Below are 72,089 nucleotides of genomic sequence, written 5' to 3'. Positions count from 1 at the left end.
GTCCGTGGGCGCCAAGGAGAAAGAGTGTGCTGTGCGCAGCGCGCGCAGCGGGCGCGTGAGGAGAATCGAAGAGGAAAGCGCCGCGGGGTGGAGAGTGTCGCTAATTTCAAATTATCAAGGTGTTTTAGAGCGCGCGACAAAGCAACGCCACCTAGAGGAAAGTGTAGGCGGCGTTGAGCGAAGCGGGGAAATAGAAAGGAAATGAAGCGTCGCGCAGGAGGAGGGTAGGTGGAGGCGCGCAGGGTTGACCTCAACTGGTATTTGCTATGGGTTCTGTGGGCGCTACGGGAGTACCGGGTTCGTCTCGTGATCGGGAGGCCGAATGCCGAGCAAGAATGACGGAGCAGCAACGTAAGCAGCGGCAGGCAGAGCGCGAGTCTACCGACCCCGAAGTCGTCGCCAAGCGCCGGTCACGAGCTGAACAAGTCCCGCAAAAGGCGCGAGCTTGGCGTGTCCAGGAGGCTCCAGAAGAGGAAGAAGGAGAAGGGGAAAATGAATAGTGGGAATAGTACATTACCAAATTGCTTGAAATAATAAAGACTGGGCATTTCATTACAGTGCCTTACCATCTTTCCAAACGGCACGTTACACTTTATAAAAATCGGAAAACGAACATAAAAAATACAAAATAAAACATAAGCCTTGAAAAACTCCGCCACACTTACATACAATCAAAGCATTTTTAAAACATTCTACGAGCAATGCACAAAAACGCAATAGCACCCATACGCTTGCGTGTAATACGCGTTCACGAAGTGAAACGTCACTGTAACGTTCCTTTTTTTTTTTACTGGCCCGTACATATCGTTATCACATATAAGTGTACAGGAATGGACAAAAGCAAATGAAACACGGGATCTGTGGCCAAACATAATTATAGTACCATCTAGCAGCCTTTGAGGTTAGGCGGAAATCGGAGCGCGCATGTGTGAAGGCAGGCGCTGTAGGTCAGTTCACACCTCTCTATCTGTTCTTTTTTTTTTTTTTATCCGTGGATCTGAGCATTGTTCGTAGCTTCAGCAATAGCACTGCTACACTCGCTTGTGTCATGGGGGCTCAGTACGTCCAAAGTGCAGAAACAACATTGCTATCGGCGCCATCAAGCCATCGAGTGTCAGCCGCCGAAGCTGTCAACGACGCTCCGATCCACGAGTAAAGAAATAGATCGGGAGGTGCGAATTCGCCATGAGCGCCGACCAATGCGCATGCGTGATCCAAATTCTACCTTTCCCCGAGGCTGATATACAGAGCAGCAAGATGAAGTTTGCTCACAACTCCCGTGTGCTGCTTACTTTTGTGCGCACCTGTACATCCTGACAACGTGGATTACTTAAACGGCTTAAACTGCAAGCAACGTGGGTTCCAAAAGCCCTCGGCGGGCCGGCGAGTAGCGTCAACGCGTTCAGCTTGTACGCGTGATAGCACGATAATGCTGTTAGGCCGAAGCGTGTACCTCCCGAATGAGCACTGGCGATGGCAAAGAAAGTCAGCCAGGAAGAAAGACAGCCAGGACAGGGAGATGACTTTGAAAGTCTACGACGATATTCCAAATATAGGCGCGATTCTCATCATTACGGAAGAATAGCGCGAATAAGAGGACACGAAAGTGTGGACTGCCCTGTCCACTCTTTGGTGTCTCGTTTTTCGCGCTGTCTCTCTCTCATTGATGGGTACCAGCGAGAGCACGTTTGTGTGCCTTCACATTTCTCATTCAACGAGCTTTTCAATAGATGTTTTTTATGGTATATGTAATAATTATTTGAGACCGACTGAATGCGATCTTACCAAACGCTCAAAACCGTCGCGACAATTTGTCTCTTTTTTTCTCATAGGACTATGTGTCAAGGAGCTCACCCTATTTAGGCTGGTCGGACTCTTTGTCACAGTCAGCACGGACTGCACATTGCAGGACGCGAAACTACGTCAGAATGCCTATTAAATGTTCCCCCATTTAGGACTTCCAGAATTTTCGAGAGTGGATCGCTCGCAGGTGCGTACAAGCGGCATGAAGACGCCCACAATATCCCCAACACCAAGCTGACCTCACGTGACTGCGGCAACCCAGTGATGAACCCTTTGCTCTTTCGCGGGATATAAATGGCTCGGATATGCACGGCCATCAATAAGATCGTGTACCCTGTCTTCTGATGGGCTTGAATATTTTCGTGTGCTAACGCGTGTGTGGTCTCGCATGTTAAGCGACAGAAGCACACCGCGTCATCAAGAAGACCGAATAAAAGGTCAGTGACAAATATCCCACGGTGTCCACCCATTCAGCTCAAAGGACCATGAAATGTCAGTTGTTACTCTGTACTTAATTTTTTTATTCTGTCATTCTTTTCTTGAGTCGCATGCTCATCTTACGCAGCTCCAGTTGTAGTGAACAAAGATGCGTCTTCCTCCCATTTACTCGTTTTGCTACGAATCGCGTCATTGTTCGCGCCCTCCTTTCTTTGTTTCTTCTTCCATATTTCGCTTCTCGCTTTTTGAAGTAAAGGAGCCCACAGTGCTACCTGATTTTTATCCTTGACACCCATTTTACCTTTATTTTTATTTTTTTAGTTTCGCCCAAAAGGGTGACAGCGCTTGGACACCTCGGGCGGCGTTATAACAACAAGCGGAAGCGACATACAGTGGTATAGCATAGTGGTTCATTGGCAATTCATAGGGTTTATCGCAATTTGTGTCAGGAGGAAGTGCTTCCGGCGGAACAAGAAATGAAGTGATGTCATATTCGTAAAAAAAAAAAAAAGAAGTGCCAACATTTTTGTTGTGAAAGGCGCAAAATTTAATTTGGCGGCCTGTCCTTGGAGGAGTATGTTTAAATGCCCTGAAATTCGACTCGATGGGCCTTTCGACCTTTTGGCGCGTTAACGCAAGTCATGCTGACCATGCACAGAATATCGTTTTCTTGTTCTTTCTTTCATTTTATTTTTTTCAGGCTGAACAAATCTTTATGTCTTGATGCTGGTCGCGTTGTCGGGCGCCTGCCGGCCAGCGCCCCCGCACGATGGCAGCTAAGTGAAAAATTATCTGACGACCGTAACTCAATACTTTTGACCACGATGAAACACACCTCGCAAACACAACGTCATCACAATTCAGACTAAGGTTGAAAGAAAACAACGCTACATGTGAGGGGCGCGTATAGTAGCAGCCTAGCTTTTCGAGCACGCCTTTCTGCACATTACGAGCGCTGCATTGCGTTGCAATTGACAGCGGTGTGAACGCCTGTCTTTTTTTTCTTTCTTTTTTTAGTGGGCGCTGAAGGAGTCCTAGTTATTGGTAATGATAAGTGAGTCTTCTTATTTTTTTCCTTCACGGCATGTAAATAAAATAGGTTAGAAATTTTATTTTCATTGAATCAAATCAATGTGAGTCGTGTTTCTAACGAAAAAAAAAAATGCTGTTCCTTGAAGAATGTGTGTTTACTCCTCACTTATACGCGCTTCAGTCCGCTACTCCCATAACCACCTTTGATGATGTCGGTGACCCTTGGTTCTGGAATGCATTTCGTCCAAAGCATCGCAACCCATTTGAATCGACGGGTCAAAGCACGTCGGTTTTTATACATGACTCGTTGAAGGTTCCAGCGTAATCGCTGGCGCCCACGTGCCTACCATAAAGTGCAACGCTATTCACATCGCGCACACAATCGAATTACGCAGATGACAGATAGAACCAACCATAACATTTGAACAAGTTCCTAATTATGCAGGCTCGCCTAGCCATAGGAGCGCTGAGCGATCCATTTGTCTTGTTAGCGGGTGGAACCGCGGTCCCTGGAAAAAAGTACCGTCGTTGAACGCGGTTAAACCAAGTTTGTCGAGCGATTGCTTTGTTTCGCTTGCCAGACAGCCGCTTTTGTAGCAGCAACTGCCGCATCTACAATTGCACCACAAGACAACAACACACAGACGCTGCTCGGCGCCGTCCGGGTTCGCGCCGAGAGCGCTCAGTGAACTTAATTGGATGCAGCCAGTGCCTCTGACGCTGGCGGCACGACACACTGACCATAGATGGACTGACCTTGGCAGTTCGTTTCAGTTTGCTCTCCAGGCTGCGTCGCCGACAGCCGCAGTTCGTTTTCAGACCGCAACGCACCAGGCATGCGAAGTCCCAGACTGACCTTGGCTGAACTTGAAGATCAGTCTGGCGGAACGAGGCGTTTTCTGGGTTTGTACCTGCAGTAGTAGAGCTATCGCTCTAAAAGGATATACGCGTACACGCGTCAATATGCTCACCGTGCTACAGATGGTCAGAACGGGCCCTTCTTGCTCACGCATGTGAACGCTTTAGGACGAAAGCATCAAGAGCCCCAATATGAAATCAGGGCGAGTACGCGCGCACGACGTAGGGATGTCTGCTTGACCAGGCAGCTGTTTCATGATGTGCGTTCGCAGAGGTGAACACATTTGGCATTTTGACCCTTTCGTTTCACTCTCTTTCTCTCGCTCTCTCTCGTTATATATATATATATATATATATATATATATATATATATATATATATATATATATATATATATATATACACAGAGAGAGAGAGAGAGAGAGATAGAGAGAGAAAGAGAATGTGTGAAACGAAAGCGTCAGAACGTAAAAATATGTATATAAGTATATATATATATATATATATATATATATATATATATATATATATATATATATATATATATATATATTATACATAGAGAGAGAGAGAGAGAGAGAGAGAGAGAGAGAGAGAGGGGGCACTTGCTACTCTTGTTTCTGTCAGCCTGTCTGCCATGTGCGACATTGTTTGTTTGATCTTGTCTGTTTGTATGAACTGTTACAAATTTGATATGTGGTAGGAAGGCAGGGTTAACGGGGATTCACCTTGAAAGGTTGGGAGCAATACGCCTACGTCTACACCATGTCACTTATGTTGAAAAAAAAAAGAACTAAGTTAAGTTTGTAATGCAAATAAAAAACAATATTAATGATCAAAAATACTAAGCACGCTTTGGGGCGCACAGACACTCACATTTACAAGAATGACTTTTTGACAAAGCGATAAAGAGCAGCTGGCATTAAACATGAGGCCAAAGCTGTCCTGCGCGCCTATAATAATATTTTAAAAAAACATTCATGGCACAATATCGTATAGCGTGCTTTTCGCGTTCACTGAATGAGCTAATTTTCTACTTAATTGGCTCACTTATTCAGCTGGATTGCAGTTACGTCTATTGATCCAATTTTGGCTTCAAAATGTAAGGCTTGCTTGTTGGCCAATGCCTTGTCTTTTCTTTATATATCTGCTGTGTCGCCCTGGTCAAGTGCCGGCTTACTTTCCAGTATGTTTAATTTCTTTGTTTCTTCACAATTGTAATAGCTGCATTCTCTTATGCTGCACTGTCAAACGGCTGTCGCCAAATGGAGACCTCGAGTCAGAAGATAAATTCTCAGCACGCTTACCATTTCACTTCACACACACAAAAAAAAAGAACTAGAAAACAGATAACCGTTGAACCCGTTTAGTTCCTGCGTTGCGCAAGCAGCCTGTAAAGATGAACGCTTTTCATTTTGATTCCCTAGGTCTGAAGCCTCGTCGTGTTCAACAACGCTGTCGGCTTTACATTTTCACTTGTAAATGGGAGTGGCCTGAAGTGCACGTTATCGTATTACCACTACACCGGGGACAACCAGGGGGGCACAAGCGTTGATGGTGGCATCTTGTAATGATGGTTTGAACTTGAAACAACGGTTTTCTTTTTGTCGCATTATTGCTATTATAAAAACGTAACAAACGTTACCATCGTGTAGTTCTCGTTGCTGCCCAAACCTGTACGCATGGCATATACTTAAATGTGCTAGCCTATTACAAAAAAAAAAAAAAAACACCTTAGGACGTCGCGGTTATACGACGACGAAAGGCGGCGCTACCAAAACTGCTATTTCTATCCACTACTGTCATCGTGGCATCACAATTGAGTAACAGCAACACGCGCAAGTTAAGCTGAAACTCTAATTTGATACGCTACTACTCCTCTGTAGGCCTAATTGAATAGCGTGGTGTGGGGCAAAAGAAGCTCAACCTCATGGGAAGACCTTGAAGGCTAAACGCAAACTATTTGAAGTCTGTGCGCTTCATAATCCTGCTATATATAGGTAGTGATCAATATGGTGCAATATGGCAAATAACGGCCGAGGGAGCGCGCAAGCTGGAAGGTAGCCATGAAAGGCGCAATTGTCATCCGCCATATTCGGTATACCGCTGTGCTTCGGTTCGTCGCTTTATTCTCCCTCGCTTTGCGATCTGCTGGCCTTTTGGTTAGCTCTAATGGGAGAGCGACTGCCTCTTTTCGTCGGTATCAGACATTAATTCAAGGTTCGGACCCGCCCCCCCCCTCCCCCAAGACGAATTTTTCTACAACTGCAAAGCCTTCCGTCCGAGAAACCGATATGTTGTAAGAGACTTCTTTTTATATACTGTCAGGGGAATGACTAAATTTCTTTCATCACGCACTGTATCTGCTAGATAAGAGAAAAGCTGCAGCCAACGTTTAACAAAGCGCTGCGGTGCAGAGAACGAACATACCCTGAAATATGACTACACTGTAAAAATGTTTACACTCTTAAAGGCGTTTTCTTGTCGCACTCGTAACACTCTCACCGTTAGGGCTCTGCAAAAATTTATAGAGGCTGACAACGGAGCTCCAACTAGGCGTGCGATGACAAAAGACGTAGTTGAAAACTGTGTAATCATTCTAACAGCCTTGGACGCACAAATATATCCGACAAGAGAATTTCGCCGGGAAAGATATGAAACTCTCCTATCGGATATTTCTGTGCCAAATACTAGCGCCTTTTGGTCCCCGTTTATTGCATACGTTCATTACTTCCGTTACATTAGCGCGGAAAGTGTAAAGTAAGCACATACTATTACCTTTTATGCATCACTGCATTTTTAATCCTAAATGCTGTGTACGATCCCGCGTGCCAAGAGTGTTTATTCGAGGCGAGTCGTATAGCACGGAAAATTTTTACGCACGTGGCGCTTTGCTTCATAGCCGTCCCCACAGCTGTTCTGCTCTTGTATCAGCGTCAACGTTTCCTTTGCAGAATGAGAATGTCTTGCTGCCATTAGGGCTGGCGCGGTGCTAGGACTGGTCCTCCGGTGATCCCATACTCCTGTCATCCTGTTCTACCGGTGGAAACCGTCTTTCATGCATGTTATGTAAGGCGACCTACCACTTTTATAGTGCGCATTATTGCGTCTCCAAATATTATTGGCATGCTTGGATGTTCAATCTATGTTGTTGTTGCGCTCGCGAAGAAATTGAAACGCCTTGATATTAGCCACGTTGATTCAATTTTATTATTATAAAGCATTGCAGTAATAATCGAGATTAGCTAGTGAAATGTTATGGTCAAGCTTTATAAGAAGTAAAGCGCAAAGAAAACAAAATGGCACTTTTTTTATAATCTTTTCCAACGCCGATTATTTAATGGGCAAGCATAGCGACTGTTTTTAATGAGAACTAAGCTATTCTATCGCGAATGCTGCTTTATTGTTTCTTTGTCAAATGTTTTAAAAGCTTTATGTATATTTGGGTATAATGCGCTGACGCTTAATGTATTTTTTTCGTCCTTGGTTTCTGCGCAACGACCCCAGCAGCTAAAGCTTCGATGTTGCCGCAAGTTCATTTTGTACGCCTGACATTCTTTGTTGTACATGACAAATGCGTAATGGGAAAGTTGGCGCTAAATACTCCCCGTCACATTTTTGTTTGCCTTATCGCTGTGGAATTTCACAAGCGTGCCGGTCTGGCCAGCGAGATCTGGCTAGTTGTGAGTTCTTTATAATTGTTCTTCGTTAAAATCTGGTTGTTCTACGCAAAGAGCCACGCTGACTTCACAGCACAAAGTTTCTGATTGCATTAATCGGCTCTCTTGCCATGCACTGCATTACATCACCGGTGAGGCATGGTCATACGACGAAGCCAATATTACCAGTGTTCACAAAAGCTATATTCTCAAAATTGGTATTTGTTTCAACGTCACTGATAACTACTCAGTAACTTTTGTAACTCCGTACCTCCGCAAGTGGGCAAATTCGACCGCTAAATGATGGCTCGGGTTGACGGTGACATGGGGATATTTGTAGTCCTGTAACGGTGTCAGATGCGTGAATCTGGAACGTACCCTCCAGAGAGGCACGGCATAGGCAGCTCGCAACACGCAGCCGGGATAGGCAGTGTCTAATACACGGCGATCGTGTCCTCTTTTCGTCTTCTGCCTGCAATGGTAGACAGCTTTAGTTTAGCGTGATTAGAGTCATATCGGATTCAGTAGAACAGTGGGCTTAGCAGAATAGCAGGATCAAATTCGTATGCGTAGAACGCTTACTGACCCATAGCGTGTAGCGTACGTACGCACGCAATTTGTCAGATTTAACGCTCTCTTCTTTGCGTGGTTTGCGTAATTTACGGGAAACATGGCGGTGGTGCCGGCCACCCACTTCGAAGAGAGTTTCGCCTTGCTTTTGTACAATGACTTCGTTTGTAGCAAATGACTGTGCACACGGTTTCACTTAGTTTCAGGCCGCTTCGACGACTGAGTATTATGGATAGCCTTGGGGGGTTTACAAGATCGCTTCTCGTTCTGAACACATCGAGGCCTAACAAGAGAGATGGTTGGTTGGATGTTATGAGCATCCCATTTGGAACGGGGCCGTGGGTTGCTCTACCAAGCTATTGTTATTTTATTGCCTAATGTCCTACCTATGTTAAAAAAGAAAAACAAACCCATGATTAATTCCTATATCCTAAGTTTATGAACTCCTACGGTGAACTTTGTTCTTGTGCGCCTCCGTTGCTGCCGTTAAAGCACTACGAACACCCACAACCAAATTTTCTGACCCCTTATTGCGAACTTCGCTTTTGTAAGTCTCCGTTCTTTGTCGTTTCGCTACTTTTCTTCCACCAATCTTCCTATCGCCTTTTACTAATCTCTATTGTGGACACGTTTACTTTTCCACTGCTCTCGCTGAACCCAAGGGCTTCAAGGAGGCCAGTGATTCCTAAATCGACCGCTAGGCAGATATCTTCACATTCTAATTTAACATGCTTCATCGTTTCCCTATCTTTACCGCAGCAAGCACATACTTCTTCTTCTTTCTTATATCTCGCTTTATAAAGGCGTGTTCGAAGGCATCCTGATCTCACTTCGAAAAATAATGAACTTTCCTTTGAGTTATCATAAATCGCTTCTTTCCTGATTTTGTTTTTTGCTCTTAAGTAGTTACTCATGGCAAGTTTATTTTCCATTGCCGCCACCCATCAGATTATCTCAGCCTCTCGGACTTTCCGCTTGACGTTCTTTATTGCTGTGTTGTTCACCATACAGACCGCATACTTGCTGGTAAGCTCCCTAGTTCTTTAAATAAAAAGCGCTGGCGTGGCTCAGCGCTTTTTATTTAAACATGGCATTCATTACAATGAATGAAATGATGTATGCAGAGGAATTATTTACAATATTATGAGCACCATATGTTCATTACCAATGACAGGTCACCGAACAGTACATACAAAGAAAATATCACACAAAGCAACAACATCCGTCACAACAAAAATTTCAAAGGAGAAGGTAAACAAAACACCTAATCAAAAGTTCATACCAATCCGGCTGACATTCTTCTTGATCGTAAATGTACTTTAAGAGGGTTTCAATCATTTGAGCGAAATGCGATCTTGAGGAAATTGTTCATTCTGCATTTCGGTCTTGCGTAGGAGTTTTCCATTGGCTATACAGGCCTATCAGTAAGAACATATTGTATGACACATCATCACACGGGACGACACGGCTCGGCCTACCAGTCCCCACGTGGGAGCGGCCCGCAGCTCTGCCCTAGGGCAAAGCTTCTCAGGACCTTGTCATTAAAGTTCTTTGTCTGTCTGGCGTGGCTCAGTGGTAGAGTAACTTCCTCTCACGCAGTGCGCCGGTTGTTCGGTCGTCAGAGGTCTGAAAATCCAAACGTTCTTAAAATCGTTTCTCATAACACGTTCTTTAAGCTTTCTTTTTCTTTGAACACATTGGCTAACGTTAGTTGGGACACCATATAAACTAGCCAGGTTTATTTTATTAACATATTCATCCTGTCAAAGTTCCGAAAGGGTGCGGCCAAACGCCACACAAGACGAAAGGCGACGTGGCTGCGGCGAACGGAAAGTTGGACGACGTGTTTGTGGAGAACGAGACTGGTGTCCGCGCGGCGATGTTTAGCGACTGCACCATGTGTTCCTAGCATAGTTGTCGGTGCTGCTATAGACTCGGTGGTGGGCGAAACATTGCGGGCATTTGCATCAGAATGGCTCAGGTTGGTCGGCGTGCGAGGTGTTGAGGGCCACGAGTTGCGACAGTATCGGGCGACATGACCAATGTTGCGACAAATGAAACAGATCGGCTGGTCGTCCACAGTTCTCCACTCAGTCGGGTTGCGATAACGCGGAGAGAAGCGCCGGGGTGGAGCGAAAATAGTAGGAAGGCGTTCGTTAGCGCTGGGATTTGCGATCACACATACAGAATGTACACGAATGTTTTGAAGCTCCTGGCAAACGATGGCTTGTACGAGAGGACTGGGAAAAGTGGTAGCATCAGGGCTATGCGAACAGAATGCTGCGGGCGCCATCGCATCCAGTTCACGTCGAACGATTCGCACCACGTCCTCTGATGGCGACGCATGCTGCTGTTCGGACTGATCTTCACACGTCGAAGTTGCGGCACTATTGCGAAGTCTAATGAATGGGTGCAGGACACGTCGGCTTTTGGCCTGCTCGAATCGTCGGCACTCTTTAATGATAGAATCAACTGTAGAGCAGCTTTTGCACATGAGCAGAGAAAAGGCGTCGTCAGCAATGCCCTTAAGCACGTGCCTGACCTTCTCAGCTTCTGTCATGTCGTGATAGGCTTTACGACAAAGTGCCAGTACGTCCTGGATGTATGAAACGTAGGACTCCGTGGGGGATTGGGCACGGGAGTCCAGTTCCTGCCTTGCGGCAATTTTACGACCAGCTGGCTTGCCAAACAACTCTGTCAACGTGTTTGCATTGGTCCCAGCTGGTTATCTCCTCTTCAAGACTTTCGTACCACACCTTCGTCGTGCCTCTTAGATACAACAACAAGTTAGCTAGCATTAGCGTTGGGTCCCATCTGTTGATTCCATTCACGCGTTCGTACATAAACACCCACTCTTCGACGTCGGCGCCATCGGTCGCGCAGAAAGTTCCAGGATCCTTGGGTTGCACAACCACAACCGAAGGTGACAGCGATGTAGCTGGTGACGGTGACGCTGGAGGCGGCAACGACGTTGATCCCGCGTGCCCACCGTCTTTCATGGTGCCGACGGTGATGCGACGTCCACTGCGGAGCTCCTTTTCCAGCCGTGGTACCCCGCACCTCCTCCAATATGTTACGGGGATGTTGCGAATATAGAAAGTCTATATATTTACAATATATATATACAGGCTGAGTCAGAGTAGTTAAGATGGCGGACCACCAACAACATGCAGCAGCCAGCGTCTCCGATCTTCTTTTTCCTCTCTCTTCTTTCATCCTTCCGACGTAATATATATATATATATATATATATATATATATATATATATATATATATATATATATATATATATATATATATATAGTAAATGACGGATTGACGGACTACACTACTGACAGCACAAGAATAGTCGAAGCTGAATGTTTCGCGGCGGTCCACAAGAGTAAGCGAGTTACTAGCGATAACTCATCTTTGCTACGAGGTATTACAATGTATAGAACAGCTACGTTTCAAACCTTGTGCGCAGTAAGAAAAGATCTATTAGAACTGTGCACACCCGCGAGCGATTAGGCAGAAAATAATAAGATAATGACCGCACCGAGAAACTTTACTGAGTCATAAATGTGAAAAGCCGCTGCTTCAAAGTATTTTACGAATAAAGAACGAAAAGCACAACACACTGATCCTGATTCAATTCATAAGCAGAAAGCTTGGATAGCTTGGAAAGCTGGCACCATATACGCTGCTGGCGCCGTTTGGACATGGCTTAATCACTCCTAAAGCGCTTTTACATTTTCTCCGCAGTTATGGCCAAAGCTTCGTGTCATCTACCCAGTCACCGTCTACGATATCTCCTAAAACAGTGGTTTGCTGAGCCGCATTGGTGTCATACACATCCGTTGTAAACAGGGAGGCAACAGCGGCAACGGAGGAAGCTCAGGCAAACAATTGACGCGTCACCACGTGATCAAATATGACAGCGCACACGGGATCGCCGCGAGAAAGGTCAATACCGAGCCTTTTGTTAAGCGGAGTAGCTAACTACTAGCGCACACCACTGACGCCTTGAACGCATCATGCTTTCAGAGGCAGCATGCGCATACATACATGGCAATTCGAATCCATTGTATCCGCAAGAACCCTTTACTTCCGCATTAACGTGCACCCGTGGATACGTGAAGGCGAGCTTTCTGGCTCTTTTCTTTAGAGCGCAGTTCTTAGACGCCCGTTCCTGGGTTGAGCGTCGGCGTCCCTCGGCGTAACCGCGCGAACGCGCTCGTGCCACTGCTCGAGCGTTCGTCATCGTCTTCTTCCACAGCTGGCTCCGATGCCGCTCGCTCACAATGCCAGCGTTCCCATATTGCCCCTCCCTCTGGGAAGGTGCTGAAGGCACTGGCCCGTTGCCAATCGGTACGGCGATTTCGGTCTCAAATTCCTTGCCTCAATATATGGCGAAAAGAAAACACGTATCAAGCTGCGCTCAAGTTTCCCATTAGGGAGTATCGTATAATCGTTGGACACTTTTTTCTTTCCCCCACACGGCCGGCCGCCGCTGCCTCGAATGCTCGGACGCGAGCGCCATCTCGTGGTGGTGCAAGGAACCCAGTGGCGCATGCTTCGCTGTCATTGGTTGGCCTATTTGGCAAGAGAACAGCCAGGCCGCAACCACGGTCATGAAACGCGGCGGCGCTTTTTAAGAAACGTGCGAATTCATCGAATTTTGCCAAGGAACAACACGTAAACCACGAAACTATATTTGATATAGCACAGCACACCAAGTGACTAGGTACAGAAACAATATTGTCTGCAAAGATCATTCATATAAGCCTGTAACAGTATATTTAACACACTTGGGGTAAGTCTCAGCCACTCCTTACTTTCAAAATGGCGCGAATAGCTAAAGTTCAAGAAGCTTAAAGGAAAAGAAACCGCGCGTTTGTTCACTGCCGTAGTGGTGCATGAACCTACAGCTTTTTCCTGGAGTAAGCCTGAATGTAGAACACCACGAACCATACGAAGAATAGGATCGCTTGCGCCACCTCAAGCCACACGAAGAGGCCAACGTAGTTCCCCTTGGCAAACACCATGCCGACGGCGTGCGCGAACAGAAGGACAAACTGCGAGATCTGCATCATGGTCATATACTTCTTCCACCACAGCAAACGCTTGTAGGCTGGACCAAGCGCCGCGATGAAGTAGTACGTGTACATGAACACGTGCACAAACGTGTTCAGGCACGTGACGAACATCTCGTGGGACTGGGCGCCGTAGGTCACGTCCAGCCACATGTTCCACGCGACAATCACGTGGTGCACCACGTGCAGCGCGCTGACCTGATGATTCTTCTTGCGCAGCACAAAGAACACGGTGTCGGCGAGCTCGGAGACCTTGAACATGTAAAACCACCAGGACAAGTGCACGATCTCGAGGTTGGCTGGAGAGTCGATCATGTCTAGGTCCTGCAGGAAGGTGTAGCCCAGGTCCCAGTAAGCGAGCTTCACGAAACGGCACACGAAGAACGCGCTGAGGAGGGTGGCCGACAGGTTGTAGACGAGGATGCAGGCCTTCAGCTCGAACGGCTTGCGCCGCGACATCCAGCGGGGACCGGCCACCTTGACGAAGTACACGTACACAGCCGTGATCACGAGGAGCGGCAGGGGATTGCCGGTCAACGGCCAACCTTCGGTCCGGTGGTCGCGCCTCGGCAGCCACACGCGGCTGGCGTCGTCAGAGAAGAAAGGCGCATGCGAAGTCATTGCGGTCGACATCGTGCGTAGGCCTCGTCGAACAAGAAGGAAGCTGATTCCTGCAAGCACCGTTCCTCGATGAGAATCCTGCAAGATCACAAAAGCATACTGCTCACAGCCGGTCTGTCGTCTCCTGCAGCTTCACCGCGATATGACCGAACGGCGCGTTCAGTAGTGCCACGTAAAACTAGCGGCTTTTCCTGGGGCTACTGTGGCGGCAAAAGTAGACGATAAAGAAGTGAGAGCATATATAGCCACTGCAACACGTGGTCCCCAGTTTTATGAGCCGCTCGAGCGCCGGAAGAAGAAGAAGCGCAAGAACACGAGGCCTCTAGCTTTCTCTCCAGACAGCCCGTCCCGCCTTCTTTCTTTATCCGAAACTAGGGTGAAAGGCACGCGCGCGAGAGAGGCTGTCAGAGGCTACACTGTCGGCACTCTGCTAGTTCTGCGCAAGGCTTGATTGAGCGTAGCGGGCGGAAGTGCGAGGGCTCGTGACATGTGAGGAATTAAGAAAGGAGATCTGATGGCCCTGTATTCAGAAAAATAAAGGAAGAAAGCTGTCAAGGTGTGCGTCAGCCCATGGAGAAGGTGGTGGTCCCGCCGGTGAACCGAGTCGAGTGACCGATTTATTGTATTTCTACTTATCTTCATGCACGCATCGCTGGGGAAAATGTTTGAGCCTGTTGCTGCGGGACGAAAACGCCGGTTCAGCCTTGACAGGCAGGGGTAACTTTGGCTATGACCTGGATTGCACGCTTGACTGAAAGCCGTGAATAATAGGTTGCGCGAGCGAAAATAGAAATGAATTCAGAAGAGCTTACACAGGTCGTCAAGGAGCAAGATTCCAAAGATGGAAAAACAAATGACGAAAATGTAAGCGCCACGCATCCCCAAAAACCTGTGCATGAGATATATTAAAGCGTTCACCTTTCCTTGGGATCTAACCACATTGTTTCGCGTCTTACCGTTATTGTGTGTTGACCCCGAAGATATCCCAGTCTACTGCAATGGTAAACGCCTCACGCGGGTACCATCGCACAGCGGTGATATCGGGCATTACCCCAAGGGTGTCACAGTGGTAAGGAAAGCGTTCTCGTATTCTTCCTTCGTGACAGCTAGCGTTCGTAGGAGCTGTCGTTGAGACGCTGCATCTCTGGTCAAAGACGTAGACGCTGTCGTTTGAGATGCTGCGCCTCTGGTCTCAGACTCTCTGCGGGGTTCCTTCCGAACTAGTTCTTGAAGAAGTGGCGCTCGAAGTACCGGTTGGCTCGCGCTCCCACGTTAAGCTAAGACCAGTGGTTTTAGCAGGTCTTGGTAACGCACAGTAGTAAGGGGAGCGCCACTTATGAACGTAGTGCAAACATAGTGCGCAAATAACTGCCGCCAAAGCATGCTAAACGCAAGTTTGGAAAGCAACAGGGTTCGGTTTTTTTTAATATTTGCAGTGAAGCTGCTACCCTCTAGTTGGTCGGGATTTTTCATGTCCGGGTGCACGGTTTTCCTCACACGAAACCGAACGGCAGCTGGAAGGCTTTGTGTTTGAGTTTCGGTGTAAAATAATTGTGTTTTTCGTATACTTGAATTACAATCCGACGCTATCATGTCTCTAGGTTGCGCGTAAGTCGTATTTTGCGAATTTTCTGAGGCATTGTACTTTGAGAAATTCAATTAGTTCAAAAATGCACTTGTGCTTGGCGGACTACCTAAAAGAAAGGATGTATGCGGTTCTAACGGCTCCGCCACCTATTCGAATAACAATCCGAAGCTATCATGTCTGCAGCTTGTGTTAAGTCGTGCTTTACGCATTTTTCTGACGCATTTTACTTTTAAACATTCATTTAGTTCAATAATACACTTGCGCTTGGCAGAGGGCCTAGAAGAATGCGGATGCATGCTGCACTTCCGCACACGTGCATGCGGGCGTGACGTACGTTGCTTGCGGTAGTGGTGTGTGACGTCGGCAGCAGCTTCGTTGTACATCCACTTTCACACGGTGGAATGGAGGCGTATTTTTTTTTTCATGTTTTCCACAGTACTGCGAATGAGATTGAAGGTGACTACTTAGGCCTTCAGCATCGTGACACAGTAGTGAGGCACGCTCATCTGTAGCTCTATGACTGCTTCCAGACGACCGGCTTGTTGCTGGCGTTAGACTCGATCGCTTTCTCGTTGAATGGATGGTTGGCTGGATAGATGGTCTTCCTTCCGCCTCACTACCATAAGGTAAAGAAGCGGAAACATGTCGGTAACGTCAGCAAGATATGTTCTAACAAGAACATTTCCGACGAAGTGAATTTTGAGGGGGGGCTCAGTGGCAAACGCGTCCTGCTACGAGCAGCACATTGACGCAAGGGCAGGAGTTCTATACCTAGTGGCACTGATGAACATTTGTTTATTTCGATAGCAATTATACGGGCACACGAGGCGTGTTCCCGCCATCGAAGCTACTGCCAGCAAAGTGCTCTCACGATATCAACGGCGCATCGCAGCTAGTGCACGGAGGGTTCAAAGCGTAGTTTCCTACAATTACTAGAGGGCGCTCATCATGGGAATGATGGGTAGTACATAGATATGTCAAATCTTCGTGCTCGGGGCTTCAAACGTTTTTGTGGCCTCGTTTAATACGCTTTATACAGACCTCAATTGTCCTAAGTTTCGTCGCAATTTATAGTTTTTTTTTTATGCAGAGGGTAATAAGACTGTGTAAGTGGCCATAATCGCTGCTAATTGCAGTGGTGCTGCTTGTCCATGCATCCGTTGCATAGTGGCTTCAATATCTGGCTTCTGTGCTACAGATCCTGTGTTAGAATCCTGCCATCGGAGAATTTGAATATTTATTCAAATGTGCATAACGCAAGACTTTCTTACAATTGATCCCTTTCCAAAGTCACGAAGCCATATACCGCCATAATAGCGAAGTTTAGGCAAATCCATTTACTATCCATCATTCCCATGCTGGCTGAACTGCCCAGCTTGCAACTCCCGTAGACATTAGCGCCACAGATCCCTTTACTGCTTCTGTGAAACACTATGATTAAAAGGCCTCCAGGGTCGCGCAATGCGTTTGGCGGCATTAGCGACAAACTCGGCAGCGGAGACAGTGCAGTGCAAGCACACACCGAAGTGCCTTCTGAACAGCCGTTTTGAAAGACTGGTGTAAGCGGAACGAATAGCAAATGTCAATATAACGCTATAGATTGTTTTCGTGTGACGTCACAGACGCAGTTTCTCATAGTCCTAGTAGCCGATCATGGCGACCACGTTGGCGTTAGTGACGCCCCTTATCACCACGCGTGCATCGTATTGCATTTTTCTTTTATAGTTATTGTTTTCATCGGATTAAAACTGTTGTCGCTCGGTACAAAGTGTGCCAGGCGTGCTATCATGCTGTCCCGTTTCATGTTTACGCAGCTTCTCAACGCGCTAGTACCCTCGTATGGCGACCAGGGTAACATCAGTGAGAACTATCTATACTATGCTTTCACTGAGCGTTGTCAAAAGCCGGCAGCTTTCCGTTGGTTTCATCTCGTGTACCGTCGGAGTGATACAGACTGCAAAGATGCTAGGGACTCCTGATTAAGACCGAGTTGCTAGCTGGCAGGGCGCTGTTCCTGCTGCACAGGAGCTGTTACCTCGCGTGCTGCCTCGCACCAACATGTTGCCCCCAAGTATTGTTAGAACAGCGTCCGAGGAGCTAGAGTACAACATTAATGATATCGCTGTCAGTGTATAACCCTTCGGATGAAACTGCCACTTTTTAGAGCGAATAGATTTACTGCCTACCCGGATGGGCTTTCAGTATCTAATCAGGTTGCGGGACGCGTTCATCGCCAAACGCAACGTAGCTCTTCGAAACCCAGGTGTTCTCGCGCGAGAGGTGTGTGGTGTCCAGGGAGGTTTAAACATCCTTGGTGGCACCCGAAAGTATAGTTGCTGTGGTCGGTGGTGGCGCTGTGTCGCATTTCTCCGCTGCCTAGCATGACGGTGGCGGGGCGTCATCCCAAGCAGAGATATTCGCCGACGAATAACGCGACGCCTCTCGTTTCCGCATGCTGCGTTTCGTATTGCCGACTCGCCAAAGCTTCGCTTTGACAGACTTCCACAGTGCGTAGGAGGAGTGTCAGGACACCGTGGAGTCAATGGGCGGATAAGGAAGCGCTGGTGCAGAGCCGCTACCATCATCATAACGCCGCCGTCGTAGTCACTCTGCCATGTCGCCTAAGAAAGCATGAGGATAATTTGTGTCATCATCTTCAAACAACGTTGTTTTCTGGGGCCGAACCTATCCGCTTAGTTTATTTATCACCGTCGATGCCCTCTGTGCAATGCATTCGTTTCGCACGTATAGGGTACCAAACTGGGCGCGCGTCCGGTTGATCTACTGCATTTCTTTCTCTCCTCCTCCTCCTCCTCCTCCTCCTCCTCCTCCTCCTCCTCCTCCTTTTTCTTTGTTTCAATATATGGTGGCGCTGAATTTGCTGACAGGTAGGTAGCATGGCGACGAAGGCATCATAACGACAGCAGTACGACAACAGTGGCGTAATAAGAACCATCGACGAACCAAACAACGTAGTTTCCAGCTTTTCAGTGCCGTTGCAGTAAAATTGTCTGCTTGGCATACGCTCATCTTAAAAAGCAGCGGTACGCGTATAAGACCGACTATAGTATCGTAGAGGATCAGCACTGAATGTCAACTAAAATTAGTTAACAGAAAACGCTCGCTATCAAAGCTTAGTTAAGAGATAACTTTATTTCAGGAACGCCTTTCCCAGTACACCAGGGAACGGAGAAACCGTTTTGCTAGGCTATCCACTGCACTGAATTTGATAGCGTTTATTGCATTTGAAATGTTCAGATTTACTAGCTGTAAGTAGCAGATTTCTTGTTAGTGTGGCCATCAATTTCTTTACAGAAATTCTTGAAAATCACAAAGTTTAAGAGTGCCGAATCATCCAGTTTACAACTATAACTCGGGAATACACACGATAGCAGGCTTCAGCGATTTCTTTGGCTCTGAATTCATTTGCTGCGACAGCGCCATGCTCTCACTATGAAGGACAACGTGTTATTGCTTGATACTTTTTTCCTCAAATAATTGCACTCACCTACGTCGGGGAAGGAGTACGTTTATCTAGGTCGATTACTCACAGGGACTCTGATCACGAGAAGGAAATTTGCAGAAGAATAAAGTTGGGTTGGGGTGCATAGGGCAGCTATTACTAAATCCTGACTGCAAGCTTGCGATTGTCGTTGCAAAGAAAAGTCTACAATTATTGCCTTCTACCTGTGTCACATATAGGGCAGAAGCTTGGAGGTCGAGAAACTCGAGGACCAGTTTAGGACTGCGCCAAGAACAATGGAACGAGTAGGTGTAACGTTAAAAAACAGGAATAAAGCAGTGTGGATCAGTGAGAAAACGGGGATAGCCTATACTCTAGCTGACATTAAGAGGGACAAATGGAGCTGGGTAGGCCATGCAATGCGTAGGATGGATAATCAGACCATTATGGTTACAGAATGGCTGCCAGGAGAAGGAAAGCGCAGTCGAGGACGACAGAAAATTAGGAGGGGTGATGAAATCAGGACGTTTGCTGGCGCAAGTTGGAATCAGCTAGCGTAATACAGCGGTAATTGGAGATCATTACGAAAGGTATTCGTCCTACATTGGACATAAATATATGATGCTGCTGCTGATGATGACGACGACGACGACGAGGAAATGACCAAGAAGCTAGTGCCCATAGGGTTAATATTTCGCCTATGAATGTGGTTGAAGAAAAACGTAAATAATGAAATTACATTTCAGTTACGTTTAAGTTAAAAAAATAACTGGAATCGTTAAAGTAGCATTCAACTATAGTTATGAATTCTCTGGCATTAGGGAAAGAAGAGCGTTGCTTGGATAAATAAGTTGTGGCTTTACTGATGCCCGCAACTTTGTTTCTGTATGGTGTAAAAATGTATGCTGGGAAACTGGAAATACACGCACAGTTATTAGCGCTCTGAGGTTCCCCCTAACCATAACTTCTTATATGAGGAACAAAGCGCGCCGTGAATACCGTCTAGTTCATGCACTCTTCACCAGATCGCGTTGCCTGCCCATGCCTAGTATTTAATAAAAACAGTGAAGGGACACTTTTAATAGAAGGCCAGGAAATACCTCGGGTAAAATAATACAAATACCTTGGTGTATGATAAACAAGGCGATAGATATCTGGAGACACAGGAAAAAATAATAACGGTAAAGGGGAAGAGAAATGCGGCTATAATGAAACACAGAGCGTATGCATGGAGATACAATAGGTACGAGGTGCTCCGAGGTATGTGGAAAGGTGTAATGGTTCTAGGAATTACATCTGGAAAGCGGTTGTTTGCTTGAACTCAGGGGTACAACCAGGACTCCATGGCAGCCAAAGGTCAGTGGGACGCCTCGCATTGGGCGCTCACGCGAACACTACAAATGAAGCTGTGCAGGGTGATATGGGCTGGGCAAGTTTTGAAGTGAGAGAAGGTAAAATTGATTTGGAGCAACGACTTAGGAATATGGAAGGTAATAAATGGGTTGCTAGAGTGTTCAGGTATTTGTACAAGAAAAAGAACGATTCATAGTGGAGGAAAAGAACTGTGAAGTTTACCAGAAAATAAGCGACCGGTATAGTAAGTAACATGGCAACAAAGAACGTCAAACGCAAAGTCAGAGAGACTGAGACAATCTCATGGATGGCGGCAAAGGAAAAGAAGCCTGCTGTGAGTAACTACCTGAGAGGAAAAAACGAAATCAGGAAAGAAACATTTTATGATAACTCAAATAGAAGCTCTTTGCTTTTCAAAGCGAGATCAGCATGCCTTAGAACGCGTACTTGTAAAGCAAGGTACAACAAGGAAGAAGAAGCATGCGCATGCTGCAGTAAAGCTACGGAAACGATGGAACATGTTTTATTAGGATGTGAAGCTGTCTGCCCAGCGGTTGGTTTAGACTCCTCTGGCCTCCTGGAAGCATTCGGGTTCAGCGAGAGTAGGGGGAAAGCAAACGTGTACGCTATAGAGATTAGTAAGAGGCGATTAGAACTTTGGGGGCAGAAAAGTAGGGGTATCCCAAACAACGGAGGCGTACAAAAACAGAGTTCCCTATAGTGGTTAACAAAGCTTGATGCTGGGAATGGTTCTTTTTACCTTGTTTGTTTGCCTGCTTTGTTTTCTTTTAAATAAAGGTAGGACATAAGGCAAAATAACAACAATAGCCTGGTGTGGTATAAAGTTTGTAAACAGGGATGAAGTGCCTCAGACAGGCTGGCCACCGTTTCGATAGGAGGACCTATCTTCGTGTGCTATTCCATCTGTCAGCCCCTTTCTTGTTTTTGAACAATAGCCTGGTGGCGCTAACCACCGCCCCGTTTCAATGGGGACGCTCACAGCATCCATCCATCCAACCAGTACCAGAGCAGAAGACGCGACGATGCTGCTTGTGCACGCGCGCACGTAGAGACACGTATATTGGCGTTCGTATTAGACTTGGAACTGTAAAATAAATTTGCAGATTCAATTGACGTTTGTAGGCGATGTGCATCGGAAGTAAGCAATACAAAACATGTTTTGGAAAGTAGGTCCTTCACCCAAAGGCGCCCAACTGTGATATGCAGCTCCCAGCTTGAGGGTGTTTCGTGACAGCGGTTTTATTTCGAACACTTTAACCATGTCGTGTTTGTCGGTCGCCTTCATTGCAAAATTTGTAAATATTGGGTGAAAAATAGTATTGGCAGCAACAATTTGAGCAAGTTATCTTGGTGTCCCGGCGTCGAGCACATCAAGGCTTTGCGCTCGCACAGTATTTCAGCGGCATTATTCACAGACTTCTCCAAAGAGGAATTCATGTGCCTTCTTCTTGCGAGAAGCAGCAGCGACCGCCAACGAGCTCTGGCGGTCACTGTACGAATTCCTGGATAATCCTGAGGCTCCAGCCACTGGCACCAGGCTTCTTTATCTCGAGCGAACCAGCGAAAGCATCAGACCCCATGATGTAGATAATGAAGTCCCCCTTATCACTGTTTCCCTTACCTTCTCACTCCCTCCACTTCCCAAGTCAATTCACCGCAGCCCCTTAAGGGCAAAAATGTGAATGAAGACGTGTAAACAACAACATCTTGCGAGAAGAACTTGGATGAACTTCTCGAATGTATAGAGAACCACTAAAAGTTCTCCAGATCGGTAGTTCAGTCCACCGCGGCCCTGGTGCTTTATCAACCAGTCCGAGGGCGTCGACGCGTTGGCTTTGATAAAAGGCTAGCGCACTCCTCACATTCGATCTTTTGTTGTACAGCTCTTGCCATGTAGCCGCCGACCATGGGTAATGCTGCGACATCTGGAGTAGGAAGCAGGGGCTGTTCTCGGTTGAGTCGCTCTGTGAGCTCTCTACGTGCTTTTGCAGGGAATACCTCTCTTATTCCCTTCCTTGTGTTTTTCTATTGCGGCAGCGTCGACAAGCAATAGTTACCTTCTGCTGCCATTATGTTGCTCGTAAACGACGACGACGCGAGGCCGGTCTTCTCAATACCCGAGAGAACAGCTCGGGCGTTCGTTTGATCATTGGAGCCTGCTGACTTCCTCGACCAGCCAAAACACGACTCGATTGGGACAGACCACACTTTCTTCGTTGAAAGAAAATAAAGCACATGTCTTCAAGAATATATCGAATGCACTCGACATTTGAACGAGTTGTCATCACCGGGCTTTCGTAAAACTCCTTGGTTAAGAAGTTTTTCGCCAGGCACTGGTTTCTAAGATTGGCCAGGTAGTCGAGGAAGCTTGTTTGAAGCAAGTTTAGCCATTCATCGCTTGTAGATTCGAGCTGCTTGAAGTCGGCGTTGTTCTGATGCATGTGCTGGGTACAATTTCTCACGTCCATGAGCATGAACCAGAGGTGCACGGTGTCCTTGAATACAACCGTGGGTCTGACACCCGCGAAACATCGCGTGTGTGGCCCGCTTGCTTTTGCAGGAGCTTCAGTGCAGCTTTCACGAGAGGAGGAAAAACTTCAATTGCTCTTTTCATGTTAATTTTTTTTTTCAATATTTGTGAGGAACACGTGTTTTCTGGTCAAATACCTAACTGGCTTTACAGGGCTGCCTTGCTGCATTTTGTAGTCTCTTGAAGTCGTTCGCCATTATTTCGCCGCCTTTCCCGACGTCACGCGACAAAAACTGCAATCACACGTTTTTTGATCAAGTGGCCCTGATCGAATGCTAGAAAAATCTTTCGATTCGGTTGTCCAGTGGGCTCAATGCGATGCCTGGGCTTGCGTTGCGTAGAAGTTGGAACGCCAAGACATTGATTTTGTGGTTTTCGGTGACAACGCGCACGACAAAAAATCTTATGTCTTCAACTTCCTTCAGGATATGTTGTATATAAGCGCATGCAGCTCGTGGCCACTGCAATTTTTTGTGAAAAAGTAGGTCACGGGTATTTTCAACGAAAGTGAAAGGCTGTTGAGGACGAAGCACAGAAGCGAGTTGGCCAGCACAGGTTCATTTGTTATTTCTCTAGGAAAGCTCCCAACAAAGTCTACTTCGCGAATGAAGGCGTCCCTTTGCTTGTGATAAAGTAGCCGCTGTTTCGCGCGCATTTCCTCTACAATTAACGAGCACACCTTGGCTTGCGATGAGGGGAGAGAAGCGAGCTCGGTTGACAACCTTTGCTTCACGAGTTACGTCACGCCAACTTCTCCCCATGATGAGCCCATAAAACGCTCCAGAGTGCTTCGACTGGTTAGCCGGAGCATGCCTGTAGTTCAGATATGCTCGTATGCGCGAGTGGAGAGGTTACGCAAAACCACAGCATGGCGCACTGTCAGATCAGACCACGTTGGTATCTTCTGCCGGAAATTCGGAACTTGTTCTACTAATACTGACGCAGCCAAGTCTTTCTACTTCTCTTTCTCGACAACTTAGAGGAATGCAGGAACAAAGCACACTTCCTTGAGCTTTTGTATTTCTAGTTTGCCATTATCGACGGTATTCTTGAACCGCTCAATACGCGCATGTAAGTCTCGTTCTTTACGTTTCTACTTTCGTTTGTCCACTGTCGAAACCGAGAATTGTGAGGAAACCTGCACTACTCTGTCCACCTGCACAGTCGCAGTGGCGCAGCGCTCGCTGGCGCCATTTTCACGGCTGGCAACGGTTCGGTAGCGGTGCAGTCTACGGGAGATGAACCGTCAAAGGCGACGTCGACGACCGGCAAGTCGTTGAATGGATGCGTACGTGACCCTATTTAGTAGTCACGAATGACTGCTCTTCGCTTCGGCAGTGGTGGGTTCATTAGCACAGCGGCCTCGCGCTTTTTCACTGATGCCTCGCTTCTCTCTCCTTTTTTTTAGAAGACTGCAAGTAGGCCGGATATTTTCCGGAAGTGGTAAGGACAGCTTCTTTCTAAGTTTGCGAATTTTACAACCTTTCTTGAAGTCACAAGAACTGAAGTGTCGGCTGAATACAGTCGATTGGCCCGACTTTGTATTCGGCGCTCAGTTCCCTCAACAGACTTTTAGCCATTTTGCGCGCAGTTCCCGATCGATTGGTATTTCGTGGAACGATATTCCCGGCCTCCATTGTTTTTGTTTTTTCATAACTTACAGCGTGGCACGCAGCGGTGCGGCATATTGTCGGATGCAGGGACACCGCAACCGACTCCACACTGCAGATTGACAACTGAGTGGGTATAAAAAGAAAGGAAAGTAACAAAGAAATGGTAAGAGCTATACATCGTAAATCACTGATTTTAAGTAGCACACCTATATACATTCCAACGACGCCAACAACTAACACGTGGTCACGGAAAATCTAGTAAACAAACGGTCACTTCATTTGTAAACACTTGTCGCAAATTATGCCATGCATCCCTGATATATCACGTAGAAAATATAAATCAGCGTACTGCTGTCTCAAAACGCCCATGCTTACGTGCAGCCAGCACGACGCAAACAGCACAACTCTTACTTGAATGGTCGGTTTGTGTGGGTGCTTCGATGCCTCTCGACGTCTAGCTATGTCTGGTATGCGATAGCCTGTATGGGGCGCGAGCGTATCTCGCGGAGAAAGAGATTCTTGATTGGGGTGTGAAAGGTGGGGCTAAGTGCAGCGCGGCAACTGCCTCTCAATAGAGTACACCTAAACCGCACTCCACAAGGGGGAAGGGAGAGAGAGGTTGGGTGGCAGCAGCAGCCACAACAGTGGCATGATGCCTAGGCGGGTCACGGGACAAAAGCCGTGGCCTAAATCGAGCAGGACGGGAGAGGGCAACGGACGGTCTCCGCTGCACCATTTTGCGGGCATGAAAAAAATATAGGAGGCTATGTCACATTTAAATATGCAGGCTAGATTTATTTAGTTCAAATGTATAGCTTTGCGTAACCTATATCCGCAGCTGGTTGGCCTAAAGCATGTATTAATAGTAAGCTCTGTAGAGGTAGTGCACTTTTCTATTTGAGAATGGTTCATTCAGACTATATTTGTGCATCATATGCATATTCGCTTCTTTTGTGTGCATCATCGTGCGTTGCCTTTTGGTCAGTTTAATAAGGTTCTAAAAGTTGTGCAGGTGTTTCGACGTAGTCCTGATGAATCATGTAGATTGAGCAGGACAACGGCGAAACACCTGTACGCCCGTCGTGTCGGCAGCATGGCATTTGATTTGACATTTAATTATAAAGTTTTCTTTTTCCTTGTACCTTGTTTTGAAACTTAAGTGTTCTTGAAGATTATCTTTTAGGCCGTCATTATTCTGGCAGCTGCTCCGTTAAAGACTGCTTGCTTTACAAGCTCGATGAGTCGTTTTGAAGACATTGGCATCAACCATTTTATCCAATGTTTCTTCTAGAATTGATGTTTCCCTCTTCGGGGAGAAAAAAAAAAGGGAAAGGAATGGAGCTTAACCAGTTTACAGCATGGTTTGCTACCGTACACTAGGGGAGGGAGGAGCGGGAATACAAAAATTGGTAGCTTCGTTGCACATTCACTAAAACAAGTCCATAATGCGCACGGCCTTTTATAAGGTGCAGTCTCGCTCAATGGGCGTGGCGAGGACAGCGATAGCAAGCACGCGATGCCTGTGCTGAACGTAAAGGGCTCTTCGCAGCTTACCAGGGGTCATAGGTATATCTGACGTTACGGTGAGGCCGTATGTGCCAGACAGCGTCGTTACCGCATGGTATATTTCGCGAGCGAAAGCGCGACGAGCGCCTTACGCCCGCGCCACCGCCAACGCGAGAGCACCTGCACGAAAGAACTACAAACGCAGTGAGGACTCACCCTCATCTGCCTATGAAGCGCGCACATCAAACCGGGCATGGCGCTGTTCGAGTGCAGTGATGCGGGCCTCGTTGCAAGATGCGACTGTGTCCAAACCGGAAAGCGCATGCTGGCCGCCGTCCCGACCGCTCACCGAGGTGATCCCGCCAAGATGATGATGATGATGATATTTGGCATCCCCTTTGAGACGGTGACAAATATTCAACCAGCCAGCTTTTGTTAACCAGGCATGCTATACATGCTTTCATTCTAGCATTTTTGTATGCATCTCCTCAATTTTTCTCCTCAGAGCTACTCTGCCTACATTGTAGCGCTACCTATGTATGTAACGGATCCGATCGTATCAATCTCGTTTCTCATTATTGAACGAAACAGCGTTAAGGAGCTCGTGTCGCAGAAAAGCCGGTGTCGTCGGCATTGCCATCGGCGGCGTTGGCCGTGAACGAAAAATGGCGGAAGGCAATTCATAAATAAAAACAACTTGCAAGATGGGCTGGTTGGGAATCAAACCAGGGTCTTCGGAGTGTGAGACGGAGGCGCTACCACTCAGCCATGAGTTCGATGGTTCAAAGCGGTACAAAAGCGCCTCTAGTGAATGCGGTGTTGCCTTAGAAACGTGCTGTAGAAAGTTATACTGCGGTGTATGTCGGTAATTATGAGCATTTAAATTACAGAAGTTGCAGTTAAACGCGTAGCGAAGTACGTTTGCGCTACATTTCTTCTGGGCTTGGCGCACACGCAGAGCCATCTTGCGGCAAACACAGAAGACCCCCTCCTCGCAATGTATGGCGCTGCCCCGACAGGTGGAGCGCCACTCGCCCGCTTCTCCCCTTCGTCTCGTTTGAGCGCACTGGGGCTGTGCGGGGACCGGTGTGAGGATGCCGCAATACCCTTGCGTTTAATAAGTTTTCTCGCTCTCTCCCCTTACAACTTCCAGCGTGCGTCACTCGAACCCTAGTGTTTAGGCGACGCGGCTCCTCTTTCCGCTCACAGCGCGATTCCTAGGTGCAGCGTCCGATGCGGGGCGCCTCTGACGCGATCGCTGCTCCGTAGCGCGTCTGGCGGGAAAGCGTCCCCTGCGATGCGTGCCGTGCTGCTGGCGAGGAGTCATGCGTCTGCGTAGTGCTCCCAAGCGAGATAGAGGACGATCCCATCGAGGCTTCAGCCCCATGACCGCGTCCGCCTTCATGGCGCGTCGCGTCCCAGCTGTCCGTGCCGATCACGACGTTTCGCTCGCGTAGATCATTTCTCCCTGCGAGACACCGAGTTCCTTGGTTCACGCGCACGTTTCGTTGACGTGCGGAACGCTGCGTTGCTCGGCGCTCACCGCGTGATTGGTGAATGAGTGGGTGGTGCGAACGGGGTGCGATAACGCTATCGCGTTCCAGTCTTGAAGGCAAAACTTAGGCGTCCTCCAGTTTTTCCACCAATGCTATATACGTATCTGGCTTATCTCGACTGCTGGCCGGTTGATGCTTCCGTCCACTTAAATCCAAGGGCTTCTGGAAGGAGTAGGTAACGCACACCTGCAGATGCACCAGATCGTTAGATAATGGCAGCCGTCTCTTTTCTCCGTCTGTCTTCTCTTCCAGATTTGCCTTCACTTCACCTTCTTGGGCACATGTTGCGAACAAGGGGCCCAATCGCGATAGATGACGGTGATGATTTGTTTATTTAATGGCATAAACCCAGTGTGGGGGATAGGCCACGAAGCGGGTGGTAATATGATAAAGAAGAGAGGAACAAAAAAGTAATCGCACACTTGGAAGAAACCGATAATAAGCAAAATATTGTGTTTAGATCCCGTCGCCACACTTCGTCGTCATCGCTCTCATCATTTTCGTCTTCGCTTCATGGGCTGATGATGAGGAGGATGATGTGTGGGGATGCACGACTCTCACGCGTCCCCTGATATGTTATTTCCCCGCATAGCTCCCGTCTCCTATAATCCGGCTTCGCCGCTTGGCTTGATGCCCGCGACAGTTGGTGTGGTTGAAGCACACTGCGAGAGATGGCGCGAGTGTGGCTCTGCTAACGCCAGCTAACGCTAGCTAACAGCGGGGTTACTTGGGCGCGAGAAGGAAAAGGCTCTTCCTCTTTGGTTCGGGTTCGGCAGGGGCGCGGACGTTCCGTGCTTGCGCCGATCCATTCTTCTGCGAGACCATCTCGCGAGGCCTCGTTCGAACGCGCCACCGTTCGCGTGACCGTACACACGAACGACCAGGCTTTGGTGTCCAGCATGAGGCGAACATACTCGCTCGTTATCCGGTAGCGGTGAGTCGGACTTCCGCGATTTGTCGCGGAAGTCCGCTCAGGTTCGCTCCATGATCGCGGAACCCTGCTGATTGAACAACTGAAGACGATCGACCTACCTGCTTTAACTGCCACCGTGTCGGGCACGTTGCTCGCTGCTATAACAACCTCTGGTCGTTGTTGTTGTTGTTGTTGTCCTGAGTGGCCGTGGCACATACCTACAGTGGAGGATTGGCCATGAATCGGGTGGTTCAATTAGGTGCATAAAAATAATAATAATTACAAGGGAGTTAACAATTTGAGCGTTGGAGTTTAAAAGTAAAGGTATTGTGTTTGGAGAAAAAAGGAAATAATCAGGAGAAAACCGGGTATAAAATAATAATAATAATAATAATAATAATAATTAGTAATAGATAAGGAATCAAAGAAAGCTATGGTTGGGAGGGAGAACGATCAGTCTAACATGGAAATCGATTGGTTTCAATTAGGTAATTTTGGATTGCCAAGCAAACATTTCTGCGACTGAACCCAATAATGTAGGCTCCAAAAGATAAGATCACAGGCACTGATAAAGTTACACCAATAGAGCGAAGCGGGATTTCGAGTAGTCGTTTTCTTATAATAGAAAAACGCCTGCAAGACAACAAGAAATGGTCTATTGTCTCCGCTTCGCCACAGAATGAGCATAATGGTGAGGGGACCAGACCAGACCTGTGGAGGTAGAAGTTCAATGCAGGTATACGGCAGCGCAGCCTCGTGATGGACACTTCAATTTTCCGTATTCGGCAAGAATGTCTGTGCCAAGGGTGCAGGAGATGTCCGTAATCCACAGAGTTGGTAATTGCGGACCTTGAAACTGCCTGTGTAATGACACTCCTGCGAAATCTAGCAGCAGTAATATCAGCAGTCAAATGGCAGCATTGGAGAATCGGGCCACTTATCGATTCCTTGGCTAAGGAGTCTGCAATTTCATTTATAGTTAGTCCTTTATGGCCAGGCACCCAAATCAAACGCACGCTTCTCAAGTACTCAGGTACCAATGATTGAAACGTCCTCATCACGCGAGAATCACTAGAAACAGTAAGGGATGAGCACAATGATAACGAATCAGTGACTAGCACGGCTGACGTAATTGATGGTCCTAATTTGCGTAATGCCAGCACCACGGGCATGAATTCGGCTAAAAAGATCGGTATGAAATCTGGCAGCCGAAGAGAAAATTTTCAATCGAGAATCGGGGAAAATATTCCTACACCTGACTTTTCTTCACATTGTGAAGCATCTGTCGCAAGTACAATGTTTGTTTGACGATTGTTTGGATGATCTTGTAATATACCGTCTAGAATACGGTGTGGAAGTAATTTTGCATTATTAGGAAAAATGTCATCGAATTGAATACCCGTGGCAACAGCTCTGTCGGGAAAAGGAAGTACATCGCATATGCGCACGCGCAAAGAGTCAAGTAATTTTTGCACGAATATAACTTGCGGAGTATGGTACTCGCTGCCAGATTGCACCAAAATGCAATGCAGGTTGTGAAATAAAGATTGTTTGGGGATGATGCAGCGGTGATTCATAAATCCTTAAGAACGTCTGCACTGTCAAAAGCCGGAACCTGCACGAAAGAGGGGGAACAGGGGATTCTAGATAAAGAATAGAATTTGCAACAAATTTAGGAAGACCTAAACACAGACGTAATGCTTCTCTTTCTAAGAGGATTAGAGGACGGGACATGTACGCTGGAGCTCCAGAGAAGAACACGCAACCAAATTCTAATACATGGCGAACGTACACACAATATTCATTAGGAGTGTATCTCTTCTCAATCCTATACGACGACTGCTCAGCCTACGCAATATGCCAATTGCACGGGTACCTTTTCCAGTCACATGATCTATGTGTGAGCGCCAGTTGAGAGAGGCGTTATAAATAATTCCGAGGTATTTAACAGATTCCACCTGTGGTATGTCTTGAAGGTGGTAAGACAATGAAATGTGCACTATGTCACGTATCGAAAAAACGAGAACAGCACATTTGCTGGCATTGAGTATAAAGTGACTAACATCTAACCACCTCTCCAGAGCATAAAGGTAAGTTTGCAGTCGTTGGTATAGGGTATGGATGTCGTTTGCAGATGCAATAAACGCAATATCGTCTGCATAAACATAAGTAGTTACGTCTTGATGACAAGGTAGTGTGCTCATGAGAATATTAAAAAGCACCGGGGAAAGGACAGAGCCTTGCGGTACGCCTCTCGTTTGTTTGTGCTTAGAAGAAGAAACGCCACTTTCGTAGCAATAGAATTCTCTTTCACCTAAGTATGACTGAATCCACGCTACTATATACCCAGGAACACCACAGGGTGTTAACCGATTGATCAATACAGTGTGCTACACAGTGTCGTATGCTTTAGCGATATCGAGCGTCACTAAGGCAGCGTATTGCTTATGACGTCGAGCGAGTTGTATTCGGCTTTCTAAGTCGACGTGGGCATGCCAGATGGAGCAGCCGGCCCTGAAACCAATCTGACAGGGACTAAGAATAGAATTATAATTAATAAATTTCATGATACGAAGGTGAGGAAGCCTCTCAATGAATTTTACTACGTTTGGTGTAAGCGCAATGTGCCTAATGTTCTCCAATACATACCTTCCTTCTTGTTTCTTAAGCATCAATATTACTTTGGCGAGCTTCCATTGCAACGGAATCCAAGTATATTTATATTGAATAACTCACCAGGTCTAAAAGAACGTTAGGCGATTCTTGTAACCATATCTTTAACATTGCATTCGTGACACCATCAGGGCCAGGGGCTGAATTCGGTAAACATAGTGCAGTCTCATTAAGTTCAGCTAAGGAAATTGGAGTAAACCCATCCCAAGGATCTAATCTATAATGAATAGCCTGAAGACTGGCCGTAAATTGATTTTCTAAGCCTTCGGCAATCTCTTCTAGGGAGGCGCTCAGTTCTTGCGGGGCCAAAAAACAATTGAGTCTAATGTTAAGGATGTTGGTAGCACCTTTTTAGCACGAAGGAATGCAAATAGACCACACTTATTTTTGAATTTAATAGATAATCGTAATTCCTAATATCGTATTCCTCTTTGGCTCGATTAACAGTACGCTTAAATACACCAGCGTGAAACTGATAATTTTTCCAATTTGTCGGGCACTGATTATGCAGAAGCATTTTCCAAGCGGCCTTTCTTTTTCTATAGTCCCGCGTACACTCATTATTCCACCAACGACAAGCGGTGTCTTTAGCCGAAGGGATGACAATTTCTGCTTGCTTCCGGGAATCCTCTAGAATTGAGCAAATGGTTGAAGCGATTTCCTTATCATTGGCATTGGCAAGTTTCGAAACAGCAGAACGCAAGAAAGTCTTAAATTTAGTATGGTCCAGAAATGTACATGCCTGGTATTCTAAAGATGTTATTGGACAATTGACTTCAAATGACACAGAAAGATGATCACTGTTGGTTGCTGAGTCAACCGCTACCCACGACAAAACGTTGATGCCAGCGCTACAAAATGTTAAATCTAACACCGAACGAAAAGAGCCTCTAGCAAACGTTACTTGCCCTGTGTTCTGACATGAAAGGTGACTATCAATAGTCCGCTCCCATAGTCGCTTACCACACAAATCTGTTTTTAGCCCCCACGACTCGTGATGCGAATTAAAATCCCCTACCAACAAAATTTCTTTTCTACAGGCAGCCACAGCCCTATCAAGTTGACGTGTACTTTGCACACCGGTGGGAAAATAAGCATTTATAATTGAAAATGGGTGGTATCCTGGGAGACATAAATCTATGGCCAAAATTTCGCAGTCGCAGTCCATGATTTGAAAAGAAATTTTCGCCTTGTGACAAATTTTACTGGAAACAAGTATCATTAATCCTCCACCTCGCGAGTCTCGATCTACTCGGAAAGACCGAAAACCTTTTAAATTAGAATTTTTCTATGGTGAAAGCCACGTTTCTTGAAGAAGTACGATATCTGCATTGAATTGAATAGATAGGCAAGATAAATCTGTTAAATTTAAAAACATAGTGTGACAGTTCCACTGCAGCACTTTCAACTGCCCAAAGGTGGTGAACGCACAGCAGCGGCAACTGCCACCTTTAGAATACGTTCTGTAAGCACAGGAGATGGTTGACTCTTTCTTTATTTTGGTTTCACAGTTTTTGAAATTTGGGACCCCATACGTTTGGGATCTCGAGTGTCACGTTCCATATCTGTGACACTAACAGTGTCTGAATAAGAGGGTTCATCCTCGCCTGGTTAGACAAGCGAAGTAGTGTCTGTGAAATGTTCTGCAACTGTGGAAGGCGTCTCTACCTCGTTGCTAGGCGCTCGAGGTGTGGAGTTAGATACTGGGGACTGCATTGGTGTCTTAGTGGTCTGCATTATTTGCAACATGGGGCTCGAAATGATTTGCGCTATGCAATCAGAGAGACTGGATATCAATTTATCCATAGCTTTAGCCATTGCTTTTTCCACAGCAGAGTCAATTGCTTCTGAGAGACTAAGATCCATGCTTGGAGTATTGCGCGCTGTAACACCAGAGTATCCGAAGGCCCTGTCTTTGATAACTGAAATTGCAGCTCTTCGGGAGCAGCGACGGCGGTCGATTATTTCAAGAATTTGTGTTTCTTAAGCGCGAACTGAGCAGTTCGAATTGGGTGTGCTCCCCCACAGAGGCAGCACTTTTGAGATTGAGTAGAGCATTCACTTGAAGAATGACCATCCCCACAGGTGCGGCAACGCATAGTAGGCTTACATCCTCCTGCGCTGTGCTCGAATCTCCAACAATGCTGACACTGGATTGGACGTGACGCAAGCGGCTCTACACGACACACAAGAGGCCACACCTTTATTTCAGATGGACATGATGTGCCCACAAACGTTGCAATTACAGATTCTGTCGGAACCTTCTCGTTATTAGCCAGTCGATTGCAACGGTAGATAGCAATGACGCCTGCTTCGGATAGCTTGTCCAGGGTTTCAGTAGGACTTAATCGGGAGTCTACGCCCAGCAGAAGACCCTTGGTGCACGCAAGGTGAGGCGGTATAAAAGCACTCACCGGGGTGGAAGCGAATGAAGTGCATTTCAAGAGGTCTTCAACACAGGTTTGGTCGGGTGAACGACAACCCTTTCCGCCCTTTCCGAACGCTTGCACATCAGTGAAGGTCTGGAAGTGGTTGGACGTGGCCTCAAGTGCCTTCTGGACAGGCTGTGGATTCGTGATCCTGATGGAACCTCCATTGGCAGGCACAAACGCCACAGGAATGGTGCTGACGCCATTGTGAAAAAATAAATCTATAGGCAATTCATTAGGTGGCAGGAATGCTGACCAGGCGGATCGCGCCTGGCCAGGAGAACTGGTCGACATCAGCTCAAGATGGCTGACGCAAGGAATTCCAATGAACCAGGAACTAAAATAAGGTTAGTGTGACACCTGAAACCACCCGATACTTAGCCAAAACACCACTGCAGGTACACGAAACGATCGCTCTGTCGAGGCCAGCCGAACGGGACTCAAGAACACTCAACGAGGTCCAACGTGGATGTCTCTGGTCGTTCCCGCAACGTCACGGCCATCGTCTTCTTCTTCGTTAGTTCAAGGAGGTGGCTCGTAACAATATTAGGCGTAACACTAAACGACAGAAAGATAGCGGTGTGGATAAGACAGCAAAAGGGTTTATCCCATATTCAAGTTGACATTAAACGAAAAAAAGGATCTGTACAGGTCATGTAATGCGTAGAACATATAACCAGTGGATCATTAGTTACAGAATGGGTGCCAAGGGAAGGGAAGCGCATTCGAAGATGGCAGAAAATTAGTTGAGGTAGAGTTGAGGTTTCATTGGAGATCACTGGCAGAGGCCTTCGTCCTGCAGTGGACAGAAAAAGGATGGGGGTCATGATGAAGATGATGATGATATACGTGGAGGTTTTACTGAAGCGCATGTTCATGACCGGGTAGACCATACGCAAAGCAGGCCCATGTGGCATGTACTATAAAGATCGCCTCCCTTTGTAGGAGAGAGATCTTTTTTTTTTTTTTTTGGTATGAGGCGGAAATATTTAACGGCTCTACTTTAATGTTATTTCCTTTCATTATTCGTCAATGGCCCTAGCGGCGTTTTGCGTAGACCATCTTGAACGGTGGACAAGAAACGAATACATAGGAGCAAAGTGGATCCGTACTTAATACTTACCTATGCAGATATCGCCGAAGTCTGGCTCCTGTTTTGTATAAGACTGGTGCATTGAAGGCAAGTGACCTGATTTTTTTAGGGGTCCGGCTACCCCTAGAATATACGTTATTTTGCTAAATGCTCACTCTTACCTACCAGCATCGTTTACGAAGTACAGCTGTATCCTGAGCAGCTGTACATACACTGTTCGAACACTTAAAAAAGAAAGGGCCATGAAATTTACTCGAATTACCTGACTACGGATGAATTATCTGCCCAGATGGATATCACCTGCAAGAGAAACCCAATCAATACATTCACTAATAGAGTAATTACATTTTCCATAACAAACATTACAGCACGTGTTTATCCGTTTACAATGAGGTCAAGAAGGAAACGATGACGGCTCCGAAGACTACGAAGGTTCGATACAGCCTGCAGTAACCGCAAAAATGTTAAAAATTATGTTCAAGGAGTCGCCAGATGATCTTTTGTACGTAGTAAACTATACCACTCATTTTTCGTCGATACCTTCCAGTTGGAAGCTCGCTAAGATTATTCCGGTTCTTAAGAAAAATAATGGTGAAGCATTCACTTACTCTACATCATCCGACCAATTGCTCTAACTTCGAATTTGTCTAAATTATTAGAAAGGATTCTGAATGTTCGTTTTATGAAATTCTTTAGTAGAGGACATATATGCACTCAGCTCTGGCCAAACTGGATTTAGATCTGGCTGTTAAGCTTGGCACGTTCATGTGTACCTGGAAAGCTCGACAAAATTAGCACGATGCCAGAAGTAAATTCAGCTCTAATAACTAGATACATCATAAGCCGATGATAGTGTAGAGCACGACGTTTTATTGAATCGGTTAGCAGACCTTGATTTGTCAAAATGTATAATAAAACGGTTTCGTGAGTTTCTGACAGATAATTTTATTGCGCTGTGAAAGGATTTTCTTCAGACAGACATCGACAGTCGTGTGGGGTTCCACAAGGAGCTGTCGCTTCACCTGTATTGTCCAAAATATTACTATGCTCTATATCTTGTCATAATGACCTATACACATATGTATACGTAGATGACATTGCGTTTTTTTGTATCAGACAATGGCATCCAATCTTTATACAGTTGATTGAAAACATACCTGTGCGCCATAGAAAACTAGTTACAGCATATTCACCTCTCCATTAAGGTAAAAAAATTCTCAATTATATTCTTTCCTTTAAGGGATCCAATACATATAGGCCTTACCTACCGCCTGCATAATATACCTCAGGTTGACCCAGTAAAATACCTGGGCATGCACAGTGCATGATAACCAGCTTAGTTGGCACATGCACATTGAATATATAAATAAAAAAGGATTGCAAGTGGTTGAAATGCTAAGAAGGCTTTGCAACCGAGAGTTCAACGAAAGCCCGTCTCTTCGGGAAGAGACATGACAAGGAAAGACGTACACCGACTAAGTAAAAGTCATTCAAAGACAATACGGAAACCTTGTTCACAACGGGGCGAAAAAGTTTGAAGTGGCAGTGGCCGTCCTCAATACCGAGAAACAATTGGTCAGTTCTTGTAGCATACGTGTAAAAAACACTGAGGTAGCGAAAAAGGTGGCGATTGCCCTAGCCATCGATAACCCCAGTTGTAGATACGTACTCAGTGACTCGCAGACGGCGGTCAGAAAATATGCACAAGGCAGAATTTCGCCGAAGGCTGAGGCTATACTCAAAGTCAACACGAACTATGTCACCTCCGAGGAGATGGAAGAACGACACATTATATGGTTCCCGGCTCACACGTCCCCCGACACCCCCGTACCCACCCTCAACGAGGAGGTCCACCGCGTAGCGCGAGGTCTCATGTTCCGCGCCCGCGAAGACGGGTCCTCTCTTGGGGTTGGAAATCCAATGGAGGCATGGTCAGAGAGGGACAGAATGACCAGATACTGTGATATTACAAAATTTCATCAAAACTCAAGGCGGGTTTATCCGCCCCCTAACCCCAAACTCGACAGGGCCCAAGCGGTAGACTGGAGGCAGCTGCAAACGAATACCTTCCCCAACCCCGTCCATCTCAGGAGGATATATCCGGACATCTACTCAGATGATAACTGCAAACTATGCAGCAGGGCTCACGCATCTCTTGGACACATTCTCTGAGATTGTGAGGTTATACGCAAAGAAAATGCAGTTTCCCCAAATGAAGCTGCGGCGCGATGGACGGCCGCGTTGCGCAGCTCAAACCTCGAAAATCAACTATGGGCCATCCAGCAAGCCCGTGAGGCGGCGAGGAGACAGGATCTCCGGACCTCCTCGGAGGCGGCCTAGGCCCAGGCCACGAATTTGCCGGATTGTTAATAAAAGTTGTTACCACCACCACCTGTTTAAATAGGTTTCAGCATGTGGCGCAACCACCGAGCGTAAGACGGGAGGAGGGTTCCTTCGTATCGATTGAACGTGTGTCCTGTTGAAGTTATCTCGAGGGACTCCAGCTACAGACGTCACTTCCATTTTTTTTCCTGGCCGATTAGACTAGACTCCATTCACTCAGTAGTGTGCGTAGTCGTTGCTGCGTGCTCTTTGCGTGCTCTGCCAAAGCATTTGCAGCCACTCTCATTGATATCGTTTTGATGTTGGCTCAGCCGCTGTTTACAGTTGCCCGAACAGCGGCTGAGCTTAATCTGTACAGCGGATCTTGCAAACAAGGCCAGAAAAGGCTTCCTTCTACACTGTGTCCTTCCCAATAACGTGTGCGTGCCTCAGTTTGCGCAAAGGAACGTGAGCCACCTCAACGTCATATTTACGAAGCACGCGTGATAAGGTCTCGCTTATCCCGGGCACGTAAGGAATGGAAGCCCGTTTCTTCGGACGGGCAATGCCAGCTTGGAAAAGGTTGAACAAAGTTTTGTACAGCCATTATTTCAACGTCGATGGTTTTTTCCTACGCTACGGCGTTCTCCGTGAGCTTCATGGCGCACCGATTGCAGGCCATCTTTGTGTCACTCGCACCTACGACAGTGTCCGCCGTCGTTTCTACTGGCCCGGCCTCGCTCGCTCTGTATGGCGATACGTTGTTGCGTGCGAGCCCTGTTAGCATCGAAAAAAACCAGCGACGCTTCCTGTCGGATATCTTAAACCCCTCGGCATTCCAAGTGAGCCATTCTTTCGAGTAGGTTTAGATTTTCTGGGTCCTTTCCCCTAGCCCAGGTCCGGTAAGAGGTTGATCGCTGTGGCTACTCATTACGTGACGCGCTACGCCATTACCCAAGCGCTTCCGACATGATGTCGCGACATGACGTCATGTCATCCTCCATGACATCATTTTAGTGCATGGTGCCCCACGACAGCTACTCACAGACCGTGGTCGTATCTTCCTCTCCCAAGTCATCGCAGACATCTCGCACTCTTGTTCTACCAAGCACAAGCTCACTAGCTCCTACCATCCTAAGACCAATGGCCCGACTGATCGACTGAACCTGACCACCACTGACATGCTGTCTAAGCACCTTTCGCCAGACCACCATGACTGGTACATTGCACTACTCTGCGTCACGTTCGCATGCAATTCCTCACGCCACGAAACCACTGGTTATTCGCCATTTTACCTCTTTTTCTGTCGCAACCCTGCATTGCTCTTGGACGCCCATTACCCATGCTGACCACGCAAGGCAGTATGCCCGTACACGCCTATTGGCATCCCGAGAAAATCAAGAGCGCGCTAGAAATCAGCGCCACCATGACGTACACTTTTCACCAGGTGCCCTTCTGCTACTCGGTCGCCTTCCCGTAGAGTGGGGCTCTCGGAAAAAAAAAATATTAGTGTTGATCCCTCTTTCATAGGAACTGGTAGAATACGAAAGTGAAACGTGTCTTCACAGAAGCTGTTATATGTTTGCTTCGCGAACTCTTGGTCTGCTGCAGCGAAAGGAGCACGATTTGCAGGTCGGCAACCGTGTTGCAGGTTTGCTTGGCATGCGGCGTCCTGTTGGCGAGCGGCGTTCGGCTGTCAAGTCGCTTCGGCAACCTTCCGAGCATTTTGGTCCGACTCCGTAGTTTCTTGGCCAGCCCGCTGCGACGCGCTCAGCTTCAGGAATGCGAGTGACAGAGTTTTCAGCGGGCGCCGCGAACGCGTAAAGGCGTTCTGCTTTACGCTGGCGTGTCTCTCGCCGGACCAAATCGAGGTTCGCCTGTCGATGCTGCTGCCTTTCTGCACCCCTTAGCGCAGCAGTTTTCTTAGTTGGTGCCATCGCAAGCGAAGCAGTAGGTGGCGTGTAAGCACTGCTGATGCATGTTGGAGCTGCACTCCGTAGGCGACGAGGTGCCACAGGCTAATCCGACGTGAAAGATAAACCATGTGCGCAAAGTGTCAACATCAGGCTTACCGCGTTGGAGCCTCCGCTACGCTGTGTTTAGCGGTGTGACCATACAGAAACATACTGCCAAAGCGCTTCCTGTCGGCGCTCGCTAGTGTCACGATGCAGTACTTCGCTTCACAGCTCCTACCTCCATCTCACAAGCTGGCTGCAGCTCTTCCGGAGGTACAAGGTGTACGCAGCTAATATGATTGAGCAGCGGTATAGAGTTTCAGGCGTAACTGGCTGTAGAGAGATTTATTTTTATCCCTACGTGATACTGTACAGCGATGCGTGTCATGTTAGCACGTTGGCGAATGCACGTCGTATACTGAGAATTACTGCGGCAGTTACCGCCAGTAACCGTAGCAGCCACCCTAACCGCGATTAACTATAGCAACATGGCAGCGACTATACAGCGCCGACCACCCGCTTCGATCCGAATTCGCGCTTGCTAGTGGCTCCTGCTCTTTCAGCAAGAAACAAGGGGCAAAATCCCTCATCGCTAAATGTATCTCAATCTGAGGTCAAATCATTAGGTATTTTTGTCGTGATTATTGAGATCGGCTGTTTGTTTTCACGCTGCGAGCACTACAGACACGGCGCCGAGCCGTAAAACTGGTTTGGTTGCTAGTTAGCAGATGGCGCCACAGCATTAGTATTGGTGATGCGTTGACGATGTGGAGTGCTACAAAATCTTGATTGTTTACTGCATCATTAATTTATTTCCCCGCTGTAGCACGGTACGTGATAACAATAGCGAGCAAACGCCAAGCAGAAGCCGAGCAGAAAGTGAATATTTGTAAGGGCATTCGCTCGTACTATATTTGCTAAGGAGGCTGCAAAGTAACTGCAGGGAAGGCGTACAGGTGAAGCGAAGCCCTGCTGTCACATGCATGTAAACGCAGCTTATGGTTACGGCGTCAAAACATTTTTTTGCGTTAGTCCACCAAACGTGGAGTATGTAACAGGATGGCAAGCAGACGCTGAGTAGACGACGCGGCGCGGATGAGCACATCTCGAGGGGCATTCGGCCTTCCTATTGGCTAAGAATTCGTGTAGCTTCTACAGTGCTGCAACCAGGCAGCTATTTTACTCCTTGGCACCAACGCCACATGCATTGCATCCGTTACAAGCAGTCAAGCGTGGACACCGGCATAAAACACTTTCGTACGAAAGTTAAAACTAATTCCTAGCTTCGAGGGTCCTCACCACGTACTACGTCAAGTCACCGATGTCGCCTATGAAATAGTCTCCGCCAGCTCTACCGTGTCATCTGGCATAACCTCATCTCGCAATGTTCGCGTCGCACGGCTAAAGCCCTACCCCGTTATTCGTGATGGTCCCGATTGACGCGCCGGGACGGGCCTTTCTCCGCCGGAGCTCGTGTTACGGTGAGGTGAAGAAGATAACGACGACTGCTCCGAAGGCGACGACAAGTCAACACAGCCTGGCTGGGCTCTGTTCCATCTCCGCAAATGCTCTGTATATTTAAATACATCTTATAAATTGTTTTATGCGTTTAACATTATTAAGAACCTCAATTGGGTCATCATAAAAGTCAAGGCTGGGCTCTCTTCCGTCTCCGCGAACCCTCTGTATATTTAAATACATATTATAAATTGTTTTATACGTTTAGCATTATTGAAAACTTGAATTGGGTAATCATAAAAGTCTAGTCATCATCATCATCATCATCAGCCTGGTTACGCCCACTGCAGGGCAAAGGCCTCTCCCATACTTCTCCAACAACCCCGGTCATGTACAAATTGTGGCCATGTTGTCCCTGCAAACTTCTTATTCTCATCCGCCCACCTAACTTTCTGCCGCCCTCTGCTACGCTTTCCTTCCCTTGGAATCCATTCCGTAACTCTTAATGACCATCGGTTATCTTCCCTCCTCATTACGTGTCCTGCCCATGCCCATTTCTTTTTCTTGATTTCAACTAAGATATCATTAACTCGCGTTTGTTCCCTCACCCTATCTGCTCTTTTCTTATCCCTTAACGTTACACCTATCATTCTTCTTTCCGTAGCTCGTTGCGTCGTCCTCAATTTAAGTAGAACTCTTTTTGTAAGCATCCAGGTTTCTGCCCCGTACGTGAGTACTGGTAAGACACAGCTGTTATAAACTTTTCTCTTGAGGGATAATGGCAACCTGCTGTTCATGATCTGAGAATGCCTGCCAAACGCACCCCAGCCCATTCTTATTCTTCTGGTTATTTCAGTCTCATGATCCGGATCCGCAGTCACTACCTGTCCTAAGTAGATGTATTCCCTTACCACTTCCAGTGCCTCACTGCCCATTGTAAACTGCTGTTCCCTTCCGAGGCTGTTAAACATTACTTTAGTTTTCTGCAGATTAATTTTTAGACCCACCCTTCGGCTTTGCCTCTCCAGGTCAGTGAGCATGCATTGCAGTTGGCCCCCTGAGTTACTAAGCAAGGCAATATCATCAGCGAATCGCAAGTTACTAAAGCATTCTCCATTAACTCTTATCCCCAATTCTTCCCAATCCAGGTCTCTGAATACCTACTGTAAACACGCTGTGAATAGCATCGGAGAGATCGTATCTCCCTGCCTGACGCCTTTCTTTATTGGGATTTTGTTGCTTTCTTTATGGAGGACTACGGTGGCTGTGGAGCCGCTATAGATATATTTCAGTATTTTTACATACGGCTCGTCTACACCCTGATTCCGCAATGCCTCCATGACTGCTGAGGTTTCGACTGAATCAAACGCTTTCTCGTAATCAATGAAAGCTATATATAAAGGTTGGTTATATTCCGCACATTTTTCTATCACCTGATTGATAGTGTGAATAAGGTCTATTGTTGAGTAGCCTTTACGGAATCCTGCCTGGTCTTTTGGTTGACGGAAGTCTAAGGTGTTCCTGATTCTATTTGCAATTACTTTAATAAATACTTTGTAGGCAACGGACAGTAAACTGATCGGTCTATAATTTTTCGAGTCTTTGGCGTCCCCTTTCTTATGGATTAGGATTATATTAGCGTTTTTCCAAGATTCCGGTACGCTCGAAGTCCTGAGGCATTGCGTATACAGGGTGGCCAGTTTCTCTAGAACAATCTGCCCACCATCCTTCAACAAATCTACTGTTACCTGATCCTCCCCAGCTGCCTTCCCCATTTGCATAGCTCCCAAGGCTTTCTTTACTTCTTCCGGTGTTACCTGTGGGATTTCCAATTCCTCTAGACTATTTTCTCTTTCATTATCGTCGTGGGTGCCACTGGTACTGTATAAATCTCTATAGAACTCCTCAGCCACTTGAACTATCTCATCCATATAAGTAATGATATTTCCGGCTTTGTCTCTTAACGCATACATCTGATTCTTGCCAATTCCTAGTTTCTTCTCCACTGCTTTTAGGCTTCCTCCGTTCCTGAGAGCATGTTCAATTCTATCCATATTATACTTCCTTATGTCAGCTGTCTTACGCTTGTTGATTAACTTCGCAAGTTCTGCCAGTTCTATTCTAGCTGTAGGGTTAGAGGCTTTCATACATTGGCGTTTCTTGATCAGATCTTTCGTCTCCTGCGATAGCTTACTGGTATCGTGTCTAACGGAGTTACCACCGACTTCTATTGCACACTCCTTAATGATGCCCACAAGAGGGTCGTTCATTGCTTCAACACTAAGGTCCTCTTCCTGAGTTAAAGCCGAATACATGTTCTGTAGCTTGATCTGGAATTCCTGGAAGTCAAGTTCTGTTTTCTAAATTTCAGAATGGTTATGTGGACTGAAATAACAGGCTTTAAATGATTCATTCAGTTTACCTGATTTCGCACGTGGCACTAAGCGTGGTTCAAGGTGCAACACTTAGGTGACGTAGAAGGCTGATGTGAAATGAAACTGCCGTCGCGCACTTCTGTCTTCCCGCGGTCTGTTGACTTCCCATGGTCTGAGCTCTGCGCAGCTCCCAATCCAACACAAAGACACTTTAGCAGCAGGGGCGTGCCCGACCGTCTTATTTAGCGGTATGGGGAAGCTTTACGACACTCCACCATGTGACAGGGAGGTTACATCAAGTGCCGTACTTCGGGGTTCCACGTGCGTAGTCACGTAAACTGAACGAATAATTTTACGCCAGTTATTTGGGTCTGTATGGCCATATTGAATTGATGAAACACGAGACTAGACTTTTACGCCGATTCTCTTCAACTTTCTAATATAAACTTGTGCCGTAAAGTTCGCTTATAAAAAGTGAATGCTTTATTTATTCGGTTAATAGATTGCTTTCATTTTTCTTGCAAACGATGCCAGCCTGGGCAGATAATTCACTTGTAGCGGCGTAATTCGGGTAAACTTAGTAGGCTCTCTTTCTAAGCATTCGAACTAAAAAAAAAAGAAAACAAACATCGACAGAGTCCAGGAAAGGTGATGTATATCTTAGCGCACACGTGATAAAAACTCTGCGCCATAATATAGAAGCAAGCAAGCAAGAAAGCAAGAAAATCTTCGGAGTGGGCAACTTTCCAAGGGCGCCGATGAACCACTGCTACAGCAAGTTGCTCGGAAGTTCAACAAACGCCTTCACAGCACAACAAATATTCGTTTAGAACACACACGCACACGTGCACGCACACGCGCGCGCACACACACACACACAGAGAGAGAGAGAGAGACAGACAGATAGACAAGCGCGGGCGCACACAAACAATATCGAGCCTTTTGTTAAGCGGAGTTGCTTACTACTAGCGACCGTGACGGGTGCCTTGAACGCATCATCGTTTATGAGGCAGAATGCGCATATGTACGTAGCGCAATTGAAATCCGTTGTATCCACAAGAAGCGTTTACTTTCTCATTACCGCGCAGCCGCTGATGTGCGAAGTCGAGATTTCTGGTTCTTTATTTGTTTTTTCGCTCCCTCAGACGGCCGGCGCCGGCGGATGGATGGATGGATGGATGTTATGAGCGTCCCCTTTGGAACTGGGTGGTGGGTTGCGCCGCCAAGCTCTTGCTATTATACTGCCTAATGTTCTACCTAGGTTAAACAACAAAACAAGGAAAAAAAAACACTATGAACTACCACACCCAAATTTTCTTATCCCCTATTGCGAATTGTGCTTTTGTACGTCTCCGTTTTTTGTCGTTTCCCTACTCTTCTTCCACCAATCCTCCAATCGCCTCTTACTAATGCTTATTGCAGACATGTTTATTTTTCCACTGCTCCCGCTGAACCGGGCTTCAAGGAGGCCAGTGGTGCCTAAATCGAGCGCTGGGTAGACGTCTTCACATTCTAATCAAACATGCTCCATCGTTTCCCAAGCTTTACCGCAGCAAGCACATGCTTCTTCTTTCTTATTATATCTCGCTTCATAGGTGCGTGTTCTAAGACATCCCGATCTCGCTTCGAAAAGTAATGAGCTTCACTTTGAGTTATCATAAATTGTTTCTTTCCTGATTTCGTTTTTTTCCACTTAAGTAGTTACTCATGGCAGGTTTCTTTCCCATTGCCGCCACCCATGAGATTATTTCAGCCTCTCTGACTTTCCGCTTGACCTTCTTTGTTGCTGTGTTGCGCGAATGCGTGTAGGCGTGCGCCATCTGTTGGTGGTGCAAGGAACACAGGGGAGCGAGCTGCGCGCCTGCTCCGCTGTCATTGGTTGCCCTGTTCGGCAAGAGAACAGCCAGGTCACAACCACGGTCGCGAAATCCGGCGAAGTTAGCAAAACTTCGATTTTGACAAACCTGTGAATTCGCCGAATTTCGCCAAACAGCAACTAAACCCCGAAACTCAATTTTATGTAGCATGGCACCGCAGGGTAACTCAGTGCAGAAACAATAATGTCTTGAAAGGAGAATTTGTAAGCATAAAAAAGTATCTTCAACACTCTAAAACTGGTACAGCGCAACACAGAACACACTTTCGGAAAATCTCAGGCACTCTTTACTTTCAAAGTAGCCCAAATAACTTAAGTTCAAGAAACTTAAAGAAAAAAAAAACAGCGTGCTTGTTCACTGACGGAACGGTGCATGGACCTACTGCTTCTTCCTGGAGTAAGATTGAATGTAGAACACGACGAACCACACGAAGAACAGGATCGCGTGCGCCACCAAAGTCCACACGAAGAGGCCAACATAGTTCCCCTCGGCAAACACCATGCCGACGGACTGCACAAACATGAGGACAAACTGCAAGATCTGCATCATGGTCATGTACTTCTTCCACCACAGCAGGTGCTTGTAGGCTGGACCGAGCGCCGCGAGGAAGTAGTACGCGTACATGAACACGTGCACAAACGCGTTCAGGCACATTATGAACATCTCGTGCGACTGGCCTCCATAGGCCACGTTCAGCCACATGTTCCAGGCGACGGTCACATGGTGCACGACATGCAGCGCGCTGACCTGGTGGTTCTTCTTACGCAGCACAAAGAACACGGTGTCGGCGAGCTCGAAGACTTTGAACATGTAAAACCACCAGGACAAGTGCACGATCTCCAGGTTGGCTGGAGAGTCGGTCATATCCAGGTCCTGCAGGAAGGTGTAGCCCAGGTCCCAGTAAGCGAGCTTCACGAAACGACACACGAAGAACGCGCTGAGGAGGGTGGCCGACAGGTTGTAGACGAGGATGCAGGCCTTCAGCTCGAACGGCTTGCGCCGGGACATCCAGCGGGGACCGGCCACCTTGACGAAGTACACGTACGCGGCCGTGATCACGAGGAGTGGCAGGGGACTGTCAGTCAGCGGCCAACCTATGGTGCGATGGTCGCGCTTCGGCAGCCATACGCGACTGGCATCGTCAGAGAAGAAAGGTGCATGCGAAGCCATTTCGGGCGACATCGTGCGTAGGCCACGCTGAGCGAGTAAGAAGGCTGGTTCCTGCAAGTCCGGTTCCGAGATGAGAGACCTGCAAGATCACAAAAGCCTACTGCTCACAGCCTGCTTTTCTTCCCAGCAGTTTCAGCACGACCCGATCGAACGACGCATTCGGTAGTGACACGTAAAAACACTGGCGGCTTTTCTTGATACTATTTCTCTGCTATAGACACCCGCGTTTTCACTCATTGGGCCATTTGGCGCTTTTGCATCATAAATAAAGCTGTCAAGGCGCGCGTCAGCCCATGGGAAAGGTGGCGGTCCCAACGGTGAACTGAGCACAGTTATCAATTTATTACATTTCTGCCTATAGTTGTGCACGTATCGCTAGAGGAAAAGTTTGATCCTGTTGCTGCCGGACGGAAACGCCGGTTTAGCCTTGACAGGTAGGGATAACTTTGGCTATTCACCTCGATTGCAGATAGCAGGTTTGACTGAAAGCCGTGAATAATGAGTAGTGCGAGCAAAAGCGGAAATACATTTAGGAGTGTCTACACAGCCCGTGAATGAGCAAGATTCCGAAGATGGAAAAATAAATGACGAACGCATCGGTAAACACCTCACGATTGTACCACCGCACAGCAGTGGTACCGTGCATTATTCCACGGGTGGCACGGTGGTAGGGAAAACGTTCCCGTATTCTTCGCTCGTGACAGCTAGAGTTCGTAGGCGCTGTCGTTTGAGACGCTGCGCCTCTGGTCTCAGATTTTCCGCCGGGTTTCTTTCGAAATACTCTTTGAGGAAGTGCTTATCGAAGTACCGATTGGCTCCTGCGTAAGGGCAAGGCCAGTGGCTTTAGGAGGTGTTGGCAAAGCGCAGTAGTAAGAGGAGGGCCACCCATGAACATAGTGCCAAGCTAGTGCGCAAATAACCACTTCCGAAACATGCTAAACGGAGTCATGGACAACAACCGGGATTGGTTGTTTATAATTTTTTTTCATGCTTTCTGTAGTATTGCAAATGAGATTGAGCTTGACCAGACCTCAGACATCGTGATACAGGAGGGAAGTACGCTCATCTATAGTTTTCTGACTGCTTCCAAACGCCCAGATTGTTGCTGCAGTTCGACCACATCACTTTCTTGTTGGATGGATGAATGGATAGCTGGTATTCCTGCCGCCTCACTATGAGAAGGTAAAGAATTGGGAGCATGCCAATAACTTCAAGATAGATTTCAACAAGAGCATGTCCAACGAAGTGAATGTTGAGTGGGGGCTTAGTGGCAAACGCGTCCTCCTACCAGCTGCACATTGACGCAGGGGCAGGAGTTCTATACCTGGCGGCAGTAATGAACGTTTCTTTTATTTCGATAGGAATTATACAGCACTCGAGGCGTGTTCCCGCCTTCGACGCTACTGCCACCGTAGTGCTCTCACGGTATCGACGGCGCATGCGCAGCCCCCGGCGGAGGATTAAAAGCATAGAGTTTCCTACAATTAATATAGGGAACCCTGGCGTTGCGATCGTTCAGCCACCACGTGTACTCCTCGAGGCGGAAGGCGACGCAACACAACCTACTGAGCACCAAGCCACGGTCCAACACAGGATCTTATGATTGCCGGGACACGCGAGGATAGCAGGGAACGCAGAAGTGGACAAAGTAGCTCGAGGCTATACTACAAGCCGAGCTCCCAGCGAACCCGACCTCGAAGAGCCCTCGCCAGTCACCAAGGGATACTCGGCCATTCTAGCACATTACAGAGGGATCAGAAAGATATATCCACCCCCATCTAAATCTCTAACTATAGGGCCGAGGCAGTCGACTGGAGACAACTCCAAACAGGCACCTTTCCCAACCTATACATACTAAACAAATTGCACCCTGCACGATACGCAGACAAGTGCTCCTAGTGCAACATGGAACTCACCTTCTATCACGCTACATGGGAATGTCAGAAACCAAATGCGATTCCAATAATTACAAACCCAAGTGCGTAGCAATGGGAGGCACTGCTAGCTAGCGACCGCCGCGAAGACCAAATCGGTCTAGTGCAGCGAGATCGCAAGGCAGCTGAGGCCAACGGAGCCTCTAAGGGAACCGACCCTACTGCGACCACTTGGGAACATAGGCATCAAGACTGAAGATCCTGGCGGGCAGCCGCGGAACACCTCTGTAAATAGAGCCAAACAAAGTTTTACAACAACAACAACAACAACGGGAATGATTGGTAGTACATGGATTTGTCTGATGTTTGTGACTGGGGCTTCAGACGTTCTTGTGGCTTTGTTTATTGCGCTTTGTCTGGGCCTAAATTGGCCTGAATTTTGAAGCAAATTATATGTTTTTTTTAATATAGAGGGTAACAAGACTTTGCAAGCACGCATAATCGGCGCCAGTTGCAGTGTTGCTACTTGTCTATGCATCCGTGGCGTAATAGTTTCGATATTGTTCTTCTGTGCTAGAGGTCCTGTGTTCGAATCGCGCCATCGGAAAATTTCAATGCTATTCCTTTAATTGCATATAAAGCAGGAATTTCTTAAACACGATCACTTTACAAAGTCACGAAGCCATATACCGCCATAAAAACGAAGTTTCGGTAGATGACGCGATCCGACTCTTGCGTCGCATCACGAATAGACGCAATGGTTTGCGTGAAGACTGCGCGATCCGTCTCGTGCAGGCGTACGCGATAAGCCGCATAACGTATGTTGCCCACAACCTTAAGTGAATAGGGTGCGAAAAAAACAAGGTCGAATGCATGATACGAAAGGCTTTTAAGAGGGCGGTCGGCGTTCCACTCAACGCGAGCACCGACAAGTTTCTGAAGCTCGGGTTTCACAACTCACTTGACGAGTTAATCGAGGCGCACGACATTGCGCAGTACGAACGATTATCGAGGTCAAAGGCAGGTCGATGCATCCTCGAGTCGCTCGGCATCGCGTAGCACACTCAGCATGGAGAAAAGACGACGGTTCCCGCCACTGTTCGCGATAGCTTGATCATCCCGCCGCTTCCCAAGAACATGCACCCGACGCACCACGCCGGGAGACGCAACAAAAGAGCAAGCGACCTTCAGAAGAAGTTTGGTATGAGCAACGAGGCGGTGAACGTAGACGCGGCGCGATATGGAGGAGGGAGAAGCGTACACGCGATTGCGGTTGTAGACCGCCCGGGTAAGTGCTTCGCGAGCACTACAGTGACCACGGGACACACGGAGGCGGCCGAAGAAGCCGGAATTTGAGACGGGTCCGTCCGGCACGCCGCAAGGATCCGCCATATCACCATTACTCTTTAATTTATTTCTACTGGGTCTACCCGAGAAATTAACAGAAGCAGAAGCATTGCATCATAGTCTATACGCGGATGACATCACCTTCTGGGTTCATTTCATCGGCCTAGCACTGGCCACGGTGCCTAGCGCTGCGATCGTGATCAGCGACTCGCAGGCGGCAATTTGCGGCTTCGCGCGCGGTTGCGTCTCGCGGGAAGCGGTCCGCATACTCCAAATTTGTGACGACGGCGACTCGTCATCGCCGTCGCAACCCCAAAATTCTACAGTCTTCCTCCTCTGGACCCCGGCACACACCGATGTCCCGCTCGCGGGCAACGAGGCGGCCCACGCCATGGCTCGAGGTCTCACACGCCGAGCTGCCGCAGATAATGTGGCCGCCACCCCCGCCCCCGAGAGCGGCAATGCGGCAATCGGAAATGCGGCAACAAGAATCACAATGGGCGTGGGGCGATCGCTTGACAACGTTCAGAGACCTCACCCAACACTACAGACTCCAAAGACGCTCATTCCCGCCACCACACGACAAGTTAAACAGGAATGAGGCCGTAACTTTACGCTTGCTCCAGACACACAGCTACCCTAGCCCCGCGGTCCTACAACACTTCTACCCAGGTTTATATCCAACAGATGCCTGCAAAGCTTGCGGACTACGAGCAACGCTGCGACACATGCTCTGGGAATGTGCCGGCAACCACGGTAATGGGACCACATCCGTTCGCGACGCGTCCGTAATCGCGGCCGTTACCACAGTACGGGAAGCCTCGAGCTCGCTTCTCCCCGACGCCGCCCCAGCTGCGGGGGCCGCCGGGGACCTTCTCCATCGGCGTCGCCGCCGCTGGAACGCGGCTCTCAAAAGTTCAGAGTTGGCAGACCAGCTCTGGGCCGTCCGGCAAGCCAAAGATGCAGCCCGAGTCCAAGGACTTCGAGCCGCCACCTGAGGCCACCACAACGAAACTGCCGGCCATTCATTTATAAAGTTTCTTCTCTCTCTCTCTACCTCAATTGACGTTTGTAGGCGATGTGCATCGGAAGTAAGCAATACAAAACATGTTTTGGAAAGTAAGCCCTTCGCACAGAGGCGCCTAACTGTGATATGCAGCTCCCAGCTTGATGGTGTTTCGTGACAGCGGTTTTATTTCGAACACTTTAACCATGTCGTGTTTGTCGGTCGCCTTCATTGGAAAATTTGTAAATATTGGGTGAAAAGTAGTTTTGTCAGCAACAATTTGAGCAAGTTATCTTGGTGTCCCGGCGTCGAGCACATCAAGGCTTTGCGCTCGCACAGTGTTTCAGCGGCATTATTCACAGACTTCTCCAAAGGGGAATTCATGTGCCTTCTTCTTGCGAGAAGAAGCAGCGACCGCCAACGAGCTCTGGCGGTCACTGTACGAATTCCTGGATAATCCTGAGGCTCCAGCCACTGGCACCAGGCTTCCTCATCTCGAGCGAACCAGCGAGAGCATCAGACCCCATGATGTAGATAATGAAGTCCCCCTTATCACTGTTTCCCTTACCTTCTCACTCTCTCAACTTCCCAAGTCAATTCACCGCAGCCCCTTAAGGGCAAAAATGTGAATGAAGACGTGTAAACAACAACTTCTTGCGAGAAGAACTTGGATGAACTTATCCAATGTGTAGAGAACTCCTAAAAGTTGTCCAGATTGGTAGTTCAGTCCACCGCGGCCCTGGTGCTTTATCAACCAGTCCGAGGGCGTCGACGCGTTGGCTTTGATAAAAGGCTAGCGCACTCCTCACATTCGATGTTTTCTTGTACAGCTCTTGCCATGTAGCCGCCGACCATAGGTAATGCTGCGACATCTGGAGTAGGAAGCAGGGGCTGTTCTCGGTTGAGTCGCTCTGTGAGCTCTCTACGTGCTTTTGCAGGGAATTCCTCTCTTATTCCCTTCCTTGTGTTTTTCTATTGCGGCAGCATCGACAAGCAATAGTTACCTTCTGCTGCCATTATGTTGCTCGTAAACGACGACGACGCGAGGCCGGTCTTCTCAATACCCGAGAGAACAGCAGCTCGGGCGTTCGTTTGATCATTGGAGCCTGCTGACTTCCTCGACCAGCCAAAAAACGACTCGATTGGGTCAGACCACACTTTCTTTGTTGAAAGAAAATAAAGCACATGTCTTCAAGAATATATCGAATGCACTCGACATTTGAACGAGTTGTCAACACCGGGCTTTCGTAAAACTCCTTGGTTAAGAAGTTTTTCGCCAGGCACTGGTTTCTAAGATTGGCCAGGTAGTCGAGGAAGCTTGTTTGAAGCCAGTTTAGCCATTCATCGCTTGTAGATTCGAGCTGCTTGAAGTCGGCGTTGTTCTGATGCATGTGCTGGGTACAATTTCTCACGTCCATGAGCATGAACCAGAGGTGCACGGTGTCCTTGAATACAACCGTGGGTCTGACACCCGCGAAACATCGCGTGTGTGGCCCGCTTGCTTTTGCAGGAGCTTCAGTGCAGCTTTCACGAGAGGAGGAAAAACTTCAATTGCTCTTTTCATGTTCATTTTTTTTTTCAATATTTGTGAGGAACACGTGTTTTCTAGTCAAATACCTAACTGGCCTTACACGGCTGCCTTGCTGGATTTTGTAGTCTCTTGAAGTCGTTCGCCATTATTTCGCCGCTTTTCCCGACGTCACGCGACAAAAACTACAATCACACGTTTTTTGATCAAGTGGCCCTGATCGAATGCTAGAAAAATCTTTCGATTCGGTTGTCCAGTGGGCTCAATGCGATGCCTAGGCTTGCGTTGCATAGAAGTTGGAACGCCAAGACGTTGATTTTGTGGTTTCGGTGACAACGCGCACGACAAAAAATCTTATGTCTTCAACTTCCTTCAGGACATGTCGCATATAAGCGCATGCAGCTCGTGGCCACTGTAATTTTTTGTGAAAAAGTAGGTCACGGGTATTTTGAACGAAAGTGAAAGGTTGTTGAGGACGAAGCACAGAAGCGAGTTGGCCAGCACAGGTTCATTTGTTATTTCTCTAGGAAAGCTCCCAACAAAGTCTACTTCGCGAATGAAGGCGTCCCTTTGCTTGTGATAAAGTAGCCGCTGTTTCACGCGCATTTCGTCTACAATTAACAAGCACACCCTGGCTTGCGATGAGGGGAGAGAAGCGAGCTCGGTTGACAGCCTTTGCTTCACGAGTTACGTCACGCCAACTTCTCCCCATGATGAGCCCGTAAAACGCTCCAGAGTGCTTCGACTCGTTAGCCGGAGCATGCCTGTAGTTCTGATATGCTCGTATGCGCGAGTGGAGAGGTTACGCAAAACCACAGCATGGCGCACTGTCAGATCAGACAACGTTGGTATCTTCTGCCGGAAATTCGGAACTTGTTCTACTAATACTGACGCAGCCAAGTATTTCTACTTCGCTTTCTCGACAACGTAGAGGAATGCAGGAACAAAGCACTCTTCCTTGAGCTTTTGTATTTCTAGTTTGCCATTATCGACGGTATTCTTGAACCGCTCAATACGCGCATGTAAGTCTCGTTCTTTACGTTTCTACTTTCGCTTGTCCACTGTCGAAACCGAGAATTGTGAGGAAACCTGCACTACTCTGTCCACCTGCACAGTCGCAGTGACGCAGCGCTCGCTGGCGCCATTATTCACGGCTGGCAACGGTTCGGTAGCGGTGCAGTCCGCGGGTGATGAACCGTCAAAAGCGACGTCGCCGAACGGCAAGTCGTTGAATGGATGCGGACGTGACTCTATTTAGTAGTCATGAATAACTGCTCTTCGCTTCGACAGTGGTGGGTTCATTAGCAAAGCGGCCTCGCGCTTTTTCACTGATGCCTCGCTTCTCTCTCCTTTTCTTTTTAGGAGACTGCAAGTAGGCCGGATATTCTCCGGAAGTGGTAAGGACAGCTTCTTTCTAAGTTTGCGAATTTTACAACCTTCCTTGAAGTCACAAGAACTGAAGTGTCGGCTGAATACAGTCGAGTGGCCCGACTTCGTATTCGGTGCTCAGTTCCCTCAACAGACTTTTAGCCATTTTGCGCGCAGTTCCCGATCGATTGGTATTTCGTGGAACGATATTCCCGGCCTCCATTGTTTTTTTTTCATAACTTACAGCGTGGCACGCAGCAGTGCGGCATATTGTCGGATGCAGGGACACCGCAACCGACTCCACACTGCAGACTGACAACTCAGTGGGTATAAAAAGAAAGGAAAGTAACAAAGAAATGGTAAGAACTATGTATCGTAAATCACTGATTTTAAGTAGCACACCAATATACATTCCAACGACGCCAACAACTAACACGTGGTCACGGAAAATCTAGTAAACAAACGGTCACTTCATTTGTAAACACTTGTCGCAAAATGTGCCATGCATTCCTGATATTTCACGTAGAAAATATAAATCAGCGTACTGCTGTCTCAAAACGCCCATGCTTACGTGCAGCCAGCACGACGCAAACAGCACAACTCTTACTTGAATGGTCGGTTTGTGTGGGTGCTTCGATGCCTCTCGACGTCTAGCTATGTCTGGTATGCGATAGCCTGTATGGGGCGCGAGCGTATCTCGCGGAGAAAGAGATTCTTGATTCGGGTGTGAAAGGTGGGGCTAAGTGCAGCGCGGCAACTGCCTCTCAATAGAGTACACCTAAACCGCACTCCACAAGGGGGAAGGGAGAGAAAGGTTGGGTGGCAGCAGCAGCCACAACAGTGGCATGATGCCTAGGCGGGTCACGGGACAAAAGCGGTGGCCTAAATCGAGCAGGACGGGAGAGGGCAACGGACGGTCTCCGCTGCACCATTTTGCGGGCATGAAAAAAATATAGGAGGCTATGTCACATTTAAATATGCAGGCTAGATTTATTTAGTTCAAATGTATAGCTTTACATAACCTATATCCGCAGCTGTATGGCCTAAAGCGTGTATTATAGTAAGCTCTGTAGAGGTAGTGCACTTTTCTATTTGAGAATGGTTCATTCAGACTATATTTGTGCATCATGTGCATATTCGCTTCTTTTGTGTGCATCATCGTGGGTTGCCTTTTGGTCAGTTTAATAAGGTTTTAAAAGTTGTGCTGGTGTTTCGACGTAGTCTTGATGAATCATATAGATTGAGCAGGACAACGGCGAAACACCTGTACGCCCGTCGTGTCGGCAGCATGGAATTTGATTTGATATTTAATTATAAAGTTTCCTTTTTCCTTGTACCAGTTTTGAAACTTAAGTGTTCTTGAAAATTAACTTTTAGGCCGTCATTACTCTGGCAGCTGCTCCGTTAAAGACTGCTTGCTTTACAAGCTCGATGGGTCGTTTTGAAGACATTGGCATCAACCATTTTATCCAATGTTTCTTCTAGAATTGATGTTTCCCTCTTCGGGGAGAAAAAAAAGGGAAAGGAAGGGAGCTTAACCAGTTTACAGCATGGTTTGCTACCGTACACTAGGGGAGGGAGAAGCAGGAATACAAAAATTGGTAGCTTCGTTGCACATTCACTAAAACAAGTCCATAATGCGCACGGCCTTTTATAAGGTGCAGTCTCGCTCAATGGGCGTGGCGAGGACAGCGATAGCAAGCACGCGATGCCTGTGCTGAACGTAAAGGGCTCTTCACAGCTTACCAGGGGTCATAGGTATATCTGACGTTACGGTGAGGCCGTATGTGCCAGACAGCGTCGTTACCGCATGGTATATTTCGCGAGCGAAAGCGCGACGCGCGCCATACGCCCGCGCCACCGCCAACGCGAGAGCACCTGCACGAAAGAACTACAAACGCAGTGAGGACTCACCCTCATCTGCCTATGAAGCGCGCACATCAAACCGGGCATGGCGCTGTTCGAGTGCAGTGATGCGGGCCTCGTTGCAAGATGCGACTGTGTCCAAACCGGAAAGCGCATGCTGGCCGCCGCCCCGACCGCTCGCCGAGGTGATGCCACCAAGATGATGATGATGATATTTGGCATCCCCTTTGAGACGGTGACAAATATTCAACCAGAAAGCTTTTGTTAACCAGGCATGCTATACATGCTTTCATTCTAGCATTTTTGTATGCATCTCCTCAATTTTTCTCCTCAGAGCTACTCTGCCTACATTGTAGCGCTACCTATGTATGTAACGGATCCGATCGTATCAATCTCGTTTCTCATTTTTGAACGAAACAGCGTTGAGGAGCTCGTGTCGCAGAAAAGCCGGTGTCGTCGGCATTGCCATCGGCGGCGTTGGCCGTGAACGAAAAATGGCGGAAGGCAATTCATAAATAAAAACAACTTGCAAGATGGGCTGGTTGGGAATCAAACCAGGGTCTTCGGAGTGTGAGACGGAGGCGCTACCACTCAGCCATGAGTTCGATGGTTCAAAGCGGTACAAAAGCGCCTCTAGTGAATTCGGTGTTGCCTTAGAAACGTGCCGTAGAAAGTTATACTGCGGTGTATGTCGGTAATTATGAGCATTTAAATTACAGAAGTTGCAGTTAAACGCGTAGCGAAGTACGTTTGCGCTACATTTCTTCTGCGCTTGGCGCACACGCAGAGCCATCTTGCGGCAAACACAGAAGACCCCCTCCTCGCTATGTATGGCGCTGCCCCGACAGGTGGAGCGCCACTCGCCCGCTTCTCCCCTTCGTCTCGTTTGAGCGCACTGGGGCCGTGCGGGGACCGGTGCGAGGATGCCGCAATACCCTTGCGTTTAATAAGTTTTCTCGCTCTCTCCCCTTACAACTTCCAGCGTGCGTCGTCGAAAACTCGTGTTTAGGCGACGCGGCTCCTCTTTCCGCTCACAGCGCGATTCCTAGGTGCAGCGTCCGATGCGGGGCGCCTCTGACGTGATCGCTGCGCCGTAGCGCGTCTGGTGGGAAAGCGCCCCCTGCGATGCGTGCCGTGCTGCTGGCGAGGAGTCATGCGTCTGCGTGGTGCTCCCAAGCGAGATAGAGGACGATCCCATCGAGGCGTCAGCCCCATGACCGCGTCCGCCTTCATGGCGCGTCGCGTCCCGGCTGTCCGTGCCGATCACGACGTTTGGCTCGCGTAGATCATTTCTCCCTGCGAGACACCGAGTTCCTTGGTTCACGCGCACGTTTCGTTGCAGAGCCGAACGCTGCGTTGCTCGGCGCTCACCGCGTGATTGGTGAATTAGTGGGTGGTGCGAACGGGGTGCCATAACGCTATCGCGTTCCAGACTTGAAGGCAAAACTTAAGCGTCCTCCAGTTTTTCCACCAATACTATATACGTATCTGGCTTATCTCGACTGCTGGCCGGTTGATGCTTCCGTCCACTTAAATCCAAGGGCTTCTGGAAGGAGTAGGTAACGCACACCTGCAGATGCGCCAGATGAAGCGCAGACGGCAACACCATCGGGTGGCGTTCTCTGACCATTCCCTTTCAGCTCTGAACGCCTCAAAAAACAGCAAAGTCGCACCATCTCGCGCGGGTGCAACGGAATTAGAGGTATGATGATTGCGGGACGCACGTGCGTTGGACAAAATTTTGGTGGAACCAGTCATGAAATATTTTCCTGTTAAAAAAGTTGTTGCTCGGAGCATTTTGCAGGCGGCTGCCAATGCAGCATTGTCTTGGGTTCCGCAAAGCGTTGTCAAGTTGACCAATGTGTTTGTTTAAATACGGTATTTTTTTGTATTACGCGAGTACGGTGAACTAGAATAACAACATGAGAGTGAGTGTGTTTGACTACAGCGACAACACGATGACTACGGTAACGACAATATCATGAGTTCTACGAACAATAGAATTCATATGAACGAGTTGCATGGAAGTGCGAGAGGCATAAGAAATGCAGAAACTAAGTGCTCATGGACGGCAACAGGAAAAATCACTTGGAGGACACAAACAGGTGACTTGACTGCGAAACCGTAACACAAACTGAAGCTCATGTCCTTTTATAGTCGACGGGATGAGTGGCGTGGTGCACTGCTCACCTTCGCCGAGCCGCGATGACGCGGCCATACAGGAATTTGTGCACCCGGATAGAGTGCGCCTCGCTGTTTGATTAAGCGGCCGTGAAAGTGCGTTACGAGCTTCGGGAGAAACGAGGAGTTGGCGCGTTGTTGTCGGTGGCGTTCGAAAATCGGCGATTGTTGGAAACTTTTTCAATCGCTGTTTGAACGGATGCAACCACCACCGGGTGTTCTGCTGCCGAGATACCGTGATCTTCTGACGTATTCCTCCTGGCCTGAGCGCAGGTAGCACGCGTGAATGTGAAACGAGAGTTAGGTTACGAAGCTGGAATGATGATACAACGACCACCACGGCATCACTCAATGGACAGCAGACAATCTTGGCACATCCTCCGGATCACGTTGCCGGACATTAACAACGTCCGCAGGACTTACGAAAAATTCCACAGAACGTACTAATGAACGTCTGTAAGACTGTAAGGCCCAACGGAATAGGGGATATGCGAAATTCCGTAAGCAGGCTTTCCCACACACATAGTTTGGCCGAACCAAGATGGCGGTCGTCGGGTTCGAATCGTAATTACGGTGTCAAATAGCAGACTGCTGTCACCATCCCTCCTGCCTTCCCTCCCTCGCACCATCCAAGCTTTAAAAACGCATGTCTCAGGTTTAACAAGGCTATTAGCTGGAACGCGGCCATTTTGGTTAGGACAAGTGAGCTGTGTGGGAGTGCCTGCTTACGGAATTTCGCATATCCCCTATTGTACGTCCGTCTATATGCAACGAGACAGAGGTAACGAGACAAAGCGTGCTAATGAACAAACCACAAACTAACTCGCAGCCTCTGGCCGAATGCGAAGTTCTACGAGGTAATACGTGAATCTCGGAACTTGACGTAAGTATGCCTACAAGCCAATAAAGAGAAGGTCGGCGCTATCACGGTACTGTCTATTCACGTAAACTCTGACGGACAGGTACGGCGTTACTCGTGGTGTCGGCAATGCTTGTAGCCGGCAGTGCAGGGAGGGCTTGAGGTGGTGTAGGTGATGGACGGTGGAGACGGCGGCGGCGGTGACGTAGCGCACTAGGGTCGCGGGCCGGGGCTGCATGGTGGTTGTCCCAGGCACCCATACACGTCCGGGCCTGGCGCTCTGCAGTCAGCGCTGGCACAGCCGCCCTAGCTAGGGTCACGGCTGCTGATTGCTGGTAGTCCGGATTGCCTGGCAGTCTTGGACTCGGCTCATGTGCAGTGGGGTCCGGTTTGTTGCCGTGGTCGCTGGCTCCGGGCTGTTGAGGTCTCCAGGGATGTCAAACACACAGCTCGTTGGATAATGGCAGCCGTCTCTTTTCTCCGTCTGTCTTCTCTTCCACATTTGCCTTCACTTCACCTTCTTGAGCACATGTTGCGAACAAGGGGCCCAATCGCGATAGATGACGGTGATGATTTGTTTATTTAATGGCATAAACCCAGTGTGTGGGATAGGCCACGAAGCGGGTGGTAATATGATAAAGAAGCAAGGAACAAAAAAGTAATCTAACACATGGAAGATACCGGTAATAAATAAAATATTGTGTTTAGATCCCGTCGCCACACTTCGTCGTCGTCGCTCTCATCATTTTCGTCTTCGCTTCATGGGCTGATGATGATGAGGAGGATGTGTGGGAATGCGCGACTCTCACGTGTCCCCTGATATGTTATTTCCCCGCATAGCTCCCGTCTCCTGTAATCCGGCTTCGCCGCTTGGCTTGATGCCCGCGACAGTTGGTGTGGTTGAAGCACACTGCGAGAGATGGCGCGAGTGTGGCTCTGCTAACGCCAGCTAACAGCGGGGTTACTTGGGCGCGAGAAGGAAAAGGCTCTTCCTCTTTGGTTCGGGTTCGGCAGGGGCGCGGACGTTCCGCGCGTGCGCCGATCCATGCTTCTGCGAGACCATCTCGCGAGGCCTCGTTCGAACGCGCCACCGTTCGCGTGACCGTACACACGAACGACCAGGCTTTGGTGTCCAGCATGGGGCGAACATACTCGCTCGTTATCCGGTAGCGGTAAGTCGGACTTCCGCGATTTGTCGCGCGCCCATCGGCTTGTTTTGTGGATAGCAACTTGGCTAGTAGGCATTGATCAATGAAAGGTGCAATAAATATCCTTGTGATTGTTTGCAATACTGTGTTGTCGTTCCTTTGTCCCAAGAGCACGGGTGAGAATCCCACAGATGTTCCACTTTCATGGAACGTACTCGCTAAGGGAATAGGCCAGGAATCGGGCTGCAGGAGGTATCTTACGAGAATTCTTATTTGAAGTGGAGAAACGCAAACTAAAAGGAAAAACTGTAGACAATAACGGGAGAACTAGAATAGTATGCAAGTGAGCAGTCAGAATAACTGAAGGAAAATTATGAAATATGTAATTACCAAGGGAAAAATACCCACAGCGTTAATTAAGGATTGGGAGAAATTATTTCAGTGAAATGAATAGTGATCGGATAAGTGGAATAAAGCTGCCAAAATTAGCAGGCTACTCGTTTTGTTGCAGTGTAAAAATCACACACTAAGCAACAAACATATCTAAATATAGCCTACCAACGAGACCCGAAATGATAATATTACTAGAATACCTAACCCAATCTTGAAGAATGGAGTGTCGAGTAATCTATTTGTGTGGTTCGAATATCGTCATCAAGATAAAAAAAAAGTTTCGCCAGAACCCATTCGCCGATGACTGACGACGGTAATGCGAATAGCATGAAATAAATGTAATGCTCTGTTATTAAAGCAGATAAAGACACACACAATAATCAAATAGGAGAGAAGAAAAACAACAACGTTTTGACACAATTGAGTGGAAGGAAAAATACAAGCACCATGGTACTGCACCGCACGAGAACAAGCACATGTCCCAAACAACATATTTCATTACCCAGTTGAGCGAACACACCGCTGCACCCGAGGTGAGGAAGCCTCTCAATGAATTTTACTACGTTTGGTGTAAGCGCAATGTGCCTAATGTTCTCCAATACATACCTTCCTTCCTGTTTCTTAAGCATCAATATTACTTTGGCAAGCTTCCATTGCAACGGAATCCTAGTATATTTGATATTGAATAACTCACCAGGTCTAAAAGAACGTTAGGCGATTCTTGTAACCATATATTTAACATTGCATTTGTGACACAATCAGGGCCAGGGGCTGAATTCGGTAAACATAGTGCAGTCTCATTTAGTTCAGCTAAGGAAAGTGGAGTAAAGCCATACCAAGGATCTAATCTATAATGAATAGCCTGAAGACTGGCCGTAAATCGATTTTCTAAGCCTTCGGCAATCTCTTCTATGGAGGCGCTCAGTTCTTGCGGGGTCAAAAAACAATTGAGTCTAATGTTAAGGGTGCTGGTAGCACCCTCCAAGCACGAAGGAATGTAAATAAAGCACGCTTATTTTTGAATTTGATAAATAATCGTAATTCCTAATATCGTATTCCTCTTTGGCTCAATTAACAGTACGCTTAAATACACCAGCGTGAAACTGATAATTTTTCCAATTTGTTGGGCACTGATTATGCAGAAGCATTTTACAAGCGGCCTTTCTTTTTCTATAGTCCCGCGTACACTCATTATTCCACCAAAGACAAGCGGTGTCTTTAGCCGAAGGGATGACAATTTCTGCTTGCTTCCAGGAATCCTCTAGAATTGAGCAAATGGTTGAAGCGATTTCCTTATCATTGGCATTGGCAAGTTTCGAAACAGCAGAACGCAAGAAAGTCTTAAATTTAGTATGGTCCACAAATGTACATGCCTGGTATTCTAAAGATGTTATTGGACAATTGACTTCAAATGACACAGGAAGATGATCACTGTTGGTTGCTGAGTCAACCGCTACCCACGACAAAACCTTGATGCCAGCGCTACAAAATGTTAAATCTAACACCGAACGAAAGGAACCTCTAGCAAACGTTACTTGCCCTGTGTTCTGACATGAAAGGTGAATATCAATAGTCCGCTCCCATAGTCGCTTACCACACAAATCTGTTTTTAGCCCCCACGACACATGATGCGAATTAAAATCTCCTACCAACAAAATTTATTTTCTACAGGCAGCCACAGCCCTATCAAGTTGACGTGTGCTTTGCACACGGGTGGGAAAAAAGCATTTATAATTGAAAATGGGTGGTATCCTGGGAAACATAAAACTATGGCCAAAATTTCGCAGTCGCAGTCCATGATATGAAAAGAAATTTTTGCCTTGTGACAAATTTTACTGCAAACAAGTATTAATCCTCCACCTCGCGAGTCTCGATCTACTCGGAAAGACCGAAAACCTTTTAAATTAGAATTTTTCTATGGTGAAAGCCACGTTTCTTGAAGAAGTAAGATATCTAGATTGAATTGAATAGATAGGCAAGATAAATATGTTAAAGTTGAATATATAGAGCGACAGTTCCACTGCAGCACTTTCAACTGCCCAAAGGTGGTGAACGCACAGCAGCGGCAACTGCCACCTTTAGAATACTTTCTGTAAGCACAGGAGATGGTTGACTCTTTCTTTATTTTGGTTTCACAGTTTTTGAAATTGGGGACCCCATACGTTTGGGATCTCGAGTGTCACGTTCCATATCTGTGACACTAACAGTGTCTGAATAAGAGGGTTCATCCTCGCCTGGTTGGACAAGCGAAGTAGTGTCTGTGAAATGTTCTGCAACTGTGGAAGGCGTCTCTACCTCGTTGCTAGGCATTCGAGGTGTGGAGTTAGATACTGGGGACTGCATTGGTGTCTTAGTGGTCTGCATTATTTGCATCATGTGGCTCGAAATGATTTGCGCTATGCAGTCAGAGAGACTGGATATGAATTTATCCATAGCTTTAGCCATTGCTTTTTCCACAGCAGAGTCAATTGCTTCTGAGAGATTAAGATCCATACATGGAGTATTGCGCGCTGTAACACCAGAGTATCCGAAGGCCCTGTCTTTGATAAATGAATGAAGCTCTTCGGGAGCAGCGACGGCGGTCGATTATTTCAAGAATTTGTGTTTCTTAAGCGCGAACTGAGCAGTTCGAATTGGGTGTGCTCCCCCACAGAGGCAGCACTTTTGAGATTGAGTAGAGCATTCACTTGAAGAATGACCATCCCCACAGGTGCGGCAACGCAAGCTAGGCTTACATCGTCCTGCGCTGTGCTCGAATCTCCAACAATGCTGACACTGGATTGGACGTGACGCAAGCGGCTCTACACGGAACACAAGAGGCCACACCTTTATTTCAGATGGACATGATGTGCCCACAAACGTTGCAATTACAGATTCTGTCGGAACCCTCTCGTTATTAGCCAGTCGATTGCAACGGTAGATAGCAATGACGCCTGCTGCGGATAGCTTGTCCAGGGTTTCAGTAGGACTTAATCGGGAGTCTACGCCCAGCACTAGACCCTTGGTGCACGCAAGGTGAGGAGGCATAAAAGCACTCACCGGGGTGGAAGCGAATGAAGTGCATTTCAAGAGGTCTTCAACACAGGTTTGGTCGGGTGAACGACACACTATACCAACCTTTCCGAACGCTCGCACATCAGTGATGGTGTGGAAGTGGTTGGACGTGGTCTCAAGTGCCTTGTGGACAGCCTGTGGATTCGTGATCCTGATGGAACCTCCATTGACAGGCACAAGCGCCACAGGAATGGTGCCGACGCCACTGTGAAAAAATAAATCTATAGGCAATTCATTAGGTGGCAGGGATGCTGACCAGGCGGATCGCGCCTGGCCAGGAGAACTGGTCGACATCAGCTCAAGATGGCTGACGCAAGGAATTCCAATGAACCAGGAACTAAAATAAGGTTAGTGTGACACTTGCAACCACCCGATACTTAGCCAAAACACCACTGCAGGTCAACGAAACGATCGCTCTGTCGAGGCCAGCAGCGCGGGACGGCCAGCCGAACGGGACTCAAGAACACTCAACGAGGTCCAACGTGGACGTCTCTGGTCGTTCCCGCAACGTACCGGCCATCGTCTTCTTCTTCGTTAGCTCAAGAAGGTGGCTCGTAACAATATTAGGCGTAACGCTAAACGACAGAAAGATAGCGGTGTGGATAAGACAGCAAAAGGGCTTATCCCATATTCAAGTTGACATTAAACGAAAAAATGGAGCTGTGCAGACCATGTAATGCGTAGAACAGATAACCAGTGGATCACTGGTTACAGAATGGGTGCCAAGGGAAGGGAAGCACATTCGAAGATGGCAGAAAATTAGTTGAGGTATGGAATTATGAAATTTGCAGATGGAAGATAGAATGAGCTAGCGCAACTCAGGTTTCATTGGAAGATTGGAAGATGGAAGATAGAATGAGCTAGCGCAACTCAGGTTTCATTGGAGATCACTGGCAGAGGCCTTCGTCCTGCAGTGGACAGAAAAAGGATGGTGGTCATGATGAAGATGATGATGATATACGTGGAGGTTTTACTGAAGCGCATGTTCATGACCGGGTAGACCATACGCAAAGCAGGCCCATGTGGCATGTACTATAAAGATCGCCTCCCTTTGTAGGAGAGAGATTTTCTTCTTTTTTTTGGTATGAGGCGGAATTATTTACCGGCTCTACTTTAATGTTATTTCCTTTCATGATTCGTCAATGGCCCTAGCGGCGTTTTCCGTAGACCATCTTGAACGGTGGATAAGAAACGAATACATAGGAGCAAAGTGGATCCGTAATTAATACTTACCTTTGCAGATATCGCCGAGGTCTGGCTCCTGTTTTGTATAAGACTGGTGCATTGAAGGCAAGTGACCTGATTTTTTTAGGGGTCCGGCTACTCCTAGAATATACGTTATTTTGCTAAATGCTCACTCTTACCTAGCAGCATCGTTTACGAAGTACAGCTGTATCCTGAGAAGCTGCACATACACTGTTCGAACACTTAAAAAAGAAAGGGGCATGAAATTTACTCGAATTACGTGACTACGGATGAATTATCTGCCCAGATGGATATCACCTGCAAGAGAAACCCAATCAATACATTCACTAATAGAGTAATTACATTTTCCATAACAAACATTACAGCACGTATTTATCTTGTTACAATGAGGTCAAGAATGAAACGATGACGGCTCCGAAGACTACGAAGGGTCGATATTGCCTGCAGTAACCGCAAAAATGTTAAAAATTTTGCTCAAATTTTGCCAGATGATCTTTTGGACGCAGTAAACTATACTACTCATTTTTCGTCGATACCTTCCAGTTGGAAGCTCGCTAAAATTATTCCGGTTCTTAAGAAAAATAATGGTCAAGCATTCACTTACTCTACATCATCCGACCAATTGCTCTAAATTTGAATTTGTCTAAATTATTAGAAAGGATTCTGAATGTTCGTTTTATGAAATTAGTAGGGGACAAATATGCACTCAGCTCTGGCCAAACTGGATTTAGATCTGGCTGTTACGTTTGGCACGTTCATGTGTACCTGGAAAGCTCGACAAAATTAGCACGATGCCAGAAGTAAATTCAGCTCTAATAACTAGATACATCATAAGCCGATGATAGTGTAGAGCACGTCGTTTTATTGAATCGGTTAGCAGACCTTGATTTCTCAAAACGTATAATAAAACGGTTTCGTGAGTTTCTGACAGAGAATTTTATTGCGCTGTGAAAGGATTTTCTTCAGACAGACATCGACAGTCGCGTGGGGTTCCACAAGGAGCTGTCGCTTCACCTGTATTGTCTAAAATATTACTATGCTCTTTATCTTGTCATAATGACTTATACACATATGTATACGTAGATGACATAGCGTTTTTTTGTATCAGACAATGGCATCCAATCTTTATACAGTTGATTGAAAACATACCTGTGCGCCATAGAAAACTAGTTACAGCATATTCACCTCTCCATTAAGGTAAAAAAATTCTCAATTATATTCTTTCCATTAAGGGATCCAATACATATAGGCCTTACCTACCACCTGCATAATATACCTCAGGTTGACCCAGTAAAATACCTGGGCATGCACAGTGCATAATAACCAGCTTAGTTGGCACATGCACATTGAATATATAAATAAAAAAGGATTTCAAGCGGTTAAAATTCAAAAAGGCTTTGCAACCGAGAGTTCAACGAAAGCCCGTCTCCTCGGGAAGAGACATGACAAGGAAAGACGTACACCGACTAAGTAAAAGTCATTCAAAGACAATACGCAAGCCTTGTTCACAACGGGGCGAAAAAGGTTGAAGTGGCAGTGGCCATCCTCAATACCGAGAAACAATTGGTCAGTTCTTGTAGCATACGTGTAAAAAACACTGAGGTAGCGAAAAAGGTGGCGATTGCCCTAGCCATCGTTAACCCCAGTTGTAGATACGTACTCAGTGACTCGCAGACGGCGGTCAGAAAATATGCACAAGGCAGAATTTCGCCGAAGGCTGAGGCTGTACTCAAAGTCAACACGAACTATGTCACCTCCGAGGAGATGGAAGAACGACACATTATATGGTTCCCGGCTCACACGTCCCCCGACACCCCCGTACCCACCCTCAACGAGGAGGTCCACCGCGTAGCGCGAGGTCTCATGTTCCGCGCCCGCGAAGAAGGATCCTCTCTTGGGGTTGGAAATCCAACGGAGGCATGGACAGAGAGAGACAGAATGACCAGATACTGTGATATTACAAAATTTTATCAAAACTCAAGGCGGGTTTATCCGCTTCCTAACCCCAAACTCGCCAGGGCCCAAGCGGTAGACTGGAGGCAGCTACAAACAAAGACCTTCCCCAACCCCGTCCATCTCAGGAGGATATATCCGGACATCTACTCAGATGATAACTGCAAACTATGCAGCAGGGCTCACGCATCTCTTGGACACATTCTCTGAGAATGTGAGGTTATATGCAAAGAAAATGCAGTTTCCCCAGATGAAGCTGCGGCGCGATGGATGGCCGCGTTGCGCAGCTCAAACCTCGAAAATCAACTATGGGCCATCCAGCAAGCCCGTGAGGCGGCGAGGAGACAGGATCTCCGGACCTCCTCGGAGGCGGCCTAGGCCCAGGCCACGAATTTGCCGGATTGTTAATAAAAGTTGTTACCACCACCACCTGTTTAAATAGGTTTCAGCATGTGGCGCAACCACAGAGCGTAAGACGGTAGGAGGGTTCCTTCGTTTCGATTGAACGTGTGACCTGTTGATGTTATCTCGAGGGACTCCAGCTACAGACGTAACTTCCATTTTTTTTTCCTGGCCGATTAGACTAGACTCCATTCACTCAGTAGTGTGCGTAGTCGTTGCTGCGTGCTCTTTGCGTGCTCTGCCAAAGCATCTGCAGCCACTCTCATTGATATCGTTTGGATGTTGGCTCAGCCACTGCTTACAGTTGCCCGAACAACGGCTGAGCTTAATCTGCACAGCGGATCTTGCAAACAAGGCCAGAAAAGGCTTCCTTCTACACTGTGTCCTTCCCAATAACGAGTGCGTGCCTCAGTTTGCGCAAAGGAACGTGAGCCACCTAAACGTCATATTTACGCAGCACGCGTGATAAGGTCTCGCTTATCCCGGGCACGTAAGGAATGGAAGCGCGTTTCTTCGGACGGGCACTGCCAGCTTGGAAAGGGTTGAACAAAGTTTTGTACAGCCATTATTTCAACGTCGATGGTTTTTTTCCGTCTCTGTATCGTCTCTCGACACCTACGCTCAGCCGTTCTCCGTGAGCTTCATGGCGCACCGATTGCAGGCCATCTTTGTGTCACTCGCACCTACGACAGTGTCCGCCGTCGTTTCTACTGGCCCGGCCTCGCTCGCTCTGTATGGCGATACGTTGTTGCGTGCGAGCCCTGTTAGCATCGAAAAAAACCAGCGACGCTTCCTGTCGGATATCTTAAACCCCTCGGCATTCCAAGTGAGCCATTCTTTCGAGTAGGTTTAGATCTTCTGGGTCCTTTCCCCTAGCCCAGGTCCGGTAAGAGGTTGATCGCTGTGGCTACTCATTACGTGACGCGCTACGCCATTACCCAAGCGCTTCCGACATGACGTCGCGACATGGCGTCATGTCATCCTCCATGACATCATTTTAGTACATGGTGCCCCACGACAGCTACTCACAGACCGTGGTCGTATCTTCCTCTCTCAAGTCATCGCAGACATCTCGCACTCTTGCTCTACCAAGCACAACCTCACTAGCTCCTACCATCCTCAGACCAATGGCCCGACTGAGCGACTGAGCCTGAACACCACTGACATGCTCTCTAAGCACGTTTCGCCAGACCACCATGACTGGTACATTGCACTACTCTGCGTCACGTTCGCATGCGATTCCTCACGCCACGAAACCGCTGGTTATTCGCCATTTTACCTCTTTTTCTGTCGCAACCCTGCATTGCTCTTGGACGCCCATTACCCATGCTGACCACGCAAGGCAGCATGCCCGTACACGCCTATTGGCATCCCGAGAAAATCAAAAGCGCGCTTGAAATCAGCGCCACCATGACGTACACTTTTCACCAGGTGCCCTTCTGCTACTTGGTCGCCTTCCCGTAGAGTGGGCCTCTCGGAAAAAAAAAATATTAGTGTTGATCCCTCTTTCATATAGGAACTGGTGGAATACGAAAGTGAAACGTGTCTTCACAGAAGCTGTTATATGTTTGCTTCGCGAACTCTTGGTCTGCTGCAGCGAAAGGCGCACGATTTGCAGGTCGGCAACCGTGCTGCAGGTTTGCTTGGCATGCGGCGTCCTGTTGGCGAGTGGCGTTCGGCTATCGAGTCGCTTCGGCGACCTTACGAGCATTTTGGTCCGACTCCGTAGTTTCTTGGCCAGCCCGCTGCGACGCGCTCAGCTTCAGGAATGCGAGTGACAGAGTTTTCAGCGGGTGCCGCGAACGCGTATAGGCGTTCTGCTTTACGCTGGCGTGTCTCTCGCCGGACCAAATCGAGATTCGCCTGTCGATGCTGCTGCCTTTCTGCACCCCTTAGCGCAGCAGTTTTCTTAGTTGGTGCCGTCGCAAGCGAAGCAGTAGGTGGCGTGTAAGCACTGCTGATGCATGTTGGAGCTGCACTCCGTAGGCGACGAGGTGCCACAGGCTAATTCGACGCGAAAGATAAACCATGTGCGCAAAGTGTCAACATCAGTCTTACCGCGTTGGAGCCTCCGCTACGCTGTGTTTAGCGCTGTGACCATAGAGAAAAATACTGCCAAAGCGCTTCCTGTCGGCGCTCGTTAGTGTCACGATGCAGTACTTCGCTTCACACCTCCTACCTTCTTCTCACAAGCTGGCTGCAGCTCTTCCGGAGGTACAAGGTGTACGCAGGCGATATGATTGAGCAGCGGTATAGAGTTTCGGGCGTAACTGGCTGTACACTAGAGAGATTTATTTTTATCCCTACGTGATACTGTACAGCGATGCATGTCATGTTAGCACGTTTGCGAATGCACGTCGTATACTGAGAATTACTGCGGCAGTTACCGCCAGTAACCGTAGCAGCCACCCTAACCGCGATCAACTATAGCAACATGGCAGCGACTATACAGCGCCGACCACCTGCTTCGATCCGAATTCGCGCTCGTTAGTGGCTTCTGCTCTGTCAGCAAGAAGCAAGCGGCAAAATCCGTCATCGCTAAATCTATCTCAATCTGAGGTCAAATCATTAGTATTTTTGTCGTGATTATTGAGATCGGCTGTTTGTTTTCACGCTGCTAGCACTACAGACACGGCGCCGAGCCGTAAAACTGGTTTGGTTGCTAGTTAGCAGATGGCGCTACAGCATTAGTATTGGTGATGCGTTGACGATGTGGAGCGCTATAAAATCCTAATTGTTTACTGCATCATTAATTTATTACCCCGCTCTAGCACGGTACGTGATAACAATAGCGAGCAAACGCCAAGCAGAAGCCGAGCAGAAAGTGAATATTTGTAAGGGCATTCGCTCGTACTATACTTGCTAAGGAGGCTGCAAAGTAACTGCAGGGAAGGCGTACAGGTAAAGCGAAGCCCTGCTGAAACATGCATGTAAACGCAGCTTATGGTTACGGCGTCAAAACATTTTTTTGCGTCAGTCCACCAAACGTGGAGCATGTAACAGGATGGCAAGCAGACGCTGAGTAGACGACGGGGCGCGGATGAGCACATCTCGAGGGGCATTCGGCCTTCCTATTGGCTAAGAATTCGTGTAGCTTCTACAGTGCTGCAACCAGGCAGCTATTTTACTCCTTGGCACCAACGCCACGTGCATTACATCCGTTACAGGCAGTCAAGCGTGAACACCGGCATAAAACACTTTCGTACGAAAGTTAAAACTGATTCCTAGCTTCGAGGGTCCTCACTACGTACTACGTCAAGCCACCGATGTCGCCTATGAAATAGTCTCCGCCAGCTCTACCGTGTCATCTGGCATAACCTCATCGCGCAATGTTCGCGTCGCACGGCTAAAGCCCTACCCCGTTATTCGTGATGGTCCCGATTGACGCGCCGGGACGGGCCTTTTTCCGCCGGAGCTCGTGTTACGGTGAGGTGAAGAAGATAACGACGACTGCTCCGAAGGCGACGACAAGTCAACACAGCCTGGCTGGGCTCTGTTCCTTCTCCGCAAATGCTCTGTATATTTAAATACATATTATAAATTGTTTCATGCGTTTAACATTATTAAAAACCTCAATTGGGTCATCATAAAAGTCAAGGCTGGGCTCTCTTCCGTCTCCGCGAACCCTCTGTATATTTAAATACATATTATAAATTGTTTTATACGTTTAGCATTATTAAAAACTTGAATTGGGTAATCATAAAAGTCAAGTTCTGTTTTCTAAATTTCAGAATGGTTATGTGGACTGAAATAACAGGCTTCAAATGATTCATTCAGTTTACCTGATTTCGCACGTGGCACTAAGCGTGGTTCAAGGTGCAACACTTAGGTGACGTAGAAGGCTGATGTGAAATGAAACTGCCGTCGCGCACTTCTGTCTTCCCGCGGTCTGTTGACTTCCCATGGTCTGAGCTCTGCGCAGCTCCCAATCCAACACAAAGACACTTTAGCAGCAGGGGCGTGCCCGACCGTCTTATTTAGCGGTATGGGGAAGCTTTACGACACTCCACCATGTGACAGGGAGGTTACATCAAGTGCCGTACTTCGGGGTTCCACGTGCGTAGTCACGTAAACTGAACGAATAATTTTACGCCAGTTATTTGGGTCTGTATGGCCATATTGAATTGATGAAACACGAGACTAGACTTTTACGCCGATTCTCTTCAACTTTCTAATATAAACTTGTGCCGTAAAGTTCGCTTATAAAAAGTGAATGCTTTATTTATTCGGTTAATAGATTGCTTTCATTTTTCTTGCAAACGATGCCAGCCTGGGCAGATAATTCACTTGTAGCGGCGTAATTCGGGTAAACTTAGTAGGCTCTCTTTCTAAGCATTCGAACTAAAAAAAAAGAGAACAAACATCGACAGAGTCCAGGAAAGGTGATTTATATCTGAGCGCACACGGGATAAAAACTCTGCGCCATAATATAGAAGCAAGCAAGCAAGAAAGCAAGAAAATCTTCGGAGTGGGCAACTTTCCAATGGCACCGATGAACCGCTGCTACAGCAAGTTGCTCGGAAGTTCAACAAACGCCTTCACAGCACAACAAATGTTCGTTTAGAACACACACGCACACTTGCACGCACACGCACACGCACACACACACACAAAGAGAGAGAGAGAGACAGACAGATAGACAAGCGCGGGCGCACACAAATAATATCGAGCCTTTTGTTAAGCGGAGTTGCTTACTACTTGCGACCGTGACGGGCGCCTTGAACGCATCATCGTTTCAGAGGCAGAATGCGCATACGTACCTAGCGCAATTGAAATCCGTTGTATCCACAAGAAGCGTTTACTTTCTCATTACCGCGCAGCCGCTGATGTGCGAAGTCGAGATTTCTGGTTCTTTATTTGCTTTTTCGCTCCCTCAGACGGCCGGCGCCGGCGGATGGATGGATGGATGGATGGATGTTATGAGCGTCCCCTTTGGAACTGGGTGGTGCGTTGGGCCACCAAGCTCTTGCTATTATACTGCCTAATGTTCTACCTAGGTTAAACAATAAAAAAAGGAAAAAAAACACTATGAACTACCACACCCAAATTTTCTGATCCACTATTGCGATTTGGGCTTTTGTACGTCTCCGTTTTTTGTCGTTTCCCTACTCTTCTACCACCAATCCTCCAATCGCCTCTTACTAATGCTTATTGCGGACATGTTTATTTTTCCACTGCTCCCGCTGAACAAGGGCTTCAAGTAGGCCAGTGGTGCCTAAATCGAACGCTGGGTAGACGTCTTCACATTCTAATCAAACATGCTCCATCGTTTCCCAAGCTTTACCGCAGCAAACACATGCTTCTTCTTCCTTATTATATCTCGCTTTGTAGGTGCGTGTTCTAAGACATCCCGATCTCGCTTCGAAAAGTAATGAGCTTCACTCTGAGTTATCATAAACTGTTTCTTTCCTGATTTCGTTTTTTTCCTCTTAAGTAGTTACTCATGGCAGGTTTCTTTCCCATTGCCGCCACCCATGAGATTATTTCAGCCTCTCTGACTTTCCGCTTGACCTTCTTTGTTGCTGTGTTGCGCGAATGCGTGTAGGCGTGCGCCATCTGTTGGTGGTGCAAGGAACACAGGGGAGCGAGCTGCGCGCCTGCTCCGCTTTCATTGGTTGCCCTGTTCGGCAAGAGAACAGCCAGGTCATAACCACGGTCGCGAAACCCGGCGAAGTTAGCAAAACTTCGATTTTGACAAACCTGTGAATTCACCGAATTTCGCCAAACGGCAACTAAACCCTGAAACTCAATTTTATGTAGCATGGCACCGCAGGGTAACTCAGTGCAGAAACAATAATGTCTTGAAAGGAGAATTCTATAAGCATAAAAAAGTATCTTCAACACTCTATAACTGGTACAGCGCAACACAGAACACACTTTCGGAAAATCTCAGCCACTCTTTACTTTCAATGTAGCCCAAATAACCTAAGTTCAAGAAACTTAAAAAAAAAAA

The 72,089-nt window shown here is 47.5% G+C and overlaps 3 protein-coding genes and 1 pseudogene across 3 annotated transcripts in view; all 4 read right to left on the bottom strand.

The window, feature by feature from the left end:
* Nucleotides 1-13,032: 13,032 nt before the first annotated feature.
* LOC126536449 (very long chain fatty acid elongase 7-like) lies at nt 13,033-14,242 on the bottom strand. Its single transcript, XM_050183409.2, has one exon. The coding sequence runs from the start codon at nt 14,066-14,068 to the stop codon at nt 13,265-13,267; it is 804 nt and encodes a 267-aa protein (XP_050039366.1). The 5' UTR covers nt 14,069-14,242; the 3' UTR covers nt 13,033-13,264.
* A 30,750-nt stretch (nt 14,243-44,992) lies between these two features.
* LOC126536812 (very long chain fatty acid elongase AAEL008004-like) lies at nt 44,993-45,963 on the bottom strand. Its single transcript, XM_050183815.2, has one exon. The coding sequence runs from the start codon at nt 45,961-45,963 to the stop codon at nt 45,160-45,162; it is 804 nt and encodes a 267-aa protein (XP_050039772.1). The 3' UTR covers nt 44,993-45,159.
* A 4,351-nt stretch (nt 45,964-50,314) lies between these two features.
* Nucleotides 50,315-58,218, bottom strand: LOC126536811 (uncharacterized; annotated as a pseudogene).
* A 13,804-nt stretch (nt 58,219-72,022) lies between these two features.
* LOC126536810 (very long chain fatty acid elongase AAEL008004-like) overlaps nt 72,023-72,089 on the bottom strand; it is a 939-nt gene continuing 872 nt past the window's right edge. The window contains exon 1 of the mRNA XM_050183813.2: nt 72,023-72,089. This exon is cut by the window's right edge and continues 872 nt beyond it. The gene's annotated coding sequence lies outside the window, so the exon portion shown is untranslated.

This window comes from Dermacentor andersoni, chromosome 4, assembly GCF_023375885.2.
Source record: "Dermacentor andersoni chromosome 4, qqDerAnde1_hic_scaffold, whole genome shotgun sequence".
In the NCBI taxonomy this organism is placed as follows: domain Eukaryota; kingdom Metazoa; phylum Arthropoda; class Arachnida; order Ixodida; family Ixodidae; genus Dermacentor; species Dermacentor andersoni.
Note: the sequence above shows the minus strand (reverse complement) of the source record. Positions and strands in the feature narration are given on the sequence as shown.

What these genes read in the sequence shown, in the direction of transcription:
- LOC126536449 (XM_050183409.2), bottom strand. Translation starts at nt 14,068, where the DNA reads ATGTCGACCGCAATGACTTCGCATGCGCCTTTCTTCTCTGACGACGCC.
- LOC126536812 (XM_050183815.2), bottom strand. Translation starts at nt 45,963, where the DNA reads ATGTCGCCCGAAATGGCTTCGCATGCACCTTTCTTCTCTGACGATGCC.